Here is a 72,089-nt window from a genome sequence, read left to right as displayed (position 1 = left end):
GTTTAGATTAAAAGATATCACGATTTTCCGACGCCAGGACGTGATATCTTTCAAAATCGATAAAAAGCGAAATTACTCTGAAATGGTTGAGAATCGGACCATGGACAATATGAACTTTTTTGTTCATTTTAGGGTGAAGAATCTACTGGAGAAGTTTGTAGCACGAGTAGCAATTCACCCTGTATATCTATCAGTCTGTCTATCTATCTCTCTATCTATGTATCTCTATATATATTTATCAATCTATTTGTTTGTCTCTATCTCTTTTTTTCTCTCTCTCTTTTTTTCTCTCTCAATCCGAGATGTTCGTTTGCGCTTAAGTCGTTTAGGGTATCTATCTATCTATCTATCTCACTATTTCGTCAAAATGTAATATAAAAAATACAATATACATATATTTCAAAAAATGTGCAAATCAGGGGTCTTTTTCAGTAGCATGTACAATCAGGACATTTATCTATGATTTTTTGCGGATACACCTTGTCGGGTGTTTGACCAGGGGCCTGGTGCCTCGGTTCTTGTTTGTCATTAGATATTTCCGGTCAATTATATCATAACGGAATGATGGTGTATTGAACCTTTTTGGCACATTCGTGATAACTTTATAAAGAAATCATTCATCTCGAGTTTAACACAAAGACTCCGGTTTAAATTAGTAATACAATGTACCGATGAACGCGTTAGCCATGATTAATGATCACTGGCGAGAATTGTACTGGTCTGATATGATCGATATGACAACCTGCTGGCAACAGTTCTAATTCTAAACGAACACCCCTCACAACAAAATGTAATACTTGTGAATGGTGACTAATCATTTCCGTTTGTCGGCGGAGAGAAACGATTCAGTTATGAACAATTTTCGGTTCTTCTATCGTGTCTCGTAAAATGTAGAGCAAATATATTTAAGAATCGGTTAGCGTTTTTGTGCAGTTCTGGATTAAAAAATATCTATTTATCGATTAAAAATGACAAGATTCTTCCAAGACAACATTCCGATTAAAATGGAAAAAAGGTTCTTTCAAGCATACTCGGAGAAGTCACCTTATGAAGACTTTAAGATAAGGTACACCCGGAAGGGTGTGCAATTAAAGAAGTTGTCCGATTCCCTCTTAGCGTGAGCGGGGGTGATGAACGTATACCTCGGTCGTTTCTGATCATTTTAGTCTGTTATCCGACTCTCGGCATTTTGCCATCTTCAATGCATGGAGAGGCAGGAACACAAACCAACGACTGAATGCTGAAATTTGGGAACATACGGCATTATACGACATTAGACCAGCTTAGAAATGAAGGTACATAATATATTGAGCTCCGTAACACTCTATACCAATCTCCTGGGCGTCTCCATATGAAAATGTGAGGACAACTCTCACCCCATCTGAAAATAGGCCTCGTCCCCAAACTTCCAATGTTCAATTCACATCTTCCCGGGCGAATTGAAGGTTGGCCATTTTCTGAGCTGTGGTAAGAAGAGCCCATGAGCCGGGTGCCAGGCCCTGAGGTTATTTTCGTTGAGCTTCCATTCCTGGAGGAAATCGAAACATTTCGGACTTGTCTTATTTCTGTTTGATTTTTTTATCTCATTTCTCGTAATGCTGCTGGTTTAGTAAAGCCTTATGAATCCATCAATCAACTATCTCTGAAGACCTAGATCGATCCTGACCTGTCCGTCTACTCTCTCGTCTGCAAACTAGGTCTACCCTTCTAGTGTAAAAGCCTGTTTTTCTGAAGTGCCGAAGAACCCCTTAGAGTGATTTACACTCAGCCTTCCCACCTTCGCGCTGGCTGTATCCTTCCTGTAATAATGTTATGTACCCTGGCACTGTCATTCTCACTCAAATGCCTGAACCATTAAAAAAGGTTAAGACTAAATATAAAATTGAAAAATGGCAAAAAGAAGGGAAAATTCGAAAGTTAGGTTGAGAGGGAAGTTGGCGTCCAAGTGGATCGAAGTCACGATAGCTCAAGTGGTAGAGCAGCGGCAGCAGTATTTAGCCGAAGATCGTGGGTTCCAATCCTGCTCGGGGACTTTTTCATTTCAGTCAATACCTTACGTAAAGATTAATTAATTGAAAGAAGTTATTTGGTCAATCGGACCATGAAATATAATATCAAATGAAATTAACGAGGAAAAAAGTTTAAATGGAAGCGACCTTTATGCGTAACAGAATGGACGGGGGCCACTCTTTATGCAAATGGGATTAATCAGTACAAAAGTAAACAAAGCATTTTTTTCAGTTTATTTTGACTATACGGTAGCTCCTAATAACCTGTAATTAAAGTAGAAAGATAATGGATTTAATTTTAAACTAAATAAATGGAGGGGTGCGTTAAATTGGATCATCAGTGTATTATTCCTGACGACCAATATGGATTCCGAACAAGACATTCAACAATAGACCAAATTCACCGAGTAACGGACGTAATAGAAATATCTCTTGAAGAAAAACAAATTTGTGCTGCTATCTTCCTTGATGTCTCACAAGCTTTTGACAAGGTCTGGCACGAAGGACTCATCAATAAACTAAAAGGTATGCTACCAAAGCAGTATGTCGATATTATCAGTTCCTACCTAACTGACAGACTTTTTAGAGTCAAACAAGAAGATCAGTATTCAAAATTAAAAACAATAAATGCAGAAGTGCCACAAGGTAGCATATTGGTTCACTGTTTTACTTGTTACACACCAATGATTTTCCGAAAATAGATGGAGTAAAAATTGCAACGTTTGCAGATGACACAGCGGTGATATCACTAGGACCGACTATCAACCATTTAACCAAAATCCTTCAAAATGCTTGTAATAATATAAAAGAATGGACAATCAAGCTAATTCAGCATAAATCAGTTCATCTAATCTTTACAAACAAAAAAGTGGACCATGCTCCATGCTCACAATCGATGGAACTACTACTATACCATACAGCGACACAGATAAATATCTGGGAATGACCTTAGATGCCAAGCTGAGATGAAAAGAACACGTGAAGAAAAAAACGACAGAAATAGGTTTAAGGTATAGGCAACTATACGGGTTGATAGGACGTGGCAACCTTGCTATACAAAATAAAATATTATATAAACAATTCATAAAGCCTATGTGGACACATGGTATTCAACTATGGGGTTGTACCAAAGACAGCAATATCAAAATCATACAAACACTCCAAAATAAAATTTACGTAACATCGTCAATGCACCTTGGTACAGAAGGAATAAGGACTTACTTATCTTAAGATCCCTGAGGTCACGGCGGAAATACAAAGATTTGCCGCCAAACCCAGGCTCGCCTCAGCCAGCACGAGAATGTGGAAGCGACCAAATTCTTACATAACCTTAACATGGTCAGAAGATTAAAAAGAAGAAAGCCATATGAACTTGTGTAGTTAAAAATGAATAGTGAATAGTGAAATGTAAATCTTATTGAACCAATGGGTTTATAGGAATGTAAACATTTACTTATCCTATTGGGTTGTCCGGAAAATAATGCAGGATTTTAAGTTTTCATTAAAAAAAATCTATATAAAATATTCTGTTTACGTTTACAGGATTACTGTCAACACTTATTAATCCTCTTCCAAATGATATTGTTTGTTTACCTCTGTAGCATTCCGCTACTTGGAAATAATTCAGTCATCCTTATAATGTCAAAGCGAGAATTTCGTACGATTTTCTTTTACGAGTTTAAACTCGGCCGAAGCGGAGCCCAAACGGCTAGAAACATTAACCAAGTCTGGGGCGAGGGTTATGTTAATGAGTGCACTGTGCAAAGGTGGTTTAAAAAATTTCGGGAGGGAGATTTCAGCCTTGAAGATGAAGAAGGTCGTGGAAGGCCTTCCTCTCTTAATGATGATGTTCTGCGATCAGTGGTGGAAGAAAACCCCAAAACAACTGTTCGAGAACTTGCAGAGCAACTCAAAGTCAGTAAAACGACCGTCGCTGACCACCTCAAGGCGATTGGAAAAGTGAAAAAACTCGAAAATTGGGTTCCACACTCATTAAACGATCGCCAAAAAAATCAGCGCTTTGATGTTTGTGCATCACTTCTTTGTCGAAACAAAAATGACCCATTTCTGGCCAGAATTGTTACATGTGACGAAAAGTGGATTCTCTACGATAACACTAGACGTTCTGGACAGTGGCTCGACAAAGGAGAAGCTCCAATACATTTTCCAAAGCCCCCAACTCATCAAAAAAAGGTAATGGTTACGGTATGGTGGGCTTCATTTGGTTTAATACACTACAGCTTCTTAAATCCTGGCGAAACCATCAATGCTGAATCATACTGTAACCAAATTAATACCATGCATCAGAAATTGGCAGTAATGAAGCCCTCTTTGGTCAATCGGAAAGGGCCCATTTTGTTGCATGACAACGCTCGACCACATGTGTCACGTGTAACGTCACAAAAATTATTGGAGCTTGGCTATGAAACTTTGCCTCACCCACCCTACTCTCTGGACCTCTCGCCTACTGACTACCATTTTTTTAGACACCTGGACCACTACTTACAACACATAATATTCAAAAATCAAACGGAACTGGAAAATGCATTTATTGACTTTATCAATTCTAAAAATTCTGAATTCTACTCAGACGGAATTAATAAGTTACCAACACGTTGGGAGAAATGTATTGAGAGTATGGGAAATTATTTTGATTAAAGAACATTGCTTTAAAGTAACTAGTTTCTTTTTTTTTGTTTAATACCAAAATCCTGCATTATTTTCCGGACAACCCAATATAATATTATTGTAAAATTAATGGTTGGTCTAATAAGACCGTTTTAATAAATAAATTTAATTAACAAAAAAAACAGTGTATTATATTGTAGATGCCCTTTAAAATGTTGAAACAAAAAATGACGAAACGCGTCTGATAGACCAAAACAGCGATGAACAAGCCCAGACTGATGGGAGCCAGACCAATTAATTATAGAAATGATGAGCAACATTGATCTTTTGAATTGAACCCATAATTTTATCATTATAATTAAAAACGATGTACAATTTAAAAAAAATGAAATAACCCTAATTAGAATTGTGATATTTTGTGACATTAATTTTTAAAAATGTAATTATATCCTATCAGTATGTATTTGTATTTATAGACTTTTTTTCAGCGTTGATAATTGCATGAGAAGTAACACTCAATCTCATTTAATAATAGAACGTAGGATTATTTGTGTTTATCTCTTGTCAGTCTAGCTATTTAGTTAAGTGCAATTATCAACTTTAATTAATTCCATTGGGTAGTATTTTGTGCCATCAAGTCGCGACGTAATAACTTTTTTATGCTTACTTAATGTAGGAAAAATTTACTTTTTTCGTGTTTTGAATATGTGAGTCGGTTATTTGTAAATTGCTCAATATAACTGTCCATTCATTTTTAGTTAAATTACTGTGTCAATTCGTCTAATGAAATCAGTTAGCTTTTAGTTACTCTGAGTGACCTTTAAAATAATTTTGAGCGAGGCAAAGGCGAAAGAATAGCGTGCTGATCCAAGTTCTCTTGATCCATTACACGAGATCGTGATCTTCTTCCGAGCTCTCCCCGTCTCGTGCGGAACCCCTGCCGGCAGAATTTTCCCAGCCCTCGCCCCGTTTTATTAAACATTTTGTAAACCGCACCGATTTCTAAAGGGGCACCGGGCTCGCCATTGATTAGTGGGCCGTTTTGGACCATTTCCTACCGTTAGACGGGAGCGATCCAGTCGCTAAAAAATCTCCCGTTTTTATCCGAAGGGACGTCAAGCTGACCGTAAACGATCGTAGTGGATGTTAGTCAAGAAAATATACTATATATACTTGCATTTTCGTATTTTCATGACTTAGTAGTTCCTTTAACGCACAATACGTACGTACTGTATTACATATCACGGTCTGAACCAATTCCATCAATGAGAAAAGTCGGATTCGCCAATAGTATGAAGATTTGACTGACTAACGAGAAAATAATCTCGTCTTCTGATTTTGCAACTACCGTTTAATACCGCTGTAGAAAATTATGTTTGATTTTTCATCCCGCTAAAACTTACCACGTCTTACCACAAAAATCTAACGAGAACCAGTGGGCCATGCCGGACTGGACGATCAAACTACTGACAAATCATCAAAAACTGACTATTTTTATTTAAACTTTCGATGAAACACTTTTGTATAGTTAACCCATAAATTTTCTCGTGAGATTTCCTCTCGTGGTTTCTGGGGTGATAAACCTATTGTTTGATAGTTACCTCGCTTCTTGGTCTGCCTATTCTCGCTGATTTTTGTCGGTTCAGACTGTTTCTTCAGTGTTTGGGTGATTTTGTGGAATTCTATTGGTGGGGATTCTACAAAAATCGCCCAACCACACTGAAGATAGCGACATGCCTAAACGCGTCTTAACTAATAAAAAATCAGCGAGGTTAAGCAGACCAAGATGTAACTATCAAACAACAAATCCATTTTGTGTATTTATTATATGTGCATGTACCTGCATATCAATAATTATAATTTTTCGGAGATCGTGAGATGCGGTCAGGTGTGACGTAGGTTTTAGAAAAACATTTTTTTTCGTGCACACGTTTCGATCTTTATTGAGATCATCTTCAGGGTTCAAAATGTTTTGTTTTCCGTGTAGATGTGTCCTTGTCTGTCGTGTTGAGAGTGCCCACTAAACACCACACAAAAATAATTATAATAATTATTCTTTTTAGATGTGAGGTCTGGTTGAGATGAAAAAGTGTCATGAGCGGGATTCGAACCCACGACCTTCGGCTCAATACGCCGCTGCTCTAACCACTTGAGCTATCGTGTCAGCGTGGATCGAAGTCACATAATGGAATTACAATAATATTTTAATATCTTGTGCACGTATAAGGAGACGAATTTAGACCAATAAGTAAGTAATAGTTTGGAAGCAAAGCTCGACTGACAATGAGCTGACCGGAACTACATAAATTTATTATGATAAGAATACACCGTACCATTTAACCTAATTGTTTGCAGATGAATAACAAAAAGCTTTACTCCAAAACACAATTCAATTTATCCCTGTGGAAATTATTCAGCCAAATATAGAATTTTGGATCATCGGTTATTCTATTTTTAAAAAATTGAATGATTAAATCTTTTTTATGGTTAAATCTCCTTATTAGATGGCAACTTTCTCTGAAGAAAAATTTAACTGTTGAAGGATTTGTAGGCCTGTCGGTTCTGATCATTTTTAATCGTAATGCTGCTTTACATATATGTAGTTATAATTTTCTGCGCTCGCTCGTAGTTAGATCGCCAGGATAAAGTCTCTATTTGTAGAAGATGATTTCATAATTTATGAAACTTAAGAAAAGTACTTATTCGGCCGGAATAATTATACCTAAATGAAATATACCGAGACTGCATAGGTATAAAATAATCCTTCTTTAAACTTTCACTATAACAGGCAAAAGCGACAAGGACGAAAGATTACACCCTGACATTCAAATATGGTGTAATGTGAAGCGCACGCCTATTAATCAATAAAAATTTAACAATACTAGGGAAAATATTATTACTTGTTTTTCTGTCTAAAACTATAGAAACTAGTTCTATAATTCATATGAGGTTTAATTTAATAAGATTTGAATGTGTATGTAATTTAATAACAGTGCTTTACTTGCTACTTCAATGTCACAAGATACACTATTACCAATGCGCTATGATATTCTTCGTGAAGCTAAATAATCATCGACCTGAAACTGCCTAACATCTTCTCACCTCGGCCCTCAGCCTTTTTTTTCAGACCCATTTTTTTTTCTTGTCGGCCTTTATCTGCCAAATGAGAACGGGTTCTAATGATTGTGCGGTTCTCTCGGGTAAGCACTAACGAGAAGAGGCGGCCGGACAAAAACCGATAGGTAATTTTCCGCGGAGTCTGTTCAACTAGTCAGAACCTTTTCTTCCTGAAGATCCATTTGAACCGGAGTAAAATCGGTCGGGCAGAAAGCGATCCCAGGCCGAAACGTGGCGCAAAATGTCAGAACGGATCAAATCGCCCTTTAAAAAAAGAAATTACAAAAATGTAAGGAAAGAAAGCCGCATTAAAGGATGATTTTCTAATCCATAGTAACAGTAATTTTTTCAACGTGTCCCATTAAGAGATTGTAAATTAATCTTATAAGTCTTTAATAAACATCCATTTCCAAACAGCTTTCTAGTTTCGTTTGTATAATTTTACTACCTCGCCCACTTCTTGAAAGCCTCTTTCACTTAGATTCACGCACTGCTAGTCCAAATAATCCACCGAGAACGTAAAGCAGGAAATGAACGTTTTTCAAAGAACAAAAGTATAAAATCGAAAAATCAGGTTTTGGCCCGGGATGCGCCATTGTCTTTTCAGCCTGGAATGTCCAAGACGTCCTAAAGAAGAAAAACGTCTGAACTTTACCTGGTCATCTATACCTGAAAAGATCTAAATCTTAACAAGTGGATAGGGAATTGTAAATCTCTTTCTAATGGAAGTATGGCCAACATGGAAAGCATTTCGGACAGAAACTTCGGTCAAATAGCGCGTTACAAATATTTATGTACGAAAAAAGTCCTTTTCTTCAGACGAATGGAATTCATGAATCTTTTTAGCGAACGATTTAAGGATACAAAAATATTTATCTAGTCATCCTTCCACTGCAGTATTTATATTCTATTATTTAATACACTGCTGGACAAATTTTACGCACCACTAAATTTATTTAGTTTAAAAATAAATAATTTACCTTTCTACATTGGTTACAGGTAATTAGAAGTTATCATAGTCAAAATAAACAAAAAAATAATGCTTTGTTCACTTCTTTTCTATACTTTTGTGCTGATTTGCATAAAGAGAAGCATTATGCCCTTTCATTGTGCTAAGCTTAAAGATCGGTTTCGATTCATTTTTTCCTTGTTAATTTTATTTGATATTATTCTTAAATCTTTTTCAATAGCTCCAGACATTTGAATATGACATGATCATTCCATTATTAGGGAAAGGATAAAGTCAGCGTGAAGTCGCCAGGAAGCTGTGTAAATTTACAATAGTAAGGGTTTTCGCCGCTTCAAAGAAAAAGGGCTGCATTAGAAGGCCCGGACAGGGTCGACCTAGGTCTAGGGCAGGAATAGACGATAGATTCATTCGTCATCAAGCTCAACGAAACCGCATCATTACGGGAAATGAGATAAGAAATCAGATAAGACAAGTCCAATATGTTTCGATTTCCTCCAGGGATGTGAGAAGGCTCAATGAAAATAATCTCAGGGCCCGGCACCCGGTTAGAGAACCTCTTCTTACCACAGCCCAGAAAATGGCCAGGCTTAAATTCACATGGAACATATGGATTCGACCTTGGAAAATTGGGGACGAGTTCCCTTTACAGAAAAGGTGAGAGTTGTACTCAAATTTTCAGATGGGTTTAATTTCATCCTGTATGGTTCCTCAGGTGGCATTCTATGGAGGGTCATTGATGTTTTGGAGTGGCGTTTCCTTGAACGCCCGCCCCGAATTGATTGTCGTACGAGGAAGATCTCCAACTGCACATAGGTACTTTCAAGACATAATCGAAGAACGTGTAGTGCCATAGCCCTCGTCTACATCAGAAATATTCTTGCTGATGCAGGGCCATGCCAGGCCCCATAGAGGATGAATTATGAATGACTATCTGAATGTGGTTGGAATTGAGTGCTTGGTGAGGCCAGCTCGCAGTCCAGATTTGAACATCGAACACATCTGGGACCAACTTAAATGAAAAAATAATCCCCGTTCAAAACGGTATTCAAATTTAATGCGAAATTGAGTATAAACGAGCATTTAGGTACAAAATGAAATAAACAAATGAAAATTTTAAGGAAATGAGGGATCAAAGCGAAAAAAATCAATATTTAAAAAAGTACGCGTTAAAACGTGACAGAGTTTGTACATAAACACACTATTGGTGATTACACAGTACATTAATTAAATAAATGTACGACAATAAAACACATCTGTTTGTGTTTATATTTAACGACTCATTTAGCCTGAAATTATCTTTGTCATTTCATCATTCGTTTTATTCTTATGTCAATGTCAAAATCTGCTCGGAGTATCCACGGGAGCGTCGTCCTGAAGAAAAACCGGATTATTAACTTGAAATTTCGAATTTTAAAACTGTTAAGTAGTCTTGAGAAAGTTAATTTATTCGAATAAGCTGAAGGGCAAAAATCGTATCCAATTTTTTTTTTTTTTTAAGGAATAACCATGACTTTTCAACAATAGAGATTGTAATGCATTATCTGAATATGCCACTAAATGGACTATTTATCATCGACGAGCGCCAATCTGACTATGATTGCTGTCTTTTAAAAAAACTTCATCGAGTAAAACGTACTGAATTCGAGTTAACACCACCCTTCACGAACCGTTTAGTGTTAATTAGACAAATTCACAGATAGTTAGTTCTGCGCGGTGATGAACTGAACACAGGTTCTGTCGTTTCCCATAACTTTAATCAGCCAATCCTCTTAGCTTTTTTAAACGGAATAAAGGTTAACAAAGGTAAATTTTACACGTTTAAAGTTTCTTTTTACACTGAATAAATAACATACAGTTCCACAACCGAGGATGGCCAAAAGCCTAATTGAACCAAAACCAGCGAAAATAGTCAGACCAAAATACTTGGAAAGAAATTAAAAATGTAGGGTTATTTTTTGGCTATCCAGCAATGACATTTATGCCAATGTGGATTACCCATTTGAAGAAAAGTCTCCCTTTGAAACAGTTATAATCGTCTGATCCACCTAATCTTCTTAAATTTCGTTGAGGGACTGAAAAACATTCGGCGTTTTGAAACGTCCGTTTACAGTAATAACGGCAGTATATCAAAATTGCCGAAAAAGAAACGAAAATTAAACTGAGATACGTGAATTATTTGGCCCCAGATTTGCAATAAAAGTAAAACGGATAACAATGGCATTAGGATTAAAGCCGACTCTTCCCGTTACCAGTTACATGGAAAAATCGTTCTGCTGGAGGCTTAAAGCTAAAACCTGGGACAATGGATAAAGCCGAGGATAGTCGGATCTACCTGGAAAATGGAATTGGCATTTTCAGCTAAAACCTTTCTAGGTATATTAAACCTATGGGAATGCTTTTTTGACAATCTACGTCATAAATATTATTGTTTATTGGCCCGAAGTTGTTATAATTCTTCATGCAATATTTTAACAAATTAGTATGTGTAATCGAGGTTTAAATGAAGTGAATTTTCCTATAAAAATATAAGCTCTAGGGGAAGAGCACTTTATCGCCCAGTACAATTATTTACTTCCGTCTTTTATTTCGGCGAGATAAAGCCCCAACACGATAAAAAAACGTTTCTTATTTTGTGCGTATTTATAAAAATTTAGGAAATGGCAAATGTGTTTGTTTGCAGCTCGCTTCCCGGCCGGTTATTAATGGATGGACATTCGGACGACAAAGAGAAATTTGTGCCTACGGTTTTAAAGTGACAAATTATTCCGAGGAAACGACATTTCTGCATGTCGAGGAATAACGACCGACCGATGATCTACACCGTGAATAAACAAATATTTTCCTTTTGGGAGAGAAATACTCAAATGGATAAAATTAACGCAAAATTAGAAACAAAAATAAATAATAATGCAATCATAAAACCTTTGTTTTTCCCTTTAATACCAAGTATCTCCACATCTGGCCCTTCTCAAATTCCTTCCCATTCATCAAGAATCCTTTTTTTTTTTTTTTTTCAATTCTCCTAGGGTGTTAGGGCTTGGGTTTCGCCGTGTTACTCGTCGCTTAAGTTCGTCCCAAAGGTTGAAGATGATCTCAATAAAGATCGAAACGTTGGCACGATAAAGAAAATGATTTTCTGAAACCTTCGTCCCAAATGTTCGATGGGTTCAAATCTGGACTCCGAGCTGGTCACACCAAACACTCAATTCCTACCTCATTCAGGTAGTCATTCATAATACGTGTTCTATTTACCACTGATCACATACTGATTGACTATCTTATTTCACCCGAGTAGCTTGTCATTGATTACATTTATAAATTAAATAACTGATCCTAATACCGCTGCACTTTTGCCAGTCCATGTTTTGGTCCGGGGAATACGACGGTTGCCATAAAGTGGCGGATGTTCATGTAAAAAACAAAATTAACACCAAAAATGGTTATTTTTCATTTCTTCGCTTAGTAAACTACCAAGTGATTTTACTATTTTTTGCTTGTTAGGCTTATCTGCTAGAACCAGCACCGCCTGGCCGCAATATCACATTTGTATTCGCTAATTTTCCATTTTAGCTCGAGTAACAAGTACCGACCATTCATATGTATCACTTAAATTAACTAAAGCGCCCTTTAAACGAAAACACTCATTGAGTGAGCATAATGAATTTGTTTTTAAAATGATATCAGCAAAATTATCAAGCAATTTCATGCCAGATTTCATAATCTCTCCTCGAAGGCTGATTAACTCTATGATCCAAATTATTAAAATAAAGCTGCTGTTTAACTGTTGTAGAAAGAGAAAAGCCTGTTTTTTAACTATATCAGATTCAGGTAAATAATATTCCAATAAATACCGGGACAATCAAAAGGGAAAAAATCAAATCTATGATTTTTCTCCATAAAATCAATAGGTACATAAGTGCATCAGCAAGAATCTCTCACCAATGTATGGGAGGGGGCAATGGCACACATGTTCTTCGATTATGTCTTGAAAATACCTCTGTGAACTTAAGGGATCTTCCTCGCACAACAACCAATTCAATGCGGGCGTCCAAGGAAATGCCGCCCCAGAACATCAATGGCCATGGGAGGGTACATTTCTCCTGATCGTCTCCATATGAAATTACGCCCATCTGAAGATTTGAGTTCAATTGTTACCCCATCTGAAAAGAGGATTCGTCCCAAACTTCCAATGTCCAATCACATGTTTTCTTGCGAATTGAAGGCAGGTCATTTTCCGAGCTGAGGTAAGAAGAGGTCCACGAGCCGGGTGCCGGGCCATGAGGTTATTTTCATTGAGCTTTCTCACAGCCCTGGAGAAAATCGAAACATTTTGGACTTGTCTTATGAGATTTCGTATCTCATTTCCAGCATTGCTGTGGTTTCGTTGGGCCTGATGACGAATGAATCTATCGTCTCTCGTCCGTAGACCTACACGCTCACTACCTGTATTTGGCTGAACAAATCACGGAACTTGAAATGGCTCTTAAGGAAGATGTGGACCAACCACTTTTGACTATACCCGGCGTAGGGCTAATAACGGCGAATATGTTGTCATCTCACTTAGGAGGTGGCAAACAATAAGGAACGGAAGGTACGCCGAAGATCCTTTCCTACTGTAGAGTGATTTATACTCAGTCTCCTGACGGTCGCGCTGTCTCTATCCTTCCTCTTATACTGTTATGACCCTGATACTGTCGTACTTACTCAAATGCCTGAAGAATGAAATCAACGAAAGAAAAAGAATAGCTAGGCGTAGCAGAATGGAAAGGCGTAATGCTATTTTTAAGCAAATATGATTATGACAAAAGAAAACAAAGCATTATTTACGGTTTATTCTGACTGGCTCTTAATTACCTGTAACTAATGTAGAAAAATAATGGATATGATTTTAAACTAAATAAATTGAGTGGTGCGTTAAATTTGTCCAACAGTGCATTTTGTTCAATTTTCTTACGTCTGTTAATTTCAGAGTCGTTTTCATTCGACAAAAGTTTAGGAAACTTGAAAATGTACGTCTACGGCCCCGAGTTATTCAAACAGTGAAAAAACCATAACGCTTCATAATTTAAAACATCTCTTTTAGTTTATCTTTAAAAAAAATGAAATCTTTACAAATCTTCACGATTGCGATAAAACAGGAATCGTGATATTGTGATTATTAATTATGCCAGAAACGTGATCTTCCAAAAAAAAAGAAATCCTTCCCGAAGGAACTCGATTTTCGACCGATGATCAGCAGAACCGGACTTTCATTATTTTATCTTTCTTTCCTACTACCTGCTTATATTCTGCTCGGATTGGATTAGGAAAATCAATAAAGCCAAATGTACATTTCGAAACTTACAACTCTAAAAGCAATTTATATGAATCCATGTGAGTATTTAGTAGTCATGATGGTGATAATGATGATGATGATGAGGATACTAGGAAGCGGGGTTCGTGCTCTTCAGACACTGCAGCCTTCTGGCTTATTGTACCTTCCTAGCTCCTTAGTTCAGTGCAATCGACTCATTTTAGTAGTAATAATTGATCGTATGAATTATTTTATTTTATTATACTTTTTATCTAAGGTCTTGTTTGAGATGAAAAAGCTAGTGTCCCGATCGGGATTCGGAACCACTAGCTCAAATGGTTAGAGCAGCAGCATATTGAGCCGGAGGTCATGGGTTCTAATCCCGCTCGGGCCACTAGCTTTTTAATCACAACCAAGACCTTAGATAAAAATTATAATTAATTCAAACAATTATATGATTTAATTAATAACTTTGGAAAAAAATTGTTTGATACACGATCTCAATTTCCGTAATTAGCTTATTGGTTGATAACATATTTGCTTAACCCATTAATGTTCCATATTTTTGTAACTATCATCCTAATCAAAGTAGGGTAATTGCCGGACATCCGTCAAAGAAAAGATGAAAACCTTTATGATCTTAAATTATCATTAAGTGGTGAAACATTAGTTTACTGATAATAAATAGAAATTCCTGTCATGCAGGATGGCTTATCCTCCCATCGGGTGTAGCAGGAATACCACTCTGCAATACTTTTTTCATATTGTTATTAATCAAACTCCCGCGGTCTATAACGGGATTTGAACCCAGAACTGCTAGCGCGGCACATAGGACGTAGGACGCCCAAATCACTTGGTCACCGCGTTCCCCTTATCTATATCCTTTCACTTAATTATACTATGTATCATTCAAAATATGTGAGATTTATTGTTACTATATTATTTACAATAAAGGACATTTAGGATTGCTCAAATGATATTTCGCCAGCCTACAAAATATTCCTAAGGCCCGCAGGCTGTGTGTAATATCTTTTTCCAATATACACATATTTTAAAGCCATTCTCCAGATGGTGTCGACATAACACTATATTGCTCATTGTGGCGAGCAAGACTATCACAGATTAATTTATCTTGGATTATAAAATTTTGCTAAACAATTAACGAACAACGATTTATTTATAATCGTTGAATTTGGTTTAATTTGACCACTTTAGCATCGAACTACTTCCAAATGGAAGCTTACGCAAAACCCGAGGTAACGGTATTCACCAAATGATGGAGAGGTTATAAAGAGGCAATATATCGGAAATTCAAATATTGCGTACGTGAAAAAACACGTTGGTCCAAATTCGATTCTAAATTGAACTTAGGTGTTAAACGCGTCGAAATTGACAGAGGAAAAACAGGTGCCGTGGTGGGACTGTACCATCTTTTCCGCAAGGAGACTGGGCTGAGCCAGGGTAATAAGCTGTTTATCTTCAAAATCATAATTACACCATGTTTCTACTGCTACCAGGTCGGGAACTACACAAGCGATTGAAATTTACAAAGCATTCAGGTCATCCAAAACAAATGTTTCTGGCTAATTATTTCCTTAGCCGGTAGTACACGAATTACTTATTTGCATGAACTTTTAAATTTATGATATCAAATGAAAAAAAATCGAGAGGATATGTCAGCTAGCTGCAATGTAATTTCTAAAAATATCGGGTACTATATTTAACATTTAAATTTTTAATTAGGTTTTAAGTTGAGATAAAAAAGTCAGTGTCACGAACGCGATTCGAACCCACGACCTTCGGCTAGATACGCCGCTACTCTACCACTTGAGCTATCGTTACTTCGATCCCCTCGGGCACCAACTTCCCATCTCAACCAAACCTTTGAATTTTCCCTCCTTTTTGCCATTTTTCAAATTTCGGGTAATCTATTTGATTCTCGGCGACAAATGAAATGGCCACGGAGAGCTTTAGTGAAGTATACTTTATTTTAATCCATTAAATTCACTATTTTTCGTGGTCCGCTTCACCAATTGATATCATTCAATTAATTAAAGATTAGGCCTTAATTAATTGAATGATATCAATTGGTCAAGCAGACCACGAAAAATAGTGAATTTCAATTTATTATACTTTAATATTTATATAATTATTTAAATAGTATAAGCCTAGTTTTAAGTTTTGTCAAAAACTATTAACATTTTACTCTCGTTGGTATAGATGATTTTATAGAGATTTTATAGTAAGATTGTTTTTAATTATTGGTGCTTGTTTGCAGATTTGTTTAATATTTATTCTTCTTTTCTTTCTCTTGGTTCTTCGCTTATTTTAAGATCGTTTTAGGTGTTTTTTTCAAGAACTTGTAAAACGATATTTTGAAGTGGTTGTAAGTTCCTGAAAAACACCTAAAAATATCTTAAAACAAGCAAACAAACAAGAAGAAAGAAGAGAAGAATAAATATTAAAGATTTGTTTAATTTTTTCCCACTTTTTTTTACTAGAGACCGGATTTCTGTGTTATTGCAAATTTTGTTTGGTTATATTTTGCGTCTTCTAGACCTAAATTTCATCCATTTTTGGCCTAAGAAGCATCCATTTTGCAAAAAAGCTATTATTTAGTTTTTGCTCTGGAAAAACTACAGAATCACCATGTAAGCTACCAGAAACAGGAATTATGATCAAATTTTCCTCCAGTATGGAGAACCGTCATGATGACTTCGACGGCAAAAACACTTTCTTCTTCATGAACATCGGTTGGGATACCACGGCTATTATCTAGACATGAAAGGCAATCTCAAATTGCCGTACGTTGAAAATCTGGGTTTTTTTATTTATCGAACGATTTTGTAAGGAATTTCAACGTAATGCAAAGTGAACATCAGTCAAAAGCAGTTTTAACGCGACGGGGGATATGATTAAATCAAACATTGTTTTATGCTGAAAATTTTACAAATTTTAAAGAATTATAAGTTACAACAATAACACAATTTTTAATATTTATTAAATCACACCTAACAAATTCTCGCACAAGGTTGGAATCCAGCAATCTCGTCTTAAATTCACAGAATGAAGTTGGTGAATCTATTCGAAAGAGCTCAGGAAACATTGAGAATGTCAAGAGATGAATTTTAAATTCAAAATTTGACTCTTTCATTTAAAAAACGTTGACTACATTCGATTAAACCAGTTTAATGACTACTGTCTTTTTACTACAAAAAATTGTTTTCAGTAAATGTGGAACCTTCCTTTTTCAATGCTAAAAACAGGCAGCACAATTTTTTTGGAAAAAATGTCACGTACAACAACGTATATTTTTATGAATGTGTAAAAAAATTTACATTTTGTGTTTTTAGCACCACAAAATGTTTTTGTTTTATTCAAACAAGGTTAGATAATATTTCCTCCTGTGTATTAATATTGTAATCTAAATTTAAAAAGTTGGTAAGTAATTAATCTAAATTAATTATTGCATGTGTACATGTTAGGTTGTTTACTGCACAAAAATCCGATCCCTACATAAAAAACAACTTCTATTTATTTGTACCCACCTGCATGAAGAATATATAGTGGTCCTACCCATTTTCTTCTGTTAAAAAAAAATCATGTATTTTCAAAGAAATAAATTCATTATCTTAAAGTTTATCTTAAAAACGTTGGTACTGAGAATTGTGCTTTTTTTTATAGATAGACAAAAAGTCACGAGAAAAGGCATTCAAAAAGTATACATGAATACCCGGTGCAGAAATTGTAGAGTTAAAATTAAAATCTGTAATTTAAAGCTAATGAAATAAATATGAATGAGCGAGTTATTCTCAAGGTGAGAACAAAAAGTCGGATTAACATTTGTTTAAAAGCTGACCTGGACATATCAAGGCCTTTCAACAGTAATTAAGGTCGAACTTACCGACTCTGATCACTTTACTGGATTCGCCTCTTCTCGCTGGTTCTTCACGTTTCTGGCTTCAGCGAATAGAACAATTCCTCACCTAACATGAACATCAACAGGAGTCCATTCACTCGTAGAACAACCAACACTACTAAAAATTACGGTACAGCATCAAACAACCAAATTATCTCTAGCCAAATCCAAATTTTCACGCCATTTAAAACGTCCGGTCTACATGACTGTGATATGCCAAATCTGAATCTATGGGGGTCTAAGTTGCCTCGATATCAAATATATAAAATAATAATAATAATAACAATAAATAGCATCCAAGACCTGTCTTAAAACGATAATGGCTGACGTCCCATTGTACGTTTGCAACAAGTTAATGCACGAAGATGTAGATGTACGACTATTACCAAAGACTCCATGAAACCATAAAATAGCACCCGAATAAATCAGTCAGAAATCAACCACCATCAAAGATCCCGGGACAAGATTAACTTATTTTACAATCAGGTGAATAGAAAAAAGATGAAATCAAATATTAATGTTTATTTTGTATTATATTTATTGTCATCATAAATGCACTTTTATTCTATTGGGTTACTGTATTTTCATTAAATTAAGCATTAACTTATTATTATCCAAAACAAAAAGTTATAACTTAATTAAGTTAATGACAACAGTCCTTCGCACTCCCAATACGATGATTATTTTTTATATTTTATCCCTACTTTTGTCTTATTTGGGGTCTGTAATTTGAGAAGACATGAATGCACGTGAATGAATCGGAACCGGAAAAATACACGAAAAGAAAATTTTTAATGAATTAAAATTAATTCAGTTATAATGGAATTTTTACGCCACATTGATTGCTGCCTGAATTTCCATCTCCGATGGCTTAGATTTCGCTCTTGAGACCGGAATTTTTTCAATACCGGAAATCGGCGAGGAGGGTGTGCAATTTCCGCAATTGCTCGGCCGTCTGTCTCTCCGCCTATACGGAATAAGCGAATTTATAAATCTGCCACCTCCGACAGATGGATTTTCCTACGGGATTGGCTCCTGGAGAAATTGCAAGTAATCCGGTAAAGTTCTGGGTCTGGGGACCAACAGATAAGAGGCAATTCCAAAACTACAAATCCCACATTAATTAAATTATTGCCCATCTCACCCGTCACGGAAACATTTTGACGTGTGTCTACCAAAATCAATTTGCACACAGTTCCAATCTCCCGTTCAAATAAGGTAAAATATAACGATAAACCGATAATGGTGTATTAAAATGCCAATACGAACAAAAAGCACTGTACATTCAAGGACCCGACAAAAATATCAGAAAAAAACAGATATTTAAATACGAATTGGTACTAAAGCGCTTTCACATGCCTATCGTCAATGTTATGTATGGACTTATGTACACATATTTGAGGTTTTTCAATAAGAAAAATACAATGTAAGGTAGTTGGGCTAGGGATAAAAGAGGCGGTCACAAGGCCTTCTGCACCTCGACCTGAATAGACCTACAGTCCTCACCTGTTTTTTTATAACTCAGCACCTGTTTTTTTATAACTCACTGGCCAGCTTCATATTGTTAATCAACCTCCATAGCTTTGCCAGCGGCTTCTTAGTGCAGGATCTTGCTTTTCCAGTTCTAGTTGCAAAAACCTGCACCTACACAAGCTTCCACAGAAACATAAAATACGTTCTGCGATCTCTTCCTCTTCCTGACAGTATCTGCACAGTGTTTCTTCTGTCTGTACTCCTACCCGGAGCATGTGCTTTTTAAGTGGCAATGTCCTGACAGGAACCGTTATACACCCGGCCTGACAGGATACGGTGTTGAGGACGCCATGATTATGCTGAAAAGTCCCTCGAATGCGTAAGTAGTGAATGAAGGTGGAAGTGAGTAGTGAATCGATTGCTCCTACTCGAGTATGCTTTGCACTAGGTGTAGGCTTAGCTCGATTGGAGGCTTTTACCGTAGGCGTACTCTTCTAGGAGGTGGTTAGCAATTCCACTTTAAACAAAACCGCGGCAAAAACGCTAAAGAAGCCCCAATACTCTGGGAAATAGAGTGGCCTTCTCTATCTAGGGAGTGCGCGGGAGACCGGGCTGATGTATTTCGGCTTAGGTAGCCCTTTGCGCGCGGCATACGGTCTGTTGCTTAATGCAGACCCGACCACTCGGAATGGGCAAGCGGGGAGCGAGGTTGTCTTGTCCCTTCGGGGCTGAGCTGCCTCTACACCAATGCTGCGGCAGTAACACCATTCTGTCGTATGTGGAGGTGCGTCAGCTCTCATCTTGAGAATCAAAACGTCCGATAAGGCCAAATAAGCTAGGTGCGGACGTTAAAGATCCTCATTGTCCTTTTTAGGACGACCGAGTATGCGGGAAAGACTGTCCTGACAGTTCAGTTGTAAGTTTTGCAGATGGTCCATTGGTATTGTTCCACCATGTTATGGACTCATTAAGGATTCATTTTAAGATGTATCCTCTTTTGTGGCAGGATGCTAAGCAGGTCCATGTTGGCCCCCTCTTTGGCAAACACGTCAATCTTTTCGTTGCCTCTATGCCACGAGTGCCCAGGAAATGTTCGGTAACATACATAAAGTTTATTCCACGAACGAAAAATGACATACATCAACACCTTCGCACGATATCGAATCAACGTGATGTATCGTTCCACTATCGGATTATATTCAATGATTTTTCCACTTATCGAAAGATCTTATACTTAATACTTATACTAATCGAAAGATTTATCCAATTTTTCCTATTGTTCATTCCTGTTTTTCTTCTATTTTATTCTCTTATTAATCCTCTACAGTGGTCAGTTGATAAGTTCTTCCAATTCTTCATTAGTGCAAGCGCGGATAACGAGAGTCCACTATATTTAAATGTGTATTAGGATACTTGACAAAAAATCTAAACAGGCATTACAAAAAAAAAATAATAATAATAATATTATACCCTACCGTGATCGCCCCGATTTGGATCTACGTACTTGAACTATGAGGGCAGCCAAGCGTTCCAATCTTAACAAAAACCATCCTTAAAATCCAAAATCCAACAATAGTTGATGCTCCATTCTAAGACACCAATCATACTATCCATTCCGATCTCAGCACACCCTACGTCCCAAACCTGGCCCAGTCCAGCTACAATAAATTTCACTCCAGACTATCCTGTCATGACAACCAGTTAATTCGCAACCTGTCCATCTCAACCCTTCTTTCCAATCCTCATAGAAGACAGGAGCGCAGTTGATCTGGCATCGATCTGATTTTGTAACTTCGGCAACTCTAGGGACTGCTGTTGATTTCACGCCATAATGGCCAATTACAGCCACTTTCACTGGATGGTGGCTGTTTAAATCAATCCCGCCAGACACGTAAATGTATGCACATTTTAGACAATATTGTGTATGTTCATGTGTATATGTATATCATTGTAAATAACATGACAACATAATTTTTGCTTGTTCATTTTGTATGCAGTTGTAAAATAAATAAATAATTTTTCCATTAATTAATCTTTATGTAAGGTATTGGTTGAGATAAAGATTAATTAATTGAAAAAAGTTAATTGGTTAACCGGACTACGAACTTTGTTCAATAATATTTTAAAGTAGTAAGGAACGACCAGGAATGAAATATTTCAGAAAAACACTTTTTTCATTTTTTTACCGACGTTTCGATCTTTATTCGGGTCATCTTCAGTGCCTGGAATTACAAGGAAGGCAATGGAGATTTATATTCACCGGAAGACAGATTTACGCAGGGTACAATTCATTCAAGTGCTGTGTGTTTACGGAGAGATTCGAATTGCGAGTAAGAGACGCTGCATCATCAGCAAATGTATGTGTTGAAATGTTCACAGTGTACCAATATCTGCAGTGTATAATGAAAATAGAAATGGGCCAAGTAAGCTTCCCTAGGAGCACCCGCTCTAATGCGAACAAGTGTGAATTCAGTTACCGGACGGGCGCGGCAAAATCGGTCTGTCAGATATGATCTCTCAACCCTCTCAGATGAGGAAGGATGTCCTTCAGTTTCCAAAGAAAGCAGTTGAGTTGTCGAATGGGGGGATTATCCAATCGGGAATAATATTAAAATTTTCAATCATAAGCAATAATCTTCGGAGAAGGGGTTTATATAAAATTTTGGCAAGGATGGATTAGAGGCTAATAGGCCGAAAAGAACTATGAAAATTGATTTGGCTTATGAATCATTTTAATTATACGGAACTTCCATTGCAGTGAAAATTTTGTCCTATTTTCAGCGTTGTATAGGTATGTTAAAAAAATAAACCTCTGTTGGAACAATTTTGTATTATAATTATACCCTGAAGTTTTTCGAGGAGATAATTAATTAATAGTGTGTCATATGTTTGATGGAGCAAATGCTTTAGGAATGGTAATGAATCTTATTTTCATGAATACTTTACTGTTTTTATCGTCAGTTGAACGATTGGTGTAAACTAAAAAAGTTCTTTGTTAAAGTTCACGGTGAAAGTTACGTGATATGCTAGTCGATCTAGGTCCGTAATTACGTAAAATAATACGATCTAAATATTTCTGGTGTTAGATTATATGGTCTAATAGTAACTTGTAATTATTGAGCTTTGGGCCGGTCTGACGCCGATGCATACCATTTCCTTTGTCAGACGTTTCCTTATTATATTAATAATATATACATGTTTTAGTTGATCCTTTTAACCAAAGTAATTATTTGATTTATTATTTATTTATACTTTTAATAAAAAATAATAAATCAATTTCGTGAGATTTATAATTAATGAATTCATCTTTTTTCAATTTTTAATTTGTTTATTCTGAATATATTTTGTGGCGCGTGTTCAAACTGAAAAAAATTGAAACCAACATATAATATTGTCATTTCCATTTTCATCAATACCTCACTGGCAATATGACCCACAGGAATGATACATCTACGCAGAAAACAAACACTTTGAGCCCTGATGATGTTCCCAATAAAGATCGAAACGTTGACACGATAAAGGATGTTTTTCTAAAACCTACGTCACACCAGACTGCATCTCACGATCTTCAAATAATCATTAACTAACAGTCAGTAAACACCAAACATTGTCATTTCCTCTTGAGTTCTGTGAGGTGATGAATTTGTAGTTAGGTTTTTCCGATCATTTTGGTCCTATCTTTGCTGTTTTAGTCTATCAGCAGCGTTGCAGCTTAAGCATACTAACATAACGCCCAGACAAAATACTGAATATGATGAGAAATAGAAGCGCATCTAACAAACAAAACTAATCCGAAATACAAACGGCAAGTAAGTGAATTTATTTGCATGTAGTTCTTTTCCTCTAAGAATAAAATTTTGGGTCGTAAATATATACTTAGTCCTAATAACACCTAATAATACCGCGTTTAAATTTAAATTCTTCAGGCTAAAGTGAAAGGCTAAACATCAAACAATGTTAATTTGACTGCAGTTTGTTCTTCCATGTTTGTTCCTTCGACACTTTGACAAGGACCTGGGACGGCCTTCGACCATCGGAGACTGCAATTAAAGGCCCTTGAGATCGACCTCCGAGTGACTAAGTTTCGAAGGGTGACTTTTTCAATAATTTCCTTCTTCCCATTGAATGTCTGTCCGACGACAGTTGACTAATACGATGTATTAGACTTACTCAGACTTGTAAGCATACTTTATTTAAATAAACAACACCCCAGCTTAACGAAACTACTTTAAAAAGTGGCTTCCAATAAGAAAAATATAATAATTCAAATTATTCTTATTTGTTCATATTTTTTTCAAATAAAACCTAAAATTATTCCAAAAATTCAGATACTGTACATACGAGTAAACATTCTTGAGAAAATGTATATTCTATATATGCAAAAATATTTAAAAATTAAGGAAAATAAATTTTGATACATATATACATAACCAGTAACATACATGGGATACTATAAAATAGAAAATAATATTAAATATATAAAGTGAAGACGACAGGAAATGAGGGTAAACAATCACTAGATCTAAAATATTTTGTGAGATTTCTTCTTGAGGTCAACGTCATGATTTCCGAACATCTTTGCCTGCCTATCCAAATTTTGGCACATTTTGGCCTTTCGCCATATTGATTGATTAATTTGTATGTTGTTTTATTTATTATTTCTAAAAGGGAACTACGATTACGAAAAACAAGACCTAGTGGTATAAGAACTACAGTAGAGACACACGAGTCAAAGTTGACACAATAAGAATACGTATTAAGGGACTAAATAAATATGAAAAAGGTACTAGCACGAACTTTCAATCGTTAAACTGGGTAAAAAAATACCAAATTTTGACGAATATCTCGTACAAAGAATCGGGACGATCCAGACGGTTCGACTGATAAAGACCGGAGTATTATGTGTTCGTTTTAAAATGATATTTTTAATTAATATACCTAGCACTTTCCATAATTGTGGGAACATAGTGAAGATTTTATTTAAAGAGAAAAATGACCAGCCAAAACCCAATATTTCTTTTACTCGGAAATTGAAAATTTTTACTTATCATATTTATAAATTTTGCATATGTATAAAGACAGAAAGAGAGTGAGAGAGAGATGAGTGGGTGAAAGAGAGAGTGACTGAAAGAGAGAGTGAGAGGGAAAGAGAGTGTGAGTGGGTGTAATGAGAGAGTGGTTGAGAGAGAGGGAGCGAGTGACTGGGTGAGTGAGAGGAAGTGAGAGTGTGAGAGAGAGTGAGTGAGTAGGTGAGTGAGAGGAAATACAAGTGAGATAGCGTAAGTGAGAGTGAGAGTGAAAGGGAGATATAGGGTGTGTGGAAAGGTAAGTAAGAGAGAGGTGAGTAGGTGAGTGAGTGTGTAGGTGAGTGAGAGGAAATGTGGGTGAGATAGCGTAAGTGAGAGTGAAAGGGAAATATGGGGTGTGTGGATAGGTAAATAAGAGAGAGTGAGAGAGAGGTGAGTGAGTGAGTAGTGAGTGTGGGAGTAAGTGAGTGAGAGGAAATGTGGGTGAGATAGCGTAAGTGAGAGTGAGAGTGAAAGGAAGATATAGGGTGTGTGGATAGGTAAGTAAGAGAGAGGTGAGTGAGTGTGTAAGTGAGTGAGAGGAAATGTGGGTGAGATAGCGTAAGTGAGAGTGAGAGTGAAAGGGAAATATAGGGTGTGTGGATAGATGAGTAAGACGGAGTGAGAAAGAGGTGAGTGAGTTAGTGAGTGAGTGAGAGAGAGAGTGAGTGAGTCGGTGATGTGAAAGAGAGAGAGCGAGGTGTAAGTGTTTTGTGTAGTATAAAAGGTGAGTTAAAATTGGTTTATTTGACTCAACAAATCTTCTCTTTTTTATGTTAGTTTATTTTACATGAAAATTTATTCAATTCGTTTCCTTTTTACTGTCCTTACTCTTTATTCCTTTGTGGATTATTTTTATTATAATATTTACCATAGATCATTTTCGTTGGCAGGTCGTTTTTGACAAATGACATTTCATTTATGTTGGTGAGGGAGAGACTGACTGAAAGAGAAAGTGAGAGAGAAAGAGAGTGTGAGTGAGTGGGTGAGAGAGAGCTAGTGAGTGGTGAGTGAGAGGAAGTGTGATTGAGGGAGAAAGAGCGAGTGAGTGAGTGAGAGAGAAGAAATGCGAGTGACATAGAATAAGTGAATGGGAGAGATAGGATATATGCATAGGTAAGAGGGAGTGAGAGAGAGGTGAGTGAGTGAGTAGGTGAATGTGAAAGAGAAAGAGCGAGGCGTAAGTGTTTTGTGTAGTATAAAAGGTGAGTTAAAATTGATTTATTTGACTCAACAAACTTTCTCTTTTTTATTTTGGTTTATTTTACATGAAAATTTAGTCTATTCGTTTCATTTTTACTATCCTTCCTCTTTATTCCTCTGTGGATTATTTTTATTATTATATTTATCGTAGATCATTTTCGTAGGCAGGTTGTTTTTGACAAATGACATTTCATTTATGTTGTAGCGTTTCAGCATATGTGCGCCTAAATCACGCATTTATTACTGATTTTTTTTTAAATACACATTAATGCCTTTTCATGTTTATTATTATGTATTTTTTTATTGTTTTGTTAAAATATAATGTTGTAAAATGTTGAAAGAGTTAGGCATACATGTACAGAAAAATTAGTATAATGGAAATATGGTCAAATATGAAAATTGGAATGTTTGTTGTGATAAAATCAATGGAAAGTCTTAGTTTTAATTTCTGTTATAAACGAGACTTTTAGTATTTCTACAACAGTTGAGGGTTATGTAAAACTGATGTTAAGAAATGAGTGGTATTTTTGAAAATAACAACAGCGTTATCTTTAGAAACTATATATATGGCTCGGTATGTTTATAATTTATCGAACGAAATGCAAGAATATGTCAGAATGTAGTGAAGATGGATTGACTTTATCTGAAACAGGGCGTTTAGTTTTCCTTGGCTTTGGCATAGTTTTATAAAGAGCATTTGGCTCATTTCAAGAGAGTTCGTCTGAAATGCATTCTAAAAAACGTTATTTAAATATTTACGCAACCATGCAAGGGGTCAAAGTTTCTTATAAGACTTGTGACATTTTAAAAGTTAGTCATCGTAATGTTTATTACAAGTTGCTTTCGTCTTACTGAAAGTCGCCGGCTTTCGGATAACAATCTGTTTTCAGTACCGTACTGTCACAAGAAAAACTTTAATTATTTCAATTAATTAAACTTTTAATCTAATGTCTCGGTTGAGAGAAAAAGCAAGTGTCATGAGCGGGATTCGAAATCACGACCTCAAGCGGTTAGAGCAGCGGCGTATTGAGCCGAAGTTCGTGGGTTCGAATCCTGCTCGTGACACTTGCTTTTTCAACCAAGACCTTATATAAAAAGAATCATTAATTAAAATAATTATGACCGCTAATGCATATATGAAAAACTAGTGGTTATCCTTCTGTAAAATATAGCTCGGAATCACAAAGCAAGTCGATTTTTCATCCCTACGTAAAGCATCAAAAAAGGATAAATTAGTCGACAGAAAAAAAATCGAGTTCTATACAGCTAAATGACTCCGAGTAAATTTAACGAACATCATACAAGATTAAGCTAAGATTTTGCTTTTAAATTGATTTTTATTAATTAAAATAGTTAATTAAATTAAAAACACAATATGGTAAAAAATAAATAAATAAAAGTTCTATAAGGTCCCTTTCACTACGACATGCTAAATTTCACCAACTTGTACGAAGTTAGAATATGAAATTTCGCCTTAACTCCATTTCTCCAAGCTGTTTTCTTTGAATTTTGGTTAAAATGAATAAATTACATAGTAAAAATTATTATCTGACTTTTTGAAGTATAGAGACATTAAAATTTATTTACTGATTAAAATAATTTCAATCCAAAAAATGATAATACTCCAGACATAGCGAATTATTTCAAGAGCAGCATTATTTGAAGGGTAGTAGAATAATTTTACCAAAACGGTTTCAGAAATTTGGCGTGAAATTTTCCAATTATGACGAGAAATTATTAATTTATTTCCAATTATTATGTCGAAAAATGTTATATACTGATGTAATGGTGTAAATTATATAATCTAAAGATTTTTTGTTTTGTTTTGGGACTTCACAGGACATTCTTATCGGGCAAATTTAACTTCAATTTTTTTATCGGCTTGTCGACCGGTAAAAATTATTACTTTTACGAGTGGCATGACTAAATATTATGTCATTTTTTACGTTAAAATAACGATTTAATTTTTTTAAATAGTTATTGCAGCACATGGAAGGTGTTAAATATTTTTAAAAAACAGAAAAGTCTTCGTATTTTTAAAATCGTGGGATTAAATTTGGTACACCTATAAACGTAGGGTCTTGCCACAATTTTATTCCGTGCATACAATTTTGATAATTTGATTCTTTTATTTTTCTTTTACCGGAGAGTATGAATCGAGTTGGCCATCCTGCCTGATGAACTGTTGAATCCTTGGTAGGGTGGCACTTTCGTGGATGGGCACTGGTTTCTCCAACATGTCTCGGACCCGTCTTGGTACGAGTGATGCCGAGTGACTGGCACTGAAACCGGCAGTCACAGTCGGCTCGGCACCGGGCCCTCCTCCGCTTCATTCGGAGGGGGCCTACGCTTTCTTAAAACACGTCTTGCCATCCTCGCGGGGGGAAAACAGAGTTTTGTGACCGACCTAAAGGCTTTCGGCGTTTTTCATCTTAGAATCTGGGAGAGAGCGGCTTCTCGCAAGAATAGACCTCGTTTGAACAGCTTCCGAACAATGGGGTACCTCGCAGACGAACTTTTTGCCTCGGGAAAACAAGGTTGGAACGTTGTTACAGCGCTTATTTCTTCTGGGGCGGGTGGTCAATCGTGACCAGTTGCATTGTGCACTCGGAAACAATAAGTAGATAGCTCTTCTTGAGCTCTAAAGAAACGTATGGAATCCCCATACGAGACTCAAACGTAAAAATTTAAATACAAGATTCAGACTGCTGAAAAGCGATCCAAACTTACAATGCCAAACAGAAAAAGACTATATACTGTCCTGCCAGCCCCACTATGGACATAAGGACTTGAACTGTACAGAACCGTTAAGCATTTCAATCTCAACAGCCTACAAACCCTACAATATAAACTTCTGCGAACTATCGTCTATGCCTTTTTTCAATTTATTTGTTACCTATACAGGATCGTATACTACACAAATATGTGTACATAGTAATAAATGCCAGCACTACACCGGTAGTGTACGATTAGATGTCAAGGTCCCGATGCCACCAGTCGGTTGAGGCGCCTGAAGGGTGTCAGGATGGGAATGAGTGGAGAGGGCTCGAGCAGTACGGTTAGGATAGTTCGAAAGGGTGGTGGTGGAATCTGAATCTTCGGGTCTACCCACAGGGACACCTTCCTTGTGGGCCCAGGGAAAGTCCGACCATCAACCCTGGTGCCTGGAGGCAAAATTCCTTCCCTATCCTTCCTTAATCTTTTCCTTTTCCCTTTCCCTCCCCCCACAGCTTTGGCAGAGGCTCTCTGGTTTACTGAACCCGCATCCCTCAGGCAACGGGTGCATCAGTAGGGGGTTCGTATGAACTCCCGGGTGGGCGATCAGTCCCACCTTAAAAATAATAACCACGGGAATAGAGTATCCAAGCGGCTCTACTAATTGAGGTTGAACTCGTGTTGGTCGTGGTTTATAAACAAATTGTACCTTAGCTGGAGGGTACCGGCCAACCGGACCCGGAGATAGTGCCTTATCTATCTCTCCAGGGTGGTGAAAGGCACGGCTGAAAGGCTTCTGAACTTGGTTAGCAATGTACACCACCTCGCTAGCCAAGGGATGTGACAAACCCATTAATGTAAAATCTTCCTGGTGTTCTCTTTGAGAACACTGAGCGTCTGAGAAGTCCCCTCGAGGATAAGTCCGGACGTTAAAGATCCTCATGGGTCTCAACACCTTGTGGAGACACAATATAATAACAATTTCAACATTTTTGCTTGTTGCATATTTAAAGTGCAAGGGAACGGACAACAAATAAACGCCCTTTCTCCAGGGTTACTGGAGGGAGGAAAAAAAATTTAAGTGCAGTTGAAAAAAAAAAAAAAAACTGTTGGCAAAATTATTATTAAAATTTTGGCAGCCAATTCCTTAGGGGCATCGGTGGCCGCAACGGTTTACGCGTTGACACGGCGCTCGTCACTGTAAGGTAAAGATCCGGGGTTCGAATCCAGCGGCCCTGCATTCGAATCCGACATACTTACAAATGAGCTTTTTTTTAAAAACACCAGGGTTCATATTACCTCTGCTGTTGCGAACCCTCGTTAAAACAAATTGATTTTACGTTGTTTTGTCGATATCACCGACTGTCGGTGCAACACTGAAAGTATAATTTATTTATTTACTGAGTGATTTAAAAAACATGTTGATTTTAAAAAATAAAATACAGATGTAACTATATGAAGAAATACTACAAGTAATTAAGGTTTTTAGTTGAGATAAAAAAAGTCAATGGCACGTGCGGGATTCGAACCCACGATCTTCGGCTTGATACGCCGCTGCTCTACCACTTGAGCTATCGTGACCTCGGTCCACTCGGACACCAACTTCCCATCTCAACCGCACCTTTTGAATTTTCCCTCCTTTTTGCCATTTTTCAATGAATTGAATATATGAAATACTTGGTTCACTTCATCTGTATTGTATTTTTTCCAATCAACATATGTTTTTTAATTTACCCAGGCCCTGGGGATGACCCGAATAAAAGTCGGAACGTCGGCAAAAAAATGAAAAAGGTGTTTTTCTAAGATACTTCATTCCTGACCGCTCCCACCACTTCAACAAATTATTGTTCTTATTCTTAAACCTTTTTCAATGGCGCCAGTCAGGCATTTGAGGGAGTATGGCAGTGTCAGGGTCATAACACTGTCAGATTAACGACAGCCAGCGCTGAGTCACGAGGATACTGAGTGTACATTACTCTTCCACAGAAAAGGATCTTCAGCGGTTCAGAGAAACAGGGCTTCACACTAGAAGGACAGGACATGGTCGACCTAGGTCTACAGATGAGATAGATGAAAGATGGATTCATAAGGTTTTACTAAACCGAAGCATTATGGGAAATGAGGTAAGAAACCAAAAAGAAATTAGACAAATCCGAAATGTTTCGATTTCCTCCAGAAATGGAAGCTCAACGAAAATAACCTCAGGGCCCGGCTCCCGCTCATGGATGGCTCTTCTTAACACAGCTCAGAAAATGGCCAGCCTTCAATTCGCCCGGGAGCATGTGAATTGGGCATTGGAAGTTTGGAGCGAGGCCTCTTTTCGTGGAGACGCTCAGGAGAATGGTACGTCCCATGCTGTGGGGTGCTCAGATGACATTTCCTTGGACGCCCGCACAGAATTGGTTGTTGTGCGATTAAGAAAGGAGAGGTACTTTGAATATATAATCGAAGAACATGTAGTGCCATTGCCCCCCTCTTCATCGGTGAGATATTCTTCCTGATGCAGGGTCATGCCGACCCGATAGAGTACGGATTACGGATGGCTACTTGAATGAGTTTGGAATTGAGTGCTTGGTGTGGCCAGGTCGAAGTCCAGATTTCAACCTGATCAAGCACATTTGGGACCAATTTAAGCGACGAGTACGACGGCGAATCCCAGGCTAACAATCTTGAAGTTGGAAATGTCTGTTCTTGATGAATGGGAAAAATTTCATCAGGATTTTACCAGAAATATTTTCTGGTAAAAAAAATCTTGCGAATCAGTAATTTTAGTAGAAGAGATAATTTTAAAATTTTACGATATATATCGAGTGGGAGGTTTATAGGCCGACAAACAGCTGAGGTAATCACCCTCTTCTTGTTTGTACTTCTTTTCCTGGTCTTTCATGCATATTTTTTCACACTTGCAGCCATTTGACTGTCTGTTACTAATCCTCTGCTTTTATATGAAACCTAAGTCGATATCCTAAAATGCTAACCTCGTACTTGTACCTCAAGTTATCAACTACAGAATAGACACATAACATAAAATACATAATACACATTACCACAAACATAGAAGTCTGGACATATTCACTCGCCCTAAAATACTCGACATTCCTCGGGGGGAGTCAAACCTACTCCATTCTCGCTAATAAGTTACTTTACTCGACAGACGTCACACACCCCAAGGTACTCGATATTCCTCGGGTCGAGGTTAAGCAAGCCCCCCTGCAGTACTACAATAAGAATAGCAAATAAACCTATGCAAACTGTAACAAATAGGTTGTTGGCATAAATGATAAACGAATCTCCGATTTGTGACTATTATTTGGTTGTAAAATCAATGGAGCGTATGATAATACCCAACATATAATACAGAAAGGAAGAAGCTGCAGGACACAACTACGCTGCTGTGTGATGCTGTACCGAAGAATTCTGAAAATTTACTACGAAATGTAACTCACCGAAAAATTGACGTGCATTAACATAAATCGTACGTAAAACTATAAAGACCGGTGTCAAACAGGCAATGCACACTTTTCTAACATGTCCCGCCACTCACGAGGAAGAAGGAAACCGTTCGAAGCTTGAAGTGCCGCTGCCTACATAAATGTTCATTCTGCTACAAAAAAAATTCTAATTTAGACCTATTGGATTATAATTGCAGGGATGGCTTGCAAAAGTGAAATTCCGGTGTAAAGAATTAATAAAATAAAAATTATGTTCCTTTTCGATTGACGTGGTGGATAACGACTAAAGCAAAAAATATACATAAATATAAAAATACATATTTATTTCATAGATATGATTTTATGAATTATTATTTAAAAAACCTGTATAATAATTAATAAATAATAAAAATAATAATTTTGTTGGATACCAGCTTCAATTAACTTTTTTGTAGTTTCTTCCCTCCCAGTTTGAAACCTGGCTAGTCACTATAACCTTCCATCACTGTTTGTTTATCAATGTTATCCATTTTTCAAAATCCGTAGAGTTTGTAAAATGAAAATGGGCTTTGTTTTATTAAATATTATGCTTATTTGGGGTGCAGGTGTTTGTTAAAATACTCTAGTTTTAATCAAAAACTAAACAAATCGTGAATCAAGCATATATCGAGTCTAAATATGCAGACGAATCCGTCCGTTCACCAGACGCTCGAAGAGATGGACTTCGAGAGAGGACTGTGGTACGGCGGTGAGTCCGGTTTTACCTTAAACTTGGCTCAAGTGATGAAGTCCGATGATTCCAGCCGTTATGGGCGATGCCGGAAGCGTATCTTCGATGCTAAAAAAGGGCCACAGGGTGGATGAGACTGATGCCAGCGGGTACACAGCCCTCCACTACGCTGCCAAAAATGGATTCATCGACATTGTCAAAATTCTGTTGGACGCTGGTGCATCAGTCGGTGCCAGGACCAAAGCGGGTCAGGCGACTCCACTCCATCGGGCAGCTGGAGCAGGTACGGGTGCCCTTTCGAATAATGCCCAATTGTCACTATAAAATTGGTATCAATTTTTACAGGGAAACTTGAAGTGTGCAAATTGCTGATCGATAAGAGATCGGATGTAGGCAGCCTTGATGTCGACGGAAGGACACCTCTCCACAGGGCCGTTGAGAACGAAAGGGACGACATCGTAGATCTTTTGATAGAAATCGCCCCACACACTCTGCAGATCAAAGATGTTAAAGGCCTCACTCCATATGACATAGCTAAATCTGAGAATATGAAAAATAAAATTGAAAATGAATGGAAAAAGAGATGATTTTTGTTTATGTTGTTAAATAAAATTTTATTGGCTAAATTTGTTTATGTTCTGTCACTAATGCTATAGTTTGGGCCACGATCTCACTTGCCTGACTTCACCCCCTCTATCTTTTCACACTCTCATTAACACACAATCTGTCCATCTCATCCTTGATGTTCCCTTGAATCTTGCTCTACATGGTCTGCCTAACTTCTTGATTTGAAATTGCCATTAAATGTTCAAGCTCTCCATTTCTATGCCCTTTTTTGTATTCGCTGAAAAACTGTCTGAAACCCCCTGGACTTTGAAGATCCATCTCTGATTAAGATTCCATTAAGGATAGGCCATACAAGGTTGACACACAGACATTATTGGGAGCATGTATAGAAAGGTTGTTTGATGCGTTCCAACTAATTAAATGTTACAATTCTTTGGCTACGTATATACAGCGCTTCTGAATGCCACCTGGTATGAGAAATGTGCTTGAGCAGAATCTAACTATCTAGGTCCCCTGTTTTGATTGTATATAGTATTAATATTTTTGTGTTCCTAGCATGCGTTGAGAGTGAACGTATTTATTAGCAAGAATATAGTGCGAACAGGCCAAAGGCATATTCAATACCCTATCAATCCTCAATTAGGTTAGTTATATAATAGGTGTAAAGAGTAGTGAAAGAATATTGACAGCGATGGCCGAGTGGACAGCGTGATACCACTTACTGAATGCATGGCATATAAATAGGAAAGAATGTATTTAAGTGTGAATGGGTTTGAATTTATGAACTGCATGTGTTAGCTGCTGAATTGCCCTAGGTGTAAGTAAACAGCACCCAGAGCCCAACCTCTGACCACGGACTGCCGACACCTGAGGTAGGCGATTCTTGAGCCTGCAGGTAGTTTATTGTACATTACAAAAGCAGGAATTGCCGGTGCACAGAGGGAAAAAGAGCTGATTTTAGTTTATATAAATCAGTTACAGCACTCATCAGTACTTTTCAATTTGATGTATTAATTAAACTGTAGGGGGTGTCGGTGGCCGCAAGGTTTAGTCTTTGACACGGCGCTCATCACTGTAAGGTAAAGGTTCCGGGTTCGAATCCAGCGGCCCTGCATTCGAACCCGACATACTTACAAATGGGCTTTAAAAAAAAAAAAATTAAACTGTACCCGTACGTACAACCTGTATTTTGAAAAATACCACTGATGGTGATGATTTAATAATTGTAAATGGATAATAAAGTTAGACCATCCTTTCGTCACATTTTAAAGGTTGTCAAAGGAATCAATTCACTTTAAACACAATATTTTGCTGTATTTTTACATTACAAACAGAAATATAGTTCAAAAATTGTATTGACAAAAATATACTTTTTTAATACGATAAAAATGTACAAATATAATTTTGAAAGAAAGTTTGTTTTGTTTTAACTCTATTCATTTACAAAAATATTTTTTCAATACATTATAGTAAGGCAAAATATATTACACTTACTTAATAGTTTTGAACATCACAAATCATTAAACTTTGTTTTTTAATGTTTTTGTTACAATCATTTAAATTATGAAAAATGTAGAAACAAAATAATGTTCATCTGTGAACTGATTAAAAAGAAACAATATAGCGAAATAAAATTATCAATTAATGTTTATGTGAAAACAGCGATTTTAATCAGTCAAAGTAATTTTCTCTGAATATAATAATCGATGTTTTTTTATAATACATATGAACAGTTTGAATAATTTACTTCTAATATATTTTAAAAGTTATTTTTAATTTCAAAACTATACCCATTGAAGACTCAAAGCTTATCATTGTTACTTTGAACCATAGTAAATACTTACGTTTCCAATCTTTTAACATACTTCACATTTACAATTAAAAATATACAATACATAATAATGGCTAAGTGAATACTCAAATATTTCGGTTAAAAGTTCGCACTTATCAACTAGAGAAAAAGAACACTTACAACACTTAGTTTCTACTTGTATGTTTTGATGACTCCAGATCACACTTAGAACAAAGAAAAACACATTAATAAGGGTGAAACACTATTTCTTTTTATTTTTGCCGGAGGGTGAGGGAGCTGTGGCCGGCTGGATGTTGGAAGAGATAATTCTCTTTATGAGCGCTTTGAGACTCTCGTCTTTGGCTAGGTCGATTGGCGTGCAACCTCGGTTGTCTCGCACCTGCATGGCCTCCATGCAGTGCTCAATGAGGAGCGTTGTAGCTGCCTCATGGCCGCCCTCGACAGCACGGTGTAGTGCTGTTCGACCGTCAATATCGCGCAACAATGTCTGGGCTCCGTTGTTCAACAACAACTTCACTACCTCAGTCTTCCCTGTTTAAAAAAAAAAATATATATATAATTCTATTTTTCAATTGAAATGCATAAAATGAATATTAAGGTGTATGTGTGTGTGCTTTGCCTCATTTTAAAAAATCCCTCCGGTTGTTATTACAGTCTCGTTTTCTATAGTTTCCACTATGACAGCTGGGTGGTCGGTAGCAAGGACCTGGAAAAAGGAATTACGGAGGGAAAAATAATGGAAAAATGAAAGGAAAGGGTAATGTCCAATTCAAATATAACTTTTTCGTTAAATGTGAGCGATACATGTAATTTTCAATCAGGTAAAGTATGCGCAGAGCACACACAATGTATTGGCACTAGCACTTTAGTGCAATTTCAAATTAGCAAATAAAATGAAAAAGTATTTTATATCAAAATATCATTAAACAAACTGCACAAAATTTTGTAAATTCAAAATACAAAATATTTTGTTAATACTTTCATTTTTAGAATATTTTTAAAAAAATTTAAGGTGTTTCAATAAGTTTTGATTTTTAACTATGCTCTCCCTTTGTATGATTTGGTTGAAAAACTCAGCCCAGAAAAGAGACCATTTTGTTTCTTAACCAAAAGATCATAATCTTTTCTTTTTTTTTTTTTTTTTTTTTTTTTTTTTTTTTTTTTTTTTTTTTTTTTTTAAGTATGTGTAGAAGCCTCACCAGCTCCTGCAGCTCTGTGGAGAGCAGTGGCGTTTCCAGCTTGTGTCTGTATATTTATCTGAGCACCACCGTTTATCAGTGCCTGGCAAATAGCAACGTTTCCATTTTTGGCGGCGTAATGAAGTGCAGTATAGCCGCTTGGGTCAGCCTGATTCACATTTACGCCTCTACGGATTTGGTCATTGACTGCAGAGGCCTCGCCTAACATTGCTGTAATCGCAATCTTTAAATACCCTGTGAGCTTTTGCGCTAAGACACTAAATGTTTTGTTTTTTACCATTGTGCCAAATTGGTTTTGGCCCTTTTGATCCGGCTGCAGACATGCTTTGCATGCTTTGCATATTCGGCATGGTTTGCGCGTTTGGATGCATCATGCAAAGCATCTGTTGGGATGACGGTGAGAAGCAGGAGCAAAGGCAAGGACCTGTACCGCTGCTCCTTTAAATTGAAAAGTAATTCATCTAACTACTCTATTGAAATGACATATAACATTCATATGCCTTATTAACTGTACATTTACTACTTTTATTACTTCAAAAAATTATAGTAGATCTATGATAATTAATTTTTATCATCAGGACTAGTTTGGAATTTATAGCAAGCAGCCCAAAATGTCTTAAGTTGTATTGAGACAAATTGAACTAAGAAGTTCTACTGACCAAAAAATATTAATACACCGATACACGAACAAAAAACAATTTTGTAAATAACAGCTTTCTCAAAAAAGCCTCACTACAATTACACAATTACTACATAATAATACATGATGTCTTTGTAACGGAGAAACCTTATTAAAGGGTTATCTGGTGAGCATTCGTTTGTCTTCAATATTACCCGTACACCCTCAGTCGCTGAGTTATCAAAAGACTGCGGGTTTCTTAACATGATGCGATCTTGGTCTGGTAAATATTCTTTAAAGTCTTCTGGACTTGCACCTGATATAAAAAATCTTATGAGAGGTTCAAAGCAATTACAATGACCTAAATAGACCGAATTATTATTTATACATTCTTTACATTTCTTTATGCTGAAATGAGGCAAGAAAGTATGTCCTAATTTTGAAATAGATGGAATACTTTGTTTGTGTATATACAGCACGTACAAACCTGTGCATTTTGCAAACACCATCATATAATTTGTCAATATATTTTAGAACCAAAATTTGGTGCAAAATATGCACTTATAGTTCATCAGTTATGAGGAAAGTTTCCTAAATACAAAATTTATAGACCCATCTTTTTTTTTAAATAAAAATGTAATTTACCCATTTTGTACTGTTTCTTTTTTGTCTGTGAATCATCAGACAAATCTTCACTGCCTCTCCTCAATGCATCGTCAGTATCGCTCATCACCAGTTGTTGTTGGGATGTACTTGAACCGGGTTCTTCGGTCTCAAGTTTTCGTTTTTTCTGAACGGAACTCATGTCTTCAGGTATTGATGGAAGACCGGCGAGTGAAGAGAATTGTCTAGCGGGTTCAGTGTATTGTTGCGGCAAGTTATTTACCTGACCAGCTTGTTCTAAGATTTGTCTTGCGATTTGGGTTTCTTTGCCCGGGTAGTAATCTGGGTCTACCTAACAAATGTTTTGTTAATAATGTCTTATAGGCATAAAAGTCAATATAAATTATTTATTCTATCAAGTTGATAACATTTATTATTTAAACATTAATGGAACAAAAGAGAAACTGAACGTTAATGCGTACACACAAATAAAAGTACATTCACAAACTTGGGGCCGGTTTTTATTAGTAAAAGTCGTTAAATATTTGTTAATAATCATTTCTTTCTATGCCAAAATCAAAAAATTACACACACAAAATATAGCAGAAAGAAAAAGTGCACATTAATTAAATTGAATTGGAAAAATATAACTTCAAAAATTAAGTTAAACCCACTCATACTTTATCTCTTTACTAGGTGATGACTAAGAATGTTCAAGAGCAGATTAGTTAACATGGGTTAAGCAATTCACAGATAAATGACCACTACTAATTTCATAAATTATATTAAAAAGTGATTTTCAAATTCTATAATTTAATTTGAAAAGAAAAATGAAAATGTAAAGCGAAGTTTACTTTTGTACACTCTAGGAAAATTTTCTCCTAGTAATCCCAACATGCATCAAAATCACTGTTAGTCAATACACGCAAGCAATTAATCATATCAAACAATTCATTCTGGTGATAAAAAATTTTCAGTAAACTTGATATATTTTTGATTAATAAGGTCAAAGTGATGGTTACCATAATATTTAATATCTGCTGTTTTGCCTGTTGAAGGAGGCAAAATTTCTCCTAGATGGGAAAGGCCTGTGAAGCGTGTATATGACGGTTCCGTGATTGCCCTCACAGGAGGTGATGAGCTGGAAGCCGAGTGTTTGATGGAGGATATTGGCGGTGGCCAGGGCTGGGTTTTTGACTTGGTAGCCGTCCTGGCCGACTCTGTTGCCCCAGAAGGCGAGCACATGCTCAACGGCCTGGTGGTCGGCAAGAGTCAACCCAAAAATGGTGCATTCAGTTCCACTCGGCTGTCCTCTCACGCATACATACGGCATGGTTGATTAACTTTCCCCTGTTGATGGCTTTGGAAAAGATAGAAGGCAATGTGTTTCATTTTAAACAGGCATTTAACTTTCACACAATTCTCATAACAGTAAAAAAATTATGAACAATACATAATAACCAATTAATCAAACCAATTACATATTACAACAATTAATTTAAGTTTAATTATATGATTCTACAAATAAGGTACACCGCACCAAATGATAGCTTGCAATATATCTACCCTTTTAATAATATTAATCAGTGTTTTTTACTTGATTTTGAATCAACATGTAAACAAAATGTTTCATCCCCATTCAAAATAAATAAAAAATGGAAAATGTAACAAAAACATGCCTAATCCAATCATATCAAAAAGTAGAATATCTTAGAACCAATAATAATTTTACATTTACATTAATATTTATAAACCATACTTGCATGCAAATAAACTAAAAATTATTGGTTCACCTGGGGAGGGGGATTACACACAGCAACAAGTAAACCGAAAAAAAAAAATGCACACTTATTTTAAAGAAGTGAAGTTATAACTATGAACTGTAAATAAAAAGGACAAGCAACATTCTTTTTAGAGGACAACCAACTAATCCAAAAAGAATTTTGACTCACAATATTAATCCTAGACAAACATCTCAGCTTTTCTATTAGCTTAAACTTTTGTTTTCTGAAAAATCCAAACGTTCTCCAATCACAAGGCTTGTCACATTAAAATTTTAACACATATTGATTAAAAAAATTAAGTTTAAAAATGATAAAAATCATAATTTTAGTTTTATGCTATTTCATTAAAAAAATCTATAAATTATTATTTTAACATGTAATAGTATTTATTAGTTGGAAATCGAATGAATACTTCTTATCACTATAAAAAATAATTTTAAAAACAAGTCTATAATGTAATTAACTAAAACCCTTGTTTCCTCTAATTAATAAAAATTATAAAAATATCTAAATAAATAATATTTAGTTGTTATAACATTATTTTAAATTACCCTTCCAGATTCAATTAAAGTATTGTAAAAATTAAATTGATTACACACCAGTCCTTCACGTTTCAAAGTCCAAACAATATCAGAGTCGCCGGAGCTGCATACAACACGGTATCCAAGTTCACCAAGTGAGTTTATGACCTGAAGTGGATTTGCTGTACAGGAACAAAAATTTATGAATTTAAACTATAAGTAAGAAGTAATAAATTATGCTTAAACTTAAACACAAATAATAAAATCAGTGCCCTCAGTCCTCAAATATTATATTTTGTCAAAATTGTATTGTAATAATATTGTAAATTGTAAAAACCAAATATGATTAACAAAAAAATGTGTTTTTCTTCATTGTAAACTCAATTAATTATTAGATGTTTAAAACTAACCATTAATGAGAACTCCGTTTACAACGTTTTTTGCTGAACCTGGATAACGGGAAATAAGAGCCTGGATTTCTTCATTTTTCAGCCCGAAAACAGATGCATCACTTGCATGTAGAGAAGCTTTTACGACTGCATAAAAAAGGTCAGTCATATTTTCCAAATACGAATCCTGTAAGTTAAAAAAAAATCAATTAACGTTCTTTGAGACCCTGTTCAAAGGGATTAACGACCTTTAATATTTCAAAATACTAGTCACAGGGATCAAAAACTCCTTTTTATTGTCCCAACATTGTTGTAATCCTGCTCAACAGTTGTAGAGGTTGACGTGACAACCTCTTTACACGAGGACTTTTAAAGCAAAGATAATTAATTGTAGAATGTTCAATTTACATTTTGGTCCATTAGTAAATAAAATTCCATGTTAAAATCTGTTCATTTGATTTAGATCTTCATCTATCTACAAGTAGAATTTTTTATCAATTGCTAAGTATATAAGATAAAGATAGTAACTTATATTGTTACGTTATAAGATTAAAGCTGTTATTTTATGAGCTCTTACTGCCAATAAATAATATCAGCAGAAAAAAGGCGAAATTTATTTTTAAAATGTGTTAATAAACTGGTTTAATAAACAATGGAACACAAATAATAATAGTAATGATTGACTTAAGTGCGAGTGTACAGTTGTAAAGGTTGATAATGCAATAAATTAAAAATTATAGATTAAAATTTCTTTTTGTAGGCCATATCATTTGAAACTTTTGATTTTGCAATGTTTCAGCCATTTTCAAATCACATCTTTCATTTCGTAACATTGCAAAAACATATAAAAACATTTTATATCAACAAAAACCTAAATGCAAAACAGCAAATTGCCGATGTGGGGCTGCCTGTTTCCTTCTGGAGGTTTTACTTATTTATTTTTTAAAGAACACATTCAAATGATAAGGCCTACAAAAAAGAAATTTGCATCTATAAAAAGAAAAAAAGAAGGGCAACTATCACAAAAAAAAAAAAATTATATATATATTAGAAATGTAATTATTAACTAAAAAAATGTTTATGCAATGAGTGATGAATTATAATTTGAAATGATTTTTTTTTGCTTTGTTTTAGAACATTCAGCAAGAGCACAGACCTATGAAATATCAAATTCCATTTTTTAACACGACTAGAAATTAAGAATCATAAAGCAGTAAATAAATAACAAGTAACGAGAGCAATAAATATTGATCAACCCCATAAGTACTAAAAATCAAAAATTCGGTACGAAAACAGCAACAAAGGACAAATAAAGACAAACAACAATGAACAAATAAAAGTGCAGACCTACCAAATAACAAATTACATTTTGACAAAACTAACAATTTGAAGACACAAACTAATAAATAAATAATAAATAACAGAAGCAATAATTAATTATCAACTAACTACAATAAATACTACAGAAAAATAAAGATCAAATAATCCAATAGCCAATGGGAAGCCAATAGCCGTCCTATGAGGGGATCCCCGCCGGCCGCAGAAAGCCAGCCCCGGGGAGGCTCTCGTCCACACTTTACACAATTTAAGAGGCTACTGTTCTTCACAAAACAGGTGTTTCAGGAGGATGTGGATAAAAACCTTTACAAATATGACACATGGTCTTATGGAAAAGTCCACATCCCCCCCCCCATTAAAAATACTCAACGCAAAAGTTATTACATTTTCATATTTGACAACTATTGATTTAGTAATATATCATTCATAATCATCAGCCTTTTTTCCCTTATCTTCACCCATGTATACCTGCTCTGACACATTCAATAAATTGTAGGCCTATGAACACTTAAAATATATTAATTTTGTTTTAAAACAAAACATCGTTTTCCCCCTTAAATATTTTAGGTAAATACCATTTTTTCGTTGCTACATTTATTAGATTTATTGTTAATAATAATCAGTAGTAGTTAAATAATGGCTTTAAATGCCATTTTTATTCCACTGAGTGACGTGGCCTCATGGATTTAAAAATGTGACATGCAGTAGGTCACTAATTTATACATTGTTTAGTTTAAAAATGTATATAATCTAAACATTACTGTGACAATTGTTAAAAATTTCCCAAAAGCACAATAAAATTAAGTTTCAAAAATATCTATTACACAGAATAAAGAAATGTGTTGTTACTAGAATGTGACTAATAAACTATGAATTGATTTTGATTGGCTCTCCTTTCTGGTTTTGGGTAAGTTCTCTCTAAGTCTTGGCAATCTTCTGCTTTATTTTTTATTAATATATTCCATATTAAAAACATCCATCTTTTAATAAGCCTTTCGTTTTGAATGTATGTGTAGAGTTTTGTTTGATATTTGATAAGCAGGGCTTAAATGGCCTTAATCCACAAAGTACTACACTGTTTATCGTTATATAGCATCATTCAAACCTTTTGTCACTATCTAATTTTAACGCAACTCATTTCTCAATATGGCAATTAACATTGACTACCTTTCATGCAAGTTCATTAGCTTATTAATTGGCTTTTTCTATTTACAAACTATTGGCATTTAATTACATTACACATTAAATTTACACTTTCCACTTTATTTTTATGTATTGAGCTATGCTAAATGACTGTATAAATAAAGCTTACAAACAAAACGAAAAAAATTATAAATGGAAATCACCCATCATCACACAAACCATGTGGAAGACATCCGAAAAAAAATAAAAATAAAAAAGGAATATAATGCTGAATAATGTTTCTATAAACCTCAGAAAAGGCTATTATAATAAGATCATAAAGTTCGAAGGTTTATTTCATAATAAAAAGTAAGAAACATCAAAATGGAAAGCAGGCACAAAACAAAGCTACTAAACACCTCTTGCTGAAAACTTCCAATCCAAAAGGATCGATGGGCCGTGCTTTCACAGTCCCTATGCACAATGAGCATCGGGATCAAGCCAGCTTTTGCCCTTTTGCTCTATGCGAGGTTTCTGTCCTCGCTGAGCTGACCTTAAGACACCTAAGGTAAAACTACTGAAGGAAACAATGTTCATTACAATCCAGAAAGTTTAGGGACCTACTAACTTGATAGTTGAATATATTGATTTCACACTAACAGGGAGTACTGGTTGGTTTTTATCCGTATTAAACAAATACTCTTTTGCCTCCTTTATGACAGAGATGATAAAATGAACCCAAGTAACAACCATGACAACTTGTAACAAATTAATTAAAAAATAATTAATCAATTACTTAAAAACAAAACTACTTTGTGAGATTTCCTCTTGTAGTCTGTGGGGTGATAAGCCAATTGTTTGCTAGTTACCTCTCATCTTGGCCTGCTTGTCATCGCTGAGTTTTGCTGGTTCAGACGCATTTCTGCATTTCCAGTGATTTAAGATGACAAAATGCTATACGCATCTGAACCAACAAAAATTAGCGAGGATAGGTAGGCCAAGATGGCATGTAACTATCAAATAGTAAATCACAAATGCACCCAACCATCAATAAGAGCTAACAGAATCCATGTGATTTCACAATATTTGAATATTAGCGAAAAAAAGAGGGCAATTTAAATAGCTGCAGGTTAAGATGATGAGTTTTTCAGGGACCAAAGGCACAATAGTTCAATTTGTAGAGCATCAAGGTACTAATATGGACATCATGGGTTCATGCCCTGCTTGTGACACTAATTTTTTCATCTAAACCTTAGCATAAAAATAATTAATCAATTACTTAAAAATAAACATACTTTGATTAAGATAACCAACAAAAACGTATAAATTTAAAAAAAAAATTAAATTATAATAAACTAAAGATGAAGAAGCAAACTCCTAACAATGTATCTGTGTCATAATATAATTACCGTACATGTATTTAGAAGTGATAGTTGAATGTATTATTTTAATTAATTATACGTTTTATCAAAGGTCTTGGGTGAGATGAAAAATCTAGTGTCACGAGCAGGATTCAAACCCACTACCTTTGGCTCAATACGCGTCTCAACCAAGAACTTAGATAAAAATATAATTTATTTAAATAATTTATAAAATTGACTTTTGTCAAACTTGGTCTGTCAACTGTTAAATATTAAGAATCGATTATTTAATTTATTTAATGGCACAATGATGGCTCTTGTGATAATTTTTTTAAATACTCCAGGCAAAAATTATATAAATGAACCCAAGCAACAAGCATGCCCAAAGTTTTTGCATTTTAGAAACATCAAACAAGCGCATGAATTTTTTCTTCGCAAACAATGTAACGACTTCCCAACAACATCTGCTTTGTTTTAAGACAAAATAATATGCAATACATTATATGAATTGTGATTTTTTTTTTAATTGTTTACATGGCCCAGGTCCAAAAGCTATATTTGAAGAGATATCGATTTACAAAAACAAAACAAAAAATGAAAAGCGAAATACTGACATGAAAAAAATTTACACTCAACCCACCCAGTATTGTAGCCAGCATGAATTATCCTGAAAACCCTATGAGACAATTAATAATTATTGATTTTGCGTAGTATTACCGTGAAAAGCCGCTGACAACTTTTCCAGAATATTTGATGTACTGACAATAAATTAAGAGACTTGGTCGATTTTTTTGAGACGATTGACAAGTCGACCAAAACTGTGGAGAAGACAAGGTACTCAACAACTGACCAAAACCGGACAAACGGCGTAAAACGAGAAATGCCTATTGACCAACAGTCGGAGATAACAATGGTCAACATCGATACTTGCCTACTGCCAAAAGTCAATTTTTATATCGACTTAGACCTCGACAAAACAACTTTGTCAACATTCAAATTTTTAATTAGTTTAATAACAATTAATTAGTGATTCAGTTTTCAAACTTTCTCTATTGATAATTTTTACAGATTAACTGAAAGAACTCGCAAATCGTCCTTAAAATATATCGATAGTTCATTTTTAAAATTGTCAGAAACGATATTAATGAAAAAAATACAAAATAATAAGTGGACTTGCAAATATCCTTGTAATTACATTCTGAATAATAAATATCAAAGCAAGTCTAAAATTTTCATTCCAATTCCCATAAACAGTCAGTGAAAAATTGTAAAAGTTGTTGCCATTGTTTTAATTATTAACAGGAGGGAGCTGGAGTCCACGGGATGAATCCGAAGACTGAACTGACTTTAGGTTAAACTTAGATATACTTCAGTTTTCCAGTCTGAAATTATAGCAATTGAACAATGCACTAGAGAAATAAAAAAGCCACTGAAAATAAAGAAAGATAAAACTCTTAGGTCATCAATTTGGCTTTTTCTGTTAGCCAATAGTTCCATATGTGGGTTCTTGATTTCATTATTGGCAAAAATTTAGCCAGGATCTGCAATGAGCATTATTCAAGTACATTCAAATTATATTAAATCTTCCTAAGTAAAATAAATACAGTATCCTTCACTGATAAAATAATGCAATTTTTTTCCAGTGGAATGTCTAGATAGCCTAAGTGAGAACATTAATTCTCCATTTGGAGTTTTAGCAGGCATTGTCACCTGTTGCGCTTAAATTGTCAACTATTGTGTCTGTGCTATGCTAATGGTTTTCCTGGAAGTTTGTCGTTTTTTTAAATAAAGTACATAGTTCTTCCAGGGGTATGGTGTTGAGGTCTACATTGTTTAAGATTGCTTTTCCTAGGTACCATAGCATTTTCCTAGTTATTGTAGAAAGTTTGCATATGATATGCTCTGTTGTTTCCCTCTCCTCTAGATATAGTCAACATTGGTAAACTGTTAATAATAGCCTAAATAAATAATTAATAAAAGCCTCATGTTCAGTGTTTGTTCCCAGTATTTTCTGTGTTTTCTAGTATGCCAAAATTCCAGATCTTCTACCATCAAGTCGTTGACATATCCATTGTGCCCTATTCCCTCACTAAAGTGGTTTAAATCTTACCTTTCTAATCAGAAATAAGTAGGAAAAATAAATAACTTTTTTTTCAAGATTTCAATGCTGTCAGGTGTACCACAAGATGGACATCTCTCACCCATACTATTTAATATCTATATGAATGACTTAAAATATTACATTAAGAATAGCCTTCATTATGCCAATGATTTGAAACTTATAAAACCATCAAAGCCCTTCAGAATAGTCTTGAACACCAGTCTGACCTGAACTCTGCTCATGAATGTCAATGGAATTCAATGGTGCTGAATATGCAAACACATACAGGCTATAATCTAGTCTAATACTACTTTAATGGATAAATCAGTCACACAAATAAATACATTCATGCATGCACTCATTCTAATTACTCAGTGAAGTACTGGATATTCCTTCATCAACCTATACACAGTATTAATAACCTACCTAAATTAGGGGCGATGAGATGCTTTTATAAATATTCCACCACCTACCCTAAGCACACACACTGCCTGAGGGGTGATAGTGATGCTATATTTCACCATCTCTCCTCATCACTCATACTAATGAATACATGCATTCAAACAAAACACATACAGATAGTACACCTAGAATATAGCTATATGCAGGAAAATAACCCGTTCTCTAAAAACCAGAACAGGGACTCAGGGGATATTAGGAAGCGGGGTTTGTGTTCCCCAGGCACTGCAGTCTTCTGGCTTATTATATCTTAATGTTAAATGTAAAGGTAAGCAAATAAAAATAAACAAGGGACCCAGAAACTGTGCTCGAGAACCATTCTTAAATCGGGTGGCATGCTTAAACGCTCTTTGTATGGAGCCAAGGCATGACACACCTCTATTAGGTGGGAAAACATTGAGCAACCTTGCACATGTTTCGCAGGTGCCTGTGTGTATATTAGCATTTTTTAAATCAATTCCTTACTGCACTTAAGATATAAATGTTTAGATCAGTTTATGTATGATTTTCATATCCAACCATTTTATGTATGGTTGAAAAACACATAACTCTGTTTAATATTTTCAATAATTAAAAAATGGCAAAAAGAGGTAAAATGCCAAAGGTTGTAGATTGAGATGGGGAGTTGGTGCCCAAGTGGATCGAAGTAACTATAGCTCAAATGGTTAGAGCAGCGGCATATTGAGCTGAAGGTCGTGGGTTCGAATCCCGCTCGTGACACTAACTTTTTCATCTCAACCAAGACCGTACATAAAAAGAATAATTAATTGAAATAATTAATATGGTCAATTAGACCACTGAACATAAATGGACTTACAATAATATATCACTATATTACTATTTCATCAAATATAGTTGGGAAGGCCAGAGGCGACGATGGGAATCGAACCCACGACCGCAGGGTCTTGAAAAAAGTCTCATGGTGCAAAAAGTCGAATGTACAGATTCATTGGGCATATTTGTATGTCGGGTTCGAATGTAGGGCCGCTGGATTCGAATCCGGGACCTTTACTTTATAGTGATGAGCGCCGTGTCAACGAAATATAATTTAAAAATATTCTAATATTTTTATCTTGTGTTTTTAAAATTCAAACTTATATTAAGCGTTTACTATTTTTACAATAGTTGGTTTTTTAAATATCGATGAAATAAATCGATAGTGAGTCCCTTAAAAAATATGCCAAAAACGGGAAACTAGTGCTACCAACCTTTTTTATATTTTCAAATGAGACAATGTCCTCGATTTGTTTATCCTTCGGAATCTTGTTTTTCTATTTTTTCGTCACAAATTTATCGGTTTTCCGTTTTCATGGCGTTATTCGCGGTCTCTTTCGACTGCCTTTCGCCAGGTCCATTTTTGATTCTTCAGCCCCAAAAATGACCCCCTTTTGCTTCACCCTATTTTTTTATATGTTGTAAAGTTAAAACGTAAAATTAAAATGAAATAAACATATGTTCATTTATTAGAAGTTTTTTCATTGAAAACAACTGTTTAATTTTCCTTTCTTTAATTTGATTTGAGATTTTTTTAAATAAAACGTTTTTTGGATTGTCGTTTCATATTGTAGTTTTATTTTAAATAATTTTAAGTTTTTTCTCTCTCCGGTCTCTTTTGTCGCTTATGTTGGCCAAACTGCTCGCCATGAAATCGGGAAGGCGGAGCTTCGGCCAGCTCCTTTCTCTTGCGATCTCTCTTCTCACGGACGTTCTCCCGTCTCTTTGGTTTTTTAATTTTAAAATCCGGAACGTTTCTCTCTACCACACGACATGAGGATCTACAAGGATATTTTCACCGGTGAGTCGCAGTTTTATCAGAAAATATTAAATTTCCTGTAGAATTTCATTTTAAATTCGGCTCGTAGGTCAGGTCTCGTCTAGGCTATCCAAGTATTGGACACAACGTTCCGAACACGTGTCCAGTTTTCCATCACGACCACTTTCCAATTTATTTTATTATTAAAACCAATGAAAAATGGCATTTTAATTTCATAGCAGCAGTTTAATCTTCTAAAAGCCATTTAAAGTGTAAAGATCTCTTGTAAGGTTTAAACTAAATATTTAGGAACAGATTATGCAATGAACACGATTTCTTTACATTCGGGAAATCATAATTCGTCAACTTATTCACTTATTCACAGGATTTATTAAATTTTCTCGATTCAAAAGGAAAATCAGTTCTCATAAAAGGTTTTGGATTAGCCCTGAACCGACGTTCTGCTTTAATTTGTTATCCACATTAATTCAACGTCATAATTTTAAATCGCGATATTATTTTACCTACTGTCAATTTTTATTAGAATCTTGAAAACGGTTCTTTCAACAAGTTATGACAACTGATGAGTCACTTGACAACAAAAGTACCAAGAAGCCAGCACATGTAGTGACTTGTATCTCGGAATGTATCACACGACAACTCTTTGGTTTTTCTTGACTACTCCAATATAAATACCTCAAGTTGTAGATTCATCCAACTTGAGTAACAAAAATACATAATAGTGCTGTATCTAGACTCGTACTCAACACGTGTACATCAGAACAATTACAGTTACAAAAATACAAAACATATTAAAAACTAAACGTATACTAAAAATGAGAGAGAGAAAATGATTTACTTGTGATTAGAGTTCCCTAAGAATAACAATATCACAAAAAAATTATAAATTGGCACTTAAATTAATGGTTTGATGTTAACATTCAGTGAAATAAATTGTCATAAAACACATAATACAAACTATAAAAATAAAAATAATAGTACCAATAATAAGAATTTAGGGAAAATATATATACACCAGACCATCTCACGATCTCAAAACAATAATTTTTTTTTCTCCTAATAGTTTTGCATCTGACAATCAGCAGGCATTCCATTACATTCTTTCGACTTCTCTGGTCTCTCTTGGAAACTATACTGCCCTGCTAAGAAGAAATGCTTTTCTCCAGATTTTTTTTCCCACAAATGTATTTTTAGGTACATTAAATATTGGTGAAAACATGACAAAATTGATGTAAATCGATCCAGAAATATTAAAGTTAAAAATATCAACGGAGAAAATTCTAGTTAATAAAACTGTATTTTCAAAATTTAAATAGGCAAAAATACATCATTTTTACACTTAATATGGTGAAATGCATTCCTTTCTAAGAAACTTATTAAGATTTTTAGTTCTTACACGGTCTTAAAACAACTTTCTGTCGACATAAAAAAGGAAACTGAGAGTGACTGCTAGACGGAGAAATAATTTCACTAATAAAGTATTCTATCCGTATTATTCGTTTAACCATATGCAAAAGGGTTTTAAGAACTGTTATCGTCACCCTTAAAAAATTATGAAACCCATGCCATCTACTAGTTGTGATTTTTCACAAGATCAACAGCAGCATAATGCTTCGTGAAAATAATTTTACCCTCTTTGGTGTTTAGGTTTTCTGTTTTAACTTTTTAATGTCTCTTTATCTTAGTCTGTTAGATGTGTCTGTGTTTGGGATCTATAGCATTTGGCCTGTGTGCTTTTTACTTAGTATGTATGTTATGGTTTCTTCTTGATTCAACAAGAAGGGCCCAACTCTGAATCTTGTTTATTAAGAACAGTCCCTGAGGTCTTTATTGAACCTGAATACAAACCAATCAGGTGCCTTTTTATAGTAAAATTTAATTCAAGTTTTAAAACAATTTATTAATTACACAAGAAAATAACATAAATTTCCTTTTTTAAATTTTAAAACGAACAATTTAAAACTTTTAAATTTAAAGAAACTGTAATTTCATGCAAACTGTTTGCCAGACCATTTGGATCAAGGGTGGATGGGTATTCACTATTTATAGTCATAGTGGACCGAAGCACTATGTTTTTGGGATTTCAAAACTTTTCTAGGATCTCACACTCCTTTTTGTCTCTAATCTAAATGGAATGGATTGGGTCTTCAACTGTCTCTACCCTCATCGTGGAGTTCCTCTTTTGTTTTCACTCTAGGACTAATCATGAAATCTAAATCACAACATTGTCACTATGAAATAAATTGACAGGAATGAAGCTACATGTGTAAAACAGGAACGGCAATTAAGAAAAACTAATACAAATCCATCACTGAAGATGGCAAGAAGCCAAAAACCCACCTGAAACACCAAAATTATTATAAACAGCCAAACTACAGTTTCATAATACTGCATTCTCCCAGAGTAAATCTAAAAAAAAAAATCTTTGATTCTAAAGTCATTTGGGTTCATTTTATCATAATGTTCAGTTTTTCATTGATATCAGCCCATTATATACGAGGTTGACATTGCTCTGATGATCAACGTGTTTACTGCACAGTGCTCCATTGTAATTTTAAAAGGTTGAACAAGTTATTTTGTTTAGGGATGGTTAGGTTAAGTTATTTTGTTGGTTGGACTGTAAATTTTCCCAGCCTTTGGATTTTCTTTCATTTATAGGTCTATTTTCAAGAATGATTCACTAAATTAATTTCACGGTTACCTCTGGTAAACCGACAATTCATTCAGTTCCATCAATTTATAGGGAATTTTGTAACTTCTGCATCAAAAAGGAAAGCCTACTTTAATTTAACAAACATACAGCCTTTTTCTGAACTGCACGATTATTCAAATAGGTTTTACATCACTGGATATGCTTGTATATAAACATTCCCCTTGGTTTATAGTCAGCTTTTTTTTGCACCGGTTTCCATTTTTCTCCTCCTTCAAATTTATAGCAGCTACCAGAGATTACCAACGTGTTCCCTAATTTGGCTTCCCCAACCATTTCATTTTTAACCATTTAATAATTTTATTCACACTAATTTTTTTCTGCTTTAGGTGATGAGATGTTCTCCGACACCTACAAAATGAAACTTGTTGATGATGTCATGTACGAAGTTTATGGAAAAGTAAGTATTTATAAATCTATTGGGTTGTCCTGAAAATAATGGAGGTTTTCATGTTTTCTTTCAATTATCCCTCTATAAACTGTTTACATTTTATGGATTCTTTTGTATGAACGTCAATACTTTTTAATCCTCTTCCAAACAAAAATGTTTGTTAGTAGAGTTCGTCACTTAGGAACTCAGTCAGAATGGTGCCAAATGGCCAGAAACATTAATGAAGTCTGGGGCGATGGCAGTGTGAGTGAGAGGACCATTTAGAGATGGTTTAAAAAATTTCAAGAGGGGGAGACTAACTTAATCTTTCGCAAATCGACCATCTTAAGGCAATTAATAGAAAGGTCAAAAAGCTCAAAAGTTGGGTGTCAAAAAGCTCAAAAGTTGGATTCTTCATGCAAAAAAAAAACCTGCCAAAACACAAATAAAACCATTTCTGGATAGAATTACTTGTGATTAAAGTGGATTCTATACAACAGCAGATGTTCTAGACAGTGGCTCGACAAAGGAAAATTTTTCAATTGGTTTTATTTTATAACCATAAATCTGCATTATTTTCCGGTCAACCCAATAACAATAGGTTCAGTTAATTAAATCTACACATTTTATTATTTAAAGCAAATATATTGTTAAATTTTTTTTTTGTAAATGTTGATAATTTGTTCACGTGCTGATGACTAAAATCATTCAGAAAAAGTGCAAACATTTCATTTTATCCAAGGTTGTTTTTCTGCCCTGTTTATATTGTTTTATAAAACCAAATTTGTTTAATGTTTGAGTACTTTAAACATAAATATTAAATTTACAGTTATTATTTAAAAAATCAGTTTTAAAATGATACAAGCACAAAAAAACAAAAAACGACTATATTATTGTGCTCCATGGTAATTTATAATTTTTTGGACAATTAAATAAACAGTAATGTGTAATAAAAACATTCAAGTAAACAAAAATTATCTTCTTTTGTCTGATAAAGAACAAAATATCTGCGTATCTTTTCTGTGGCTAAAATTGATTTATTTTGATTGCAACAATTTATTAAATTAAAATTAAATTAACTTTGTTAAATTTGATATTTTATTGTTTCAAAATAATTTTGTATTTTATTTAAATATTAAATAAAAATTTTTCATTGTTTTATTAAATACAATTTTTAAAAAATATTTTATTGATATATTTATTAGTATGAATATTAAGAAAATGTGTTATTACATATTGGTATACCAAAATTAATATTCCATTATTAGTATGAATATTAAGAAAATGTGTTATTACATATTGGTATACCAAAATTAATATTCCATTATTTTGGTTTCAAATCAAGTTAGTAACCAGAAAGCAGGGAGATGTAAGCATCGACGGTTTCAACCCTTCTGCAGAAGAAGCCGACGAGGGCACGGACGAGGCAGTGGAATCTGGAGTCGATGTCGTACTCAACCACAGGCTATGTGAGACTTATGCATTCAACGACAAGAAATCGTACACCGCCTACCTCAAGGACTACATGAAGAAATTAGTCGCCAACCTCGAGGAGAACAACCCCGACCAGGTTGACACTTTCAAAACGAATATGAACAAAGTCATGAAGGAACTCCTCGGAAGGTTCAAGGACCTTCAGTTCTTTACAGGTACGCCTATGAATTTATATCGTAGTTGCCTTTGTAGTATTTTTAAAGCATGTACTAATAACCAGTGGGTTTTTATTAATAATGCACTGGTAGCAAATCATGCAATAATAAAATGGGTGTCCTTTAGACAACTTATAAAATTTTAGGTTTGAAATGATAAAAGAGGACACTTACAGTTCCAGATTATTTTAGTTTTAGATAAATCTTGCTTTGTATATTTTTTTTTGTAAAAGTTAACTATTTATTTATAGGAGAATCTATGGAGGTCGAGGGAATGATTGCTCTTTTGGAATACAGAGATATCAACAACGAGAGCGTCCCTGTCCTCATGTTCTTCAAACATGGACTATTGGAAGAAAAGTTTTAAATTTCTCTTAAATAAATAAGAAAAGCAAAAACAACCAATAACAACCAATAACACTATGGAGGTAAATTATTCTTACATAACAAGTATGTTAATGTAAAGATAGAATTTAATTTATGTTCTATTACAGATTGTGGGTATCGACAACATCACGACGGGAGTTGAATTCTTCCCCCACTGCGGAAACTTAAAATATCCTATGCAATTTTGAAATAAAACACAAACTCCATATTTGAAATTATTTATTACTGATACTTCCAAAATTAAAAAAAAGTTTTTTAAGCTTATTTAAAAAAATATATATATATTTTATCATTGTAATGCAATTGTTCAAATCAGGTATGCTGGGATTTTTCAGTAGTCCTTGTCATTCATAAAGGGAAAAACCGATGCCAACACCATTGGGAAGAAGACAAAAATTAAATAAATTATTGAGAAATTTATTACAAAGATAACAAACTAGTGCTTTTCTCACCTTGGTCCTCCTGTTTTTTTTTTATTTCCTTGTTATTTATTTACAACAAATTATTATTAATTTGGATCTTAATATTAACAGATATATCGCAACAGAGATAAATATATTTGTCAATATATTTTTTTGGTATAATGATACTTATGTATTTTCTTTTTACCTTTTATTTTGAACCGCTCGCATGAACTGCTTATATTTGTTTGTTTTTTCTTAAATCAATTTATTTATTTTATTTATATTTAAAAAAAATGTTTTAATGCATCTTACTGTTCGTGTAAATCTAGAAAAGTGCTTGGCTAACGCCAATTTGATTTGTTTTGGAGAAAATTAACTATATTTTTTGGTTGTTTATATTTTAAATAAGTGTAAAAATGAGTTACAGTACATGGATAAACTGATACTAAATTTGTTGACTAACAACAAGAAGGAAACTGCTGTCAATAACGGTGTCAGTTTTCAAATTCCATCTCTGGCATTAGGGCAAAGTGTATGTTGGATTTTCTTGTTGCACATTGATAATGAGCAATGAGAAGAAAAGTATGACAATGCTGATAGATCTGGCCCTTCAGATTTCACTAACAACCTGGGAAGCTTCCAAGTAGCAAGACAAATATGTTACAGGAAATCAAAATATTGTAAATACTGAATTACCACAATTAAATTTTATGTGAAAAAAGAATGTAGCATATCCTTAATTGAACTTAACAGCATTCGTAGTTCTTATGCTGCGTTTTTCTATTTATTGTAAGAGGAAAGTAGAACTAATTTTAGAATTATTTTAGTTTTCAATGTTGGAAGTATCGACCACTTTTTCACTCTTGAACAGGATCTTAAAGAAAAAACAAATTTTGTTACTGCCAAGCTTTCAGGCTATTTGAAGGTCATTAGTGCCTGTATTAATTTCACATTTTGAAAAAACAATTGTTAAATCATTTGTACAAATATGTTTTTCGTAACAGATATTTATGCTTGTTTGTTAGGCTTGTATGTTGACTGTTACTATCACAAAGAAATTAATAATACTTAGTTCATTGACCTCCATTATTGTTAATGCAAACAAACTAACTTAAATTACTGAGAGCCAAAATTTGCAAGAAAATGTCACAACAAAAAAAGCGTTTGCTTTTTAGGGGTAATATAGCTGGATTTTTAAAGTTTTGTGTTTTAGCTTAGGCTTGGACAAACGAAAGACATTGAAGGATAATGACAGATTTTATTGCCAACCATAATGGCGTGTACTTAATACATATGTCAAAAAGTAAACTTCCATCTGTCTCCTGTAAAATTTTCTTTTGTTGAGTTTTGAGTTGAGTCAATTTTCTTACAGATGAGCGATATACAGGAAGTACTTTTATAAGTAGGTGAAATATCCTTAATTTGCATAATATTGTGAATAGTAAGTTTGGGTGGTTTTGTGAAGTAATATTGAGTACATTACAATTAATTAAGGTTTTTAGTCAAGATGAAAAAAAGTTACTGGCACAAGAGGGATTCGAACCCACGACCTTCGGCTAGATACGCCGCTGCTCTACCACCTGAGCTATCGTGATCTCGATCCATTTTTTTTCATCTCGACTAAAAACCTTAATTAATTGTAATGTATTAATTGGTCAAGCAGACCATGAAATTAGTGAATGGAAATATTGAGTACCTTCAAACACACCGGAGTTATTTAATTTGATTTATATTTGCAATGTGATATATGGAATATTGGCTACCCACTGACCTGTCGAACCAATTATGTTAAATTAGTGAATGCACGATTTTTATTGTGTGTGAATGTATTTATTGGCATGACTGAAGGGAGAGTGTCGAGGTGAAAATCACTCCAAACTGTTGGTTCAGGCTGTACATAATTTTACCTTTTTATTTATTTATTTTTTTTTTTCACTTTTTGTTAATGATGATTTACCCACAGATTTGTTGTTTCTTGTGTTCGACAGGGTGATAAACCTATAGATTAATCTTTTCTTTCTCTCCACCCTCCACTGCTGCGGTGGTAGCAGCTCAGGTGGTAGAGCAGCAGCGTAAGTAAAAATTTTCTTTTTTTTGTTATCTTAATGCATTCTCTTCATGATATTACAAGTTAGAATTAATATTACCAGTGAATATGGCAAAAAGTCAAATTGTGCTTGACAGACCAAAACTGACTAATCTACAGATTCAAAAATTAAGGAGAATTCACTAGTTTTCGTGGTCCGCTTGACCAATTAATATCTTTCAATTAATTAAGGTTTTTTGTTGAGATAAAAAAGTCAGTGCCACGAGCAGGATTCGAACCCACGATCTTCGGCTAGACACGCCGCTGCTCTACCACTTAAGCTATCGTGACCTCGATCCACTAACTTCCCATCTTAACCCCACCTTTTGAATTTTCCCTCCTTTTTTAGTGGATCGAGGTCACGATAGCTCAAGTGGTAGAGCAGCGGCGTATCTAGCCGAAGATCGTGGGTTCGAATCCTGCTCGTGGCACTGACTTTTTTATCTCAACTAAAAACATTAATTAATTGAAAGATATTAAGGAGAATGCTAGAAGCCTGTTGAAGTGCTTAGACAGTTATAATGTATTATACTTATGTATTATAAACAGTGAGATGCTATTTAAAAAAAAAATCTAGTACAGTGAACAAACAAGTTATTCTGAATAATGAACATTATTGATGCTAGACTATTCCCTGCTCCCCAAAAAAATTGGCGCCCTTTGAGATTCTGATTTCTTTTTTAATTTGACAATGTTTTGGTCATATTTTTGGTTTTACTACTTTAAAAATGATTTAATAGTAATAATTAAATGGAAAGCCTTTTTGTCACCAATTGTGAGGCAAAACCACTTAATTGCTAATTTGATTTAAAATCTCCACAATGTAAATCATCTACAAGGGCATATAACACTTTAAAAATGCCTTTATTCACTATTGTGTTGGTGGTACAAAACAAAACTATTTGAAAATGCCCTATAATCGGCGAGCAAATTGCCCTTGCCATTGTTGAGGATCGTTGAGGATGAAAGAAATCAGGTCACACTGGGAGAGTTAGATTTGCTTCAAACGATGGTTGTTGGAATTCAGTGGTATGAGGAGATTACAAGGTGTACTCAGAGACCTGGATCAGGATGACCAATTTATCAGATTTCATACTATGAAAAAAGAAAGACTTTGAACTGTGCGGGATGTGTCTGTTAGCACTGAAACGCAGAAGGCCAGCAACAGGTTCAGCACTTACCAGAGACCATCGTTGGGAGTTTGCAAGGGACACGTCGGTACATTGGGACCAGATGCAAAAGAGGAATGTGGGTACGTTGGACAAACTGTAATGAAGAAATTTTGTTGTAAGACGAGTCCGAGTTATTCTCTCCATTCACCAGACAGATGTCTTTAAGTTTATCAAGCAGTTGTAGAGCTCTACACGGACAGAGAGGGTCATTTGGAGGTGGTTCAGTGTTTTTTTTGTTTTTTTTTTTGGTGGAGAAGAAAAAGAATCAGGATGATTGTGGGAATACTGCTGTAAAATTTATATTATGTTATTTGCATGATTTTATTAGACCTTTTTATTTTACATTTTGTAAATTGTCAAGTTCGAAAATTTTCTATTATTATCCGATATAAAACATAAAAATACAACCATAAATATATATAAAAATTAAACATTAAGTTTTCTCGCTGAGCCTCTTCCAGGCAAAATGCGGCGTCGGAGTGATGTAGAAAGATGAAGTGTGCCTGAGTGGTGACTGCTTGAAGTCTGGCACCTGGCCCATTGCGGACCTGGTCATTGCAACATGTTCGCCACGGGTGAGCATCCGGTCGACCACTTCCGCTTCTGCAAGGACGTCCAGCTCTGATGTGCTCCTTGGTGGCATGTCACCATAAACAGCCCAATTTTTCTTCGGGTCCTTTATCCTTATCTGGACGCTGCTGATCCCACCGTTCTCACTCTTAGCATGACCGGGGGGCGTTTCTGTAAATTAACTCGGTTAAAAAGACCTTAAAAATTCCTTTAGATGATAAATAATTTAGGTCTCTTCTTGCTGAACAAACTTTAAATAACACTATAATTGTGTTCTCTAAGTAAAATAACTCCTATCTTACAAGATGGCTTAATGTCCAAATACCTTTTGTGGAAGAGGGGACTTTACAATACTTCTTTCAATTTAATCTCAATTTAAAAGCCATGGGCTGTGTTAGGATTTGAACTCAAACTGCTAGTATGGCAAATACAAGTCGGATGCCCTAACCTCTCGACCATCTAAATGGAATAAATAAAAACCCTTCCTAGTCTACAATCATGCCATCCACCTAGGACAAGAAGCTAAATCTTATCAGTTTTAACCCTGCAAGAAGTAAAGCTACAAAAGTAGTTCTCGACCAAAATCGGAAATGGAATGGTCACCCCAAGAGAACCCATGACAGTACTAAAGTCACAATAGATTTTGAAATCTAGAAACTGGGTTACTAGAGATACAAATAATAGAAATATACACAAGGGAGTTTTATTTATTATTTATTTAGACTAATAATTAACAAATTATCAATGTTAACTACTAGAGGAGACAATAGAGCATATGACACAATACCACAATAGCATGGAAAATTGTGTTGTTTATACATATTATGTTTTGAAAATTTATCCATAACCAGATCTTCCTCCATAAATTTCCATAATAAGACAACATGATTGCTTTGTATCCAATTTGACTTTATTCAGTCTTGTTGTTTAAAGTCATTTACTCGCTCTGTATGTTTAGTTTTTCTGCCTCAGATCATTTTATATACAAATTCATGTTTAACTTGTGCTTCATGCATTGACAATTTACCAGGTAGAATAAAGTATCTGTTTTTTGCCAGTCAGTCTATGATTTTTCTATAAAACAAGTTCAATTCTTTCTCATACCTCACTTATTTCAAGAATAATAAAATGTAAGATGAAATAGGCTATGTCCTTGTTTTACAAAACGAACATCCAATGAAATGAAATTCTAAGTTGATACTTAAGATTATTCACAATGAATTTAGGCATTTTAATCAAGTTCAATTTTTTCCAATATATAAACCTTATTCTTAACCATCTATATTAATAATAATAATAAAAATAAATAAATGTGCAGTTATACACCTGCAGCGGGGCAATTTTAAAACATCTTTAAAAACTTTTCAATTAATTAAGGTTATGATTGAAATAAAAAAGTCAGTGTCATGAGCGGGATTCAAACCCATGACCCTCGGCTTAATACGCCACTGCTCTACCACTTGAGCTATTGTGACTTCAATCCACTCGGACACCAACTTCCCATCTCAATCCCAACATTTTGCATTTTCCGTCTTTTTTGCCATTTTTCAAAAAGTTGGATTCAGGTCAATATTGACCATTGGAACTGCATACACATGAATTGATTGAGCATCTTAGCTGTTGCATAGTGGAAGAAGCAACATCAGAGAACAGAATTTTTCTGCTTCAAGAGAAAGAAAACTGGAGTTGAATTTCAATATCTGTTAATAGCATTTTTGTATTAAAAATAATGTAAATCAGATTTATTTGAAATAGGTAAAGGTACAACTGGCAAGTTGCAATTTTTAAAATCAAATATGTCCTTATGTCATGGGCGCAAAAGTTCAAATGGACTAAAAGATAAAAACAACAATTCTGCAAGCCTATTTGAACATCTTACCTTGAAAAATGTAAAAGTCAGTACCCCATGTTTTTTTAAATACATTTTTTAGCAAAAGAAGAAATTAAATCACCTTTAGGTTGTTCTTCTCTTTGATGTTCCACGGTCGGTTGTTCAACCGTCGCGACTTCTTCTTCTTTCTTCTCCTCTTGTTTCGGTATGACGACGATGTCTCGTTTCGACCTAGCCGGCAGCTTCTTTGGCCTCTCTTTCCTTGCGCACTTTGTCCCCGCGTCCGTCAGGAAGAGAACACCGCCGATCAACGCCAGTACGGCGAGTACGATGGTGTTGTCGTACAACTGGTCAGGAACGTCGTCGATCGATGATACCAGAATGCCTCCGGAACCGGCCATCATCAAAAAACCGATCACCATCATCATTGACTCCTAAAAACGTTTAATAAATTTTAGGGTTGTTTTCATTTATCTTAACATATATCCTCGCTGGTTTCGGTTGTCTGTCAGGATCTGGCAAGGCAGCCCATACTCCATATTCAATCATTCAAAAGTACCAACAAAGATGCAATTTACTATTTATAAAAGGGACCCAATTAAACAGAAAACAACACCACACATCCCAACACTGATGATGGCGAGAAGCCTAAATGCGTCTAATAGAACAAAAGAGCCCAGGATTGGTAAATCAAAACGGCAATGTAAAGATCTCAATTAAAAAAGAAAAATTCACAATAAAGGTCCAGCTGGGGTATGTAAATAATTAATTTCCTTAATTAATTATAAAACAGAGTTCGGTTAAAAAATAAACGGGAAGTAAATAGTGAATGGAATAAAAAAAGTCCCTGTTAAACCGGCTTTCGTCAATTGGAAACATGACAACCTAAGGGAAAAGACAAAAGACACCATTGTTAGAAAGATTTAGATGATGATGATGATGATATTGAAACAATACATATTCTTAATTTATTGACCAATAATGTTGAGACATTATCTTCCTTACATTTAATTTTTTTCCTCCCGCAAATTCTATTCAGAAGAATTTTGAATTATAATATCCAATAACAACAACAATTGCTAAACTTTTTTGTTTAATAGAAACTAAATATGATGCTAGGTTGATCAGACTTTAATTTCGGGTTTTTATATTTCGTCTAGATGCTTTCATGTAAGGCAAAGCCAGCTTCATAAAATAATGGGAAATAACAAGATTTTAAACAACTAAGTAGTTAAAATTTTATTCGAGTGAATGTATTTTTTTAGCGTGAATGTTGTAGTACTTTTTTTGCTGTTTTTGTGATGTAATATCGAGTACCTACAAACACACCAAATTTATTTAATTTTATTTATATTTGCAGGGTGACAGATTGTAATCACTGGCTTAATTCCTAAACCCTGGCAACTATCAAATTGGGTGAATGTATTTAATTGCGTGAGTGGTTAAGAGTGTATGGATACGGTCTGTTTAGAATATCGAGTGCCCACTGACCTGTTAAATAAATTAGGATAGTGAATGCAAGATTTTTACTTGTATGAATGTATTTATTAGCGTGAATGGAGGAAGGTTGTTAAGGTGAAAATCACTCGAAACCGGCTTAGGCTGTACATAACTTTACCGTGGTTTAAGGGGTGGGGGTCTGAGCAGTATATCAAGAAATTTTGTGCTCTTCCAAGCTTCGGTTAGATAATCCTTTAAATAGCATGAATATGTATTTTAATTGACTTAGTACATTTTAATCACGTGTGGAAGGGTTAAACGATAAAAAGGGTAATAAAACCAATGCGATATAAAAAAACGTGAGGAGTCGGCAAAAACATTTTCAAACCATCTAGCCTTGCGACTCATTTATATAATAAATACGAGATATCATACACAATTTGATGATTACTTTAGTCAATTGTACATCTTCAAATTTAGGAAATAACAGTTATAGCATATAACTATGTGAAATACATGGTTACTTCAATGGAAGGTGAATTAAATATGCATCAGTGACTCACAAAAAATAATTGTTGCTTTGTGAGTTAATTATAATCAAAAACAATAAAAGAACAAAGTTCACATAGGAATGTGTATTTTTTTAGTGACCGGTTGTTTAATAATTTGTTGGATTCATAAGGAGCGGTCAAGAATGAGGTAGATAGAAAAACTCCTTTTTTCATTTTTTTTGCCGACGTTTCGACCTTTATTTGGGCCATCTTCAAGGCATAAAGTGGTGTCATATTGGTGTTATGTGGAATAATTGTGCTCCTCACGAATCCAACAAATTATTGTACATAGATTATGCTTCAAAATTTCTGAGTTGTTCTAAATGGAAAAAATCACTTACTGATTTGGTCTTGGGGTCGCCCAAGACGTGTCCGACAAGCTGGCACAGGCATATTATCAAAAATCCTCCGAACGTGATGTCCATAAAAATGGACGTGAGTGAGGTGGCGTGCGTGTAGCTGGCACCGGTCCACTCTCGGGACTGCTTCTGCAGAAAATGGTTCACCCTGTCCGCTTCCCATGTCGTCATCACTTTGAAGATTAGAGCCACTGTGCAAATAGCCTGAAAAAGTAAATTGTACCGCTTTTAAAACTCATGGCATGACATGAATTCTGTCAGGGTCTTTTGATCCTGTCCCTCTACAGGAAAGAAAGCAGTAGGACCCTCTTTGGAAATATCTGAGCCCGATTAAAACGAATTTATTTAATTAATGATACACACACAATATTAAATATAGACACAATGTTAATACAGATCTAAAATTTTGCTTATAAAAGACCCAAAATATAATAAACTATACTTGACAGCATGTGCATAACCCATAGATCTTTAGTGTATGGGCATTGCCAACCAGTAAAAGTTGCAATTTTTTTAAGTTTTAGGGCCGGCAAACTATACTGGTCATCTCCAGCCCTCTCCCTTTGCTGAGTTAAGTATACAACAGCAATTGAATCATTATCATAACCACACTAAGGGAAAAGGTCATCCCATGTCTCTGTCAGCCTTCCGAATTTTCCCACGTAAACGGATGGGAACCCAATGACAATCGGAATTATAAGAAAGAAAAAAGCCCTCTTCTCTGTCGTGGTAATTAATTAGTCCGCGCTTTACCTTCACTTTCTATTTCGTATATATGCACGGTTTAAAGGTTTCCCGAGCTTGTGAAAAGGAAAGGCCGTCAATTATCTCTAATCTGATCGGGGTTCGGACCCGGTTCACTTTAGGTACCAAGTGAACTCTTTTTATGGGATAGTTTATAGTAATTTTATCTGATTTTCAGATCAGCTTTTCTCCTATGAGATGAGAATTCAAAAGCTACCTAGTTTAATAGTGCATTAATGACTTCCTCCTGGCAAACACCGTCTAGTTTTTTTTACTTGAATAAATAAGAGTTTTTCGCTTGTGAACTGTGCTGATTATCATGTGCAACTCAATAATTCATAAATTTAATATGAACAATTTATCTGTAGTTTGTGAGAGGGAACATATTGTTGCCACTTCATTGTCTTCTCAATAATTCAAACTGAAAATCCAACTGTCAAAAAGGATACACTGGCAAAAAGTGCTCATAAGGTCGGAGAGCAAAGCAACCGCTAAAGCATTGCAGTATGTAAAAAAAATCACATAAAAATTAGTCAATGAATGCATCCAAAATCTGGGGGAAAATAACAACCTGATGATATCTTGGGGTATCAGGACACAAGGGAATTTTGGGTAACGAAAAAGCAGAAACACAGGCCAGTGGAGGATCTACATGACCAGGCTCTGAACCAATTCTTGTTACACAGGATCCTCCATCATTGAACGGATCCAAAAAGACCAAAGGAGAAGTGGATAAACTCTAGATGTGCTAGTCACCAAGGCTGGCAAACTCACTGGTACAGTTAGGTAGGGGTAAACTCAGAGGAGTGATAGCACTATATACATGTCACAAGCATCTGAGAAAACAACTACACCACATGAGTGTATTCAATGATCATCCCATTTATAGATTGTGCAAAGAGTAAGAAGAAACATCCACCCATATCATCTTCGAATATGAAGCTCAATGGAGGCATAACCTGGAATACATAGAAAACCCAGGGAAAGGAACAGAAGCAACGACATAACCTAATATTCCTTAAAAGAAGGTCGAGTCGATTGCACTGAACTTTTTGCCTTGTACATTAGTACATCTAGCCATTCCTGTTCATGGGTCCGTGGACAGTCCACAGCCCGACCACGCCGAGACGGAAGGCCTCTCCTCCGTAAAGGCCCTTCTACCCTTCTTTTACCAAACCAACAACCACAGATTGTTCCAGATGGATACGCTGAACTTAGGAACAAGGAAAGTACAAGCTTAAGGAACAACCTCCCACTTCTTATTATCCTTTTCATCATCATCCCCATCATCAGCATCCACCTTTCAAGCTTTCTATGAGTCACAAACAAAGATCCCAGTTTTTCTTTCAAATGTATATAATTTATCATTTGACTCTACTTCAAAGTCTGGCTGAAAATTAAACGGAGTTTATATCGTTGAAATTGAACAAAATGTGGTTCTGAAGTTCATTAACTTTGATAAAAATAAAATAAATATTTTCCACCTATGCCGTGCATTCAAATCTCATAAGCCCAAGGGAATTGACCGTACTGAATAAAAATTTATAAAGATTGTTTTGGGTGTTTATCGATCTGAAGCAAATTAAGTTTGTGTGATAAGATCTTAGAGGTCATATGGAGCCAAAACAACTTTTACCAAAACAACCGTCATCAGGGCCTGTTTATGAGTGTGGAATATACCACCAAAAACTCGGTACAGCCCAAAAAGTTGTTTTTTCTCTACATGACCTTTAAATATCTTATCACCCAAACTTAAAAATTTATAAATTAAGTAAACCGTTCAATTCTCCCTTATTTCACAATAGAACATAACGTTTTATCCTACCCAATTTGAAAATAAATTATTCACAAGATGGATTCTCAGAAAAGAATGGGAAAGAGGAACAAATTAAGCGTTTTAATTACTTCTCATTCGCACGAGATAATTGGAAATGACGAAATGAGAAAAAAAACAAATAATTAATACGGAAAAAGGAACAATCCCGTACAAAAGAAACTGGGTGAGCGTTATTTTTTAACTATTAATCCATTTATAATCTAATTGACCAAATTAGTTATTTCAATTAATTGTTCTTTTTATGTAAGGTCTTGGTTGAGATGAAAAAGTTAGTGTACGAGCGGGATTCGAACCCACGACCTTCGGCTGGTTATTTTTAACTTTTCGATAATTCTTATCGCCTAAAAAAACCAACAACGAAAATTAGAAATAAATGATTGGTTAACTTGTCTAATACAAATTCTTAATATATTTATAGTATTTTGTAATAGTTTAATACACACATATATTGCAGATGTAATAAAAAATTTGGACACAGGGCGGGCGATTCGAACGCAGCGATACACAGCTCCCATAAAAATTAGAACCCTCAATGAAAAATTATTATTTTGTTCCTAGAAAACCACCTTGTTAAATCAAATATAAAATAAGTGAATAATAGTTTAATAATGACTAAAGCAGAAATGGACTAATTAAAATAATTAACTTCTGACCAAGGGTATGTAATTTTTTGTTTTTAAAAATAATAATCAATAATTGACCAGTTTCGCATGGGAACTTATGACTAATACTGGAAACCCAAACAACTGATAAATTAGTTACCAACTTCCGTGATATGAAACTTCAAAATACAAGGTGAAACCTAGACATAAGTAAACACTTACGCAATTGTTTTTCCTAAAAATTCTAAACTTTGTTAAACTAGATTTAATTCTTTTAAAATAATAATAATATAATTTTATTAGGTACCTAAATCTTTTAGAATTTAAAAATCTCTTCTCTTTGTTATTGTTGTCCTTCTTTTTCTTTTTATAGATGAACTATTTCTGTTTTATAGGCTTTGTTTTGAAAGTGTTTTTTTTTAAATATACATGTATACATATGTTCTTTAAAATGGCACAGGATCGCCGAAAAAAGTCAAAAAATCGTAATTTTATTACAAAAACTTCTAAACTTGGAAATAAGACCTCCAAAAAAGTAAATTTTCATCTATATGTATTTAGAAGCTATAATTGACCGTGTTAATTATGTAAATTAATTGTATTTTTAATTATTCAGAAATCGTGAGATGCGGTCTGGTGTGATGTAGGTTTCAGGAAAACATTTTCTTTATAGTGCCAACGTTTCGATCTTTATTGAGATCATCTTCAGGGCCTTTGTACGTTTAATCTAAGGTCTTGGTTGGATGAGAAAGCAAGTGTCACGAGCCGGATTCGAACTCACGACCTTCGGCTAGCCTTTTACATAAATACATATATGTTCTTGAAAATGGCACAGGATCGCACAGGAATTTTAAAAAAATCGTAATTTTACTTTAAAAAAAACTTCTAAACTTTAAAATAAGGCCTTCAAAAAAGAAAATATTCATCTATAAATATCTATCTTTAAATCTAAAGAAATTCAACATAAAACATACAAAATATAAATCAATTGAAAGTATTTTATTTATTTTTTAAAACAAAAATAAACTTTTATTGTAAAAGAATGAAAATTAAATCAGATCATATCGTAGGAATTGACACATTAAATTCATGAACTAACGGCAACAAATCAACTATTTTTAAAAGTTTCATTAAACTTTTTCATGACTATCTTCAAAATTGTATCTTGTACATTTTCATTGCACAACCCTGCGACATTTGAGCAGAGCTATGTCGAGATTTTTGCTCATGTTGGCAAATGTTTGCATGAAACCATTTTCATTTTCTTCTAATATATTTTCACAATAAAATTTCAGACTCTTGTTTAAGTCCGAATGTTGAGTTATGTCCAGCTCACCGATAAGCGAGTTCATTTGGCCATCTTCAGTGATGAGCGGGATGACATGGAGCTGACCCGTTGCCTTAAGCGGCCCATAGACGGTCAATATTATTGTACAATATAGATTGCACAATAATTTGACGATTGCCCCTTAACGTTCAATAATATTGTTCAAAATTTTGTTTGTGGAAAGAACTGTACCACTTGTTGATACTTCACAAACTGACTCGTATTGCGCAATAATGCCAACAGACGGTGCAATATTTTCCAGATTGTACAATATATTTTCAACTTTTCGTCAATCATGCAATGTATTGCACAAACTTTCAATATCGTCTACACACGATCAATTAAATTGCACAACCCAAAATATTGTGCAATAATATTGATCGTCTATGGGCCGCTTAGGAGCTGGCTCGGACATAATTGTCCATTTTTTTACGAGGGTTCGCAATAGCAAAGGCAACCCTCAGGGTGCCGGTGTTTTTGAAAAAAAAAAAAGTCCATTTGTAAGTGTGTCGGATTCGAATGCAAGGCTGCTGGATTCGAACCCGCGACAGCGATAAGCGCCGTGTCAACGCCTAAACCGTTGCGGCCACCGAAACCAATCGTCCATTTTTTGCAGATTTTCTCTAAAGAATCTAAAGAAAGCAATACACAAAAAAATTATATGATGTAAATTATATGATAAAATTTGTCATCATAGTTCCATTGGTTAGAGCAGCGGCGTAATGAGCCGAAGTTCGTGGGTTCGAATCCCGCTCGTGACGCTAACCTTTTCATCTCAACCAACACCTCAGATTAAAGGTAGAAATAATTTAAATCTTATATAAACACTGAAAAAAGACCATTCTGTCAAATTGATAAATCAAGAGTAAAAAAGTTGTTTTATGACTAAACCGTTAGTGTTATTAAACCATTTTTACATCTCCATAACGAATAGTAATTTTTTAATTCAAAATTCTTTGGAAAATGCGCGCTACATGCAAACGACTGCTTTAAAACGCTTTCTCTTCTTATCTTCAGCTTAAAGATAAACGGCTGCCATTGAGACGCTTTTGTATAAGTATGTCACTGTTTAGCATAAGTTGTTTGTTATTTATTCTATACGTATAGCTCTGTTTTCGCAACACGAAATAAAACTGCTGCAAACCTGGTTAGATAAATAAATAAATAAAATTAAATAAATCTCTTGAGGTTCCAATAAATGCTTAGAGAAGTTAGGCAGATATCTGTTGTGTTTTGCGGTTTCCCAAAAAATCTATCCTATCACAGCTTTTAAAGATTCTATTTACCTTTAGATACTTATAATTATATTTTTGATAACAATGGTAAAGGTCACGGGTTGGAATGCAGGACCGATGGATTCGAACCTGACGTACAATGGTGTGGTATGGTATAAAGATACTAGGAAGCGGGGTTTATGCTCCCCAGGCACTGCAGTCTTCTGGCTTTTTCCTAGTTCCTTAGTTCAATGCAATAGACTCAATTCTTCTTCTTAGAAGTATAGGTGTCATTGACTGCTGCTGCTACAATTTCAATCCCTAGGTTTTTTCTAAATGTTAGGTTATGTCTTCATTGAGAAGTTGCTTCACATTCGAAGATATCGGTTGCTGGTTCTTCCTCCTCATTACATAATCTGCAAATGGGATCATCGTTATATATGCCCATGTTATGTAGATGTTTTCTCAGATGCCAGTGACCGGTTAGTATAGTAGTCCTACCACTCCTCTGAGTATATCCCTGTTCAATTGCAGCAGTGATTTTGCCAGTCTTGGTTAGGGTTGTCGCTGCTAGAGTTTATCCGCTTTTCCTATTGTTTTGTTTAGATCCATTCTTCAATGGATGATTCTATGTTTGCTTTTGTTATCCCAAGTATAGGTTCGGGGCCTATGTATAGATTTGCACATCCTCCTCTGGCCAGTCTGTCTGCTTGCTCGTTACGCCAAATTCCTCTGTGCCCTGGCATCCAAGATATCATCAGGTTGTTGTGTCTCCCCAGGTTTTGGAGATTTTTGATGCATTCACTGACTAATTTTGATGTGATTTTTTTACATGCTAATGCTTTGAAGGCTGCTTAGGCTATCAAATCTTACAAGGATTTTTTCGCCAGTGTAACCACTTTTAAAGATTTTCCTAGGAGCGTTGATGGCATGTACTGCTTGAAAGACCGAAGTGTACTTCCATAATGAGTTTGATTGCTCATGTTTTGGGACTGTACAGAAAATGCCCGATCCTTCATTTGTTTTGGGGCCATCTGTATATTGAACCTACATACAATGGTATGGTAATAAAGATACTGGGAAGCGGGATTTGTGCTCCCCAGGCACTGCAGTCTTCTGGCCTATTGTACCTTCCTAGTTCCTACGTTCAGGATAATTGTATCTGATGCTCTCCTGTGTTCTTCCTCTCCTTTACAGTCGGTTAAGACTATAGGTTGTTGTAAAGAATGTTCCGGGATCATATAGTCAGTCCCAATTTCTAAGAATGGGTGTCTGATTCTGTTAATTATGGTTGGTTTGGAGCCTAAACGAGCTTTTCCTAGCATCTCCTTGTATAAATGTTTCCAGTGGAGGTAGGTTTAGTAGATTTTCTAGAGCACAAACAAATGGGCTTTTTTCGAAAAGACAGACACCCCTCGGGTTGGTAAGTCCTTTGTAACAAAAACCTGGATGTCCGTTTACGAATCGTTCCTTCCACAGTTTACGCGTTTGAGCAGTTGAAACAACCCGCGAGTCAAGATGGTTAAGGATAGACCCAATAAGTTCAGGCATGAAATGTTTAACTTAACATTTAAAATGTGTGTGTGTTATGGATGTAAAAGCGAAATTTAAATTTACAGAAGAAAAGTTGGTAAAACATTTATCACCTAGATTGATAGATATTCATATTTTTAACTGATAAATTTTTAACTATACTTCTGTACTTACTTTCCTTTTTGAACTTATTATGGACAACTTGGCTAACAGAAGTGAAGAGTGTAATTGTTTATTCGTATCATTTTTTATTCATCTGTTGTTTTATTCCTCTTTTCTATCTATGTTTTTATTATAATTTACATAAAGCACATCCTACTACTACTATGGTAAAGTTGTTAGCTGGTGGCTACCTGGTTTCGAATTCGAGAATGTTCGAACCAAAATCGTTTTGTAAGCGTTAAACGATGAAAAATATAACGTAGTAGTTGACAAAAATTAAACAAACGAAAAGCAGGAAAAACATTTCCTCTCGCATTGGTATTCGTTTTGGAAATGGTGTCAAGGTAAAATAAAGGCCTGCAAGACTTCAGCTCCAGCTAAAAATTACAAATGGAATCAAGAAATTTCTGATCCAACTTATTCACTCGGATTTAAAAAAAAGGAACGTATACTCAATAGTATTTAAATGAAAGATAACTATTACTTACTTAAGGTACTTAACGGCAATTTCTCAAAAAATGGCTTCCATAAATAAATCTGTCCTAATTAAGTCAAATAAATATGGCATTCAGAAGCATTAGAAATAACGCAGAAAGTTCCGAATGGGGAAAAAGCATATAATATTACATATAGCTTAAAATCCGCATTTATCCGGAGAACTTAAAAAATATGAAAAATGGCAAAAAGGAGGGAAAATTCAAAAGGTGGAGTTGAGATGGGAAGTTAGTGTCAGAGTGGATCGAAGTCACGATAGCTCAAGTGGTAGAGCAGCGGCGTATCTAGCCGAAGATCGTGGGTTCGAATCCCGCTCGTGACACTGACTTTTATCTCAACTAAAAACCTTAATTAATTGAACTATATTAATTGGTCAAGCGGACCACTAAAACTAGTGAATTTAAAAAATATGTGTTGTACCTATTATTTATTTATCGACTTATTTAACAATTTATTGAACACTTATTTTTTAAGCATTTGTTTTTATACAATAAATATATTCTAGATATCTAATCTAGCAAAATTGCATCCCTACTAAGCTAGAAATATATANCCTTGCATAAATTATTCAGAAATCGTGAGATGCGGTCTGGTGTGACGTAGGTTTCAGAAAAACATTTTCTTTATCGTGCCAACGTTTCGATCTTTATTGAGAACACCTTCAGGGCCTGGGATTAAAAAATGTTTAAATTTAACAAATAACATGTAGGATGGGAAAAAAGTGAATTTATACAATGCAAAATATATTTTTTATATTCATTCAAGTATTTCTACTCACTCAAAGTTTTTGTTTTCTGTGTAATTGTGCCATTCACTAATCACCACACCTTTACATAAAGATTAATTAATTGAAAGATGTTATTTGGTCAATCGGACCACGAAATCTAATGAATTAATTAATAATTTAAAAATTTAACAAACATGAACATTTATTAGCAAATGTAAAACTATGGTTTCAAATAAAATGAAATTAAATATTGATATCAAATAGCAAATGACCTGTGGATTCTACACGTAGATTATAGATTTGGCTTCACTTTTGATTGTTTTAAATACATAATTATAATTACATTATTACGATATATAATTAAGACAATCCATTAGATAAAAAAATTGCCTTCAGGTTTTATTTTCTAATTTATCTATCACAAATGTACGAAGAGTGTACTTACGACTTGAACACCTTTAAGAAAGGCTTTGTTGTCACATGGCATTTTAATGAAAAAAAATTATCCTCCCAATGCCAAAATCACAAGAAATCCTCGCAGGTAGCACAGTTTAACAAAGTTTTCCACGTAGCGTTGGCATCAGTATCACCATAACTGTCACTTTTCACAGACACGACTGCGTTACCGGCTGGGTAGCGACTCACGCCGCCTTTTTATCTCCTAGCCTTCTCACGGTTTCTCCCTCCTGCGAAGTCTCTGAATTAAAGAGGAAAAAAAATATTCCGTGTTTCCTGATTCCTTTTTTCCTTCACCCGGAGGTTAGGATTCCCAAATTAAATCCAAAATCTTCCCTTTGAAAAGTTGTGTTTTTAAACAATTTGTCCTTATCACGAATCTCTTTCTTAGGAGTTAAACTGGCAGTATTACTTCTGCCTAGTAGAAAATCTAATAAATAACAAATTTCTTCTTTTTTGTCACACTTATGTTACATGTAATAATTAAAAATTCTTTAAATAGTCAAAAAGGTTTAAAAAAATTAAAAAACCCTCAACAAATTTACGACCTGTTGCATTATTTGAACTTCCTTCTTGAAATGCTTTGACAAAGAATTATTTAAAACAACATATTTTTAAAAATTATACAGTGTCTTCAGTTTAGAGAATTCAATATTATTAATCAACCGGGTCCAAAAGTAAGTTAGCTTTATGTTTCTATCCATCAGCCTTCTTCAATGTACTAAAGCATCAGAAGACATTTAAAGCGATTAACCCTTCCTAGATACTTATAAAATCATTCCCTCTCACCAATTCAGCTTCCTTCTACATCATTCTACGACAAGCTTTCATAGTTGTCGAAACAAATTTCTCTGCTCTAGAGAAGAAAGATCTAAACTTAAGTGCTTCCTAACCAACATCTGCTTCAGAGTGAGGTGCGGCAAGGAGTTCTCGGAAATCAGACCGATACAAGTCGGCGTTCCACAAGGGAGCATTCTTGGCCCCCTTGTTTATATCATTTATACTAGACCTACACACCCAAATACCAGCATCACCAGGTGGTACATGGACGATATCGCAATTTTGACCTCCAACTCGAATCCTATCCAAGCTATTGTACTTCCAACATTCAAGTACATCGAAGACGGTGGAAAAAATGCAGGACAAAACTGAATCAAGAAAAACGATGAATTTTATGTTCAAATTGAAAAAACAGTCATGCCCTTACTGTACATCAATTACAAGAGAAACGGATTCCATCCAGATCAAATAGGACTACA

The 72,089-nt window shown here is 34.9% G+C and overlaps 4 protein-coding genes across 12 annotated transcripts; 2 read left to right on the top strand and 2 right to left on the bottom strand.

Moving 5' to 3' along the window:
• The first annotated feature begins 32,314 nt into the window (after positions 1-32,314).
• LOC106668704 (ankyrin repeat domain-containing protein 39-like) lies at positions 32,315-33,167 on the top strand. The gene is made up of 3 exons (XM_014397679.2): positions 32,315-32,572; positions 32,628-32,837; positions 32,900-33,167. Exons 1-3 carry the CDS (start codon positions 32,503-32,505, stop codon positions 33,139-33,141), a joined length of 522 nt encoding a protein of 173 aa, XP_014253165.1. The 5' UTR covers positions 32,315-32,502; the 3' UTR covers positions 33,142-33,167.
• Positions 33,168-35,162: 1,995 nt separating this feature from the next.
• Positions 35,163-47,886, bottom strand: LOC106668802 (ankyrin repeat domain-containing protein EMB506, chloroplastic-like). Of its 9 annotated transcripts, none has more exons than XM_024224923.1 (9): positions 47,639-47,886; positions 40,298-40,524; positions 40,071-40,236; positions 39,739-39,842; positions 37,398-37,707; positions 36,897-37,068; positions 36,411-36,571; positions 36,134-36,343; positions 35,163-35,465 (listed from the first exon to the last, which is right to left on the bottom strand). In XM_024224923.1, exons 3-9 carry the CDS (start codon positions 40,216-40,218, stop codon positions 35,176-35,178), a joined length of 1,395 nt encoding a protein of 464 aa, XP_024080691.1. In that variant the 5' UTR covers positions 40,219-40,236; positions 40,298-40,524; positions 47,639-47,886; the 3' UTR covers positions 35,163-35,175. The 9 variants fall into 9 exon arrangements, with proteins under 9 accessions (XP_024080691.1, XP_024080694.1, XP_024080692.1 ...); XM_024224926.1 differs by having other exon boundaries at positions 36,921-37,068; XM_024224924.1 differs by lacking the exon at positions 47,639-47,886 and adding an exon at positions 44,588-44,783.
• Positions 47,887-47,951: 65 nt separating this feature from the next.
• On the top strand, positions 47,952-53,905 carry LOC106668820 (translationally-controlled tumor protein homolog). Its single transcript, XM_014397951.2, has 5 exons — positions 47,952-48,225; positions 51,244-51,314; positions 52,630-52,933; positions 53,185-53,361; positions 53,428-53,905. Exons 1-4 carry the CDS (start codon positions 48,198-48,200, stop codon positions 53,298-53,300), a joined length of 519 nt encoding a protein of 172 aa, XP_014253437.1. The 5' UTR covers positions 47,952-48,197; the 3' UTR covers positions 53,301-53,361; positions 53,428-53,905.
• A 3,438-nt stretch (positions 53,906-57,343) lies between these two features.
• LOC106668705 lies at positions 57,344-71,009 on the bottom strand. Its single transcript, XM_014397680.2, has 4 exons — positions 70,820-71,009; positions 61,716-61,937; positions 59,505-59,817; positions 57,344-57,723 (listed from the first exon to the last, which is right to left on the bottom strand). The coding sequence occupies exons 1-4, from the start codon at positions 70,859-70,861 to the stop codon at positions 57,416-57,418; spliced, it is 885 nt and encodes a 294-aa protein (XP_014253166.1). The 5' UTR covers positions 70,862-71,009; the 3' UTR covers positions 57,344-57,415.
• Between the last annotated feature and the right edge of the window lie 1,080 nt (positions 71,010-72,089).

Source organism: Cimex lectularius, unplaced genomic scaffold, assembly GCF_000648675.2.
Source record: "Cimex lectularius strain Harlan isolate CLEC.00 unplaced genomic scaffold, Clec_2.1 scaffold125, whole genome shotgun sequence".
Taxonomy (NCBI): domain Eukaryota; kingdom Metazoa; phylum Arthropoda; class Insecta; order Hemiptera; family Cimicidae; genus Cimex; species Cimex lectularius.
Note: the sequence above shows the minus strand (reverse complement) of the source record. Positions and strands in the feature narration are given on the sequence as shown.

Coding starts and splice junctions, on each gene's coding strand:
- LOC106668705 (XM_014397680.2), bottom strand. CDS start 70,861: ATGCCATGTGACAACAAAGCCTTTCTTAAAGGTGTTCAAGTC. Junction 59,818..61,715: donor GCGACCCCAAGACCAAATCA/GTAAGTGATTTT, acceptor AAACGTTTTTAG/GAGTCAATGATGATGGTGAT. Junction 57,724..59,504: donor AAGAGAAGAACAACCTAAAG/GTGATTTAATTT, acceptor GTTAATTTACAG/AAACGCCCCCCGGTCATGCT.
- LOC106668802 (XM_024224923.1), bottom strand. CDS start 40,218: ATGACTGACCTTTTTTATGCAGTCGTAAAAGCTTCTCTACATGCAAGT. Junction 39,843..40,070: donor AAACGGAGTTCTCATTAATG/GTTAGTTTTAAA, acceptor GTTCCTGTACAG/CAAATCCACTTCAGGTCATA. Junction 36,344..36,410: donor AAAACCAATTTGGCACAATG/GTAAAAAACAAA, acceptor TTGCGATTACAG/CAATGTTAGGCGAGGCCTCT.
- LOC106668704 (XM_014397679.2), top strand. CDS start 32,503: ATGCAGACGAATCCGTCCGTTCACCAGACGCTCGAAGAGATGGACTTC. Junction 32,573..32,627: donor GAGAGGACTGTGGTACGGCG/GTGAGTCCGGTT, acceptor CGATGATTCCAG/CCGTTATGGGCGATGCCGGA. Junction 32,838..32,899: donor CCATCGGGCAGCTGGAGCAG/GTACGGGTGCCC, acceptor CAATTTTTACAG/GGAAACTTGAAGTGTGCAAA.
- LOC106668820 (XM_014397951.2), top strand. CDS start 48,198: ATGAGGATCTACAAGGATATTTTCACCG. Junction 48,226..51,243: donor CTACAAGGATATTTTCACCG/GTGAGTCGCAGT, acceptor TTTCTGCTTTAG/GTGATGAGATGTTCTCCGAC. Junction 52,934..53,184: donor GGACCTTCAGTTCTTTACAG/GTACGCCTATGA, acceptor ATTTATTTATAG/GAGAATCTATGGAGGTCGAG.